The sequence below is a fragment of the Lissotriton helveticus genome, chromosome 2_1 (genome assembly GCF_964261635.1).
Source record: "Lissotriton helveticus chromosome 2_1, aLisHel1.1, whole genome shotgun sequence".
NCBI classification, from domain to species: domain Eukaryota; kingdom Metazoa; phylum Chordata; class Amphibia; order Caudata; family Salamandridae; genus Lissotriton; species Lissotriton helveticus.
This window is the reverse complement of record NC_136059.1, coordinates 1,463,187,445-1,463,259,533: the sequence shown is the minus strand read 5'-3', so window position 1 is coordinate 1,463,259,533 and position 72,089 is coordinate 1,463,187,445.

Below are 72,089 nucleotides of genomic sequence, written 5' to 3'. Positions count from 1 at the left end.
GTTAGTGTCCTCATGGGTTGGGTATTTGAGGGTTCTGATTGGTTTTCTGGGTCTGTAATTCAATCAGTGTAGGGCTGGGGCTAGGGTTTGGATTTCTATCGGAAGTAGGGACTAGAGCTTCCTGTGTTATTGGTTGTTGGGACTAGGGCTTGGGTTAGGCCTTTAATTGGAAGTAGCGATTAGGGCTTCTGGTGTGATTGGTTGCTGGACTAGCTGTGGGACTAAGAGTAGGGTTAGGCTTTCTATTGGAAGCAGGGACTATGGCTTTCTGTGCCAGTGGGTGATTGGACTAGGGTTGAGACTACTGGTAGGATTAGGAATTCTCTTTGGAACGTAGAGATCAGGGTTTATGAAACTGATTGGGTGCTTGGACTAGGGCTAAGATTGGTTTTAAGGTCCTTGTCACCTATTGGTTTTAGAGTGTAGGGCTAGTGATGGGATTGGATAGTGTTAGGGCTAGGTTCCCATTGGCTGAAGGGGTCACTTGACTACTAGGGCTATAAATGGCCAAGGCTTAGGGCGTCTCAGTCTGGGCATCGAGGCTAGGGTGGAGAAGACAAGGGAGAGTGCCTGTTTGAGCCTGTTCACGACAGGTCGGGACCCGGGCCAGAAATGCTGCCCATTTTACCATTCATTAATACCCAACCTATATATGAGTCCCTCTGTATATAAGCATTTATTTTCACTATAGATATGTGCCTATCTTTGTGTATTGCTTTGTATAAACATATGCAATAATTATGTTGTGATAAAAACAAAAAACAAAAGAAAAGAAAATCATCTTTGGTCCACATGTACTTGCTTCCATTGTGCATCTATGTACCTCCATGTACCTCCATGTACTTGGAGCAGTGTGCCTGTTACTTTTCTCCTGAAAAAGCATATCCAATGCACTACCCTATTTCTTACCCGCTACCTCTATCAATATATTTATTCTGCATATACTTACCTCCTTTTTGCATCTATATACTTTCAATGTACTTATGGATCTATATATTTATCACTTTCTTCTCATTTAGCATTTCCAATTCACTACCCTATTTCTCAGCCTGACTCATCTCAAACTTCTTTCTACTACTCTTTCCAATTCACTACCCTATCTCTCACCCTATACATCTATCATTATATCCTCTACATCCACTCTCTCATTTATCCCAAACCCCATACCACTACTATGTTTCCCAGAAATAACATTTTCTTGACTCTCTCCTACTCTACCCCTCCTTGCATCATCTGACACCTCATTTACTATACTGATCCCCCAAAACAAAACTTTCTAAACTCTTCCCTCTGAATCTTCTCCTGCAAAAACCCTTTTTACAAATCCAAAAGCCTCCTCCTACTGCTATGACATAAAATAAAGAAATCCTTCATTCTTTTATCCCTCCACTATCCTTCTCAATCAATTTAACAGACTAGCACGTTCACTTCTCTAATTCCATATTCCACTATACTAATTCACCACTAATCCTTTATGGGTGACAGAGTAGCGTGCTACTCGCCAACAAAGTGTTTCAACACCTCAAGCTCTATATAAATGCAAACCTTTTTTGCTTTTTTACCCCTCCCCAACCCTTCTCAATCCAAATAACTTACTAAAATATCCACCACTCAAATTACTTAATATTTCACTATACTAATTTTCAACACTAATCCTTCATGGGTTCCGGAGTAGCCTGCTACTTGCCAGAAAAGTGCTTTAACACATCAGGCGTAAAAGGCGCTATATAAAAACAAACCTTTATTTCCCTTCTATCCCTCCGCTATCCTTCTCACTCCAAATAACTGACTAATATCCACCACTCATATGACTTTATATTTCACTATACTAATTTTCAACACTAATCCTTAATGGGTTCCAGAGTAGCCTGATACTCGCCAGAAAAACGCTTCATCGCCCCATCAGGGGTAACAGGCGCTATATGAAAGCAAACCTTTCTTTCCCTTCTACCCCTCCGCTATCCTTCTCACTGCAAATAACTAACTAATATCCACCACTCAAATAACTTTCATATTTCACCATACTAATTCACCACTAATCCTTTATGGGTTTCCAGAGTAGTGTGCTACTCGCCAAAAAAAGCGCTTCAACACCCCATATGGGGTTAGACGCACTATATAAATACAAACCTTCTTTCCTCTTCTATCCTTCTGAATCCAAATAACTGATAACATTTCCACCAATTAAAATTTACTTACATGTTTCATTGTACTAATTCAACACTAATCCTCTATGGGTACCAGAGTAGCGTGCAACTCTCCGAAAAAGCACTTTGACGCCTCGTCAGGGGTAGTAAGCACTATACAAATGCAATTACAATACAATACCTTGGCTTCTTGGTGACCCTACAAGTCCTTAATATCTCCCCAAAAAGATGGGTCCTGCGGATGTAATGGTGTATTGCTTTAAAAAACTCTAGCATGGTAACAGATAAAAATGTATGCACAAATTGCTATTTTTTTCCAATTCCATTTTTTTTTTCAACTGTTACTTTCTATAGGAAAACCTTGAAGTAGTATCCACAAAAATGAACCTTGCTAAATGCAGAATTGTGTGTACTTTCCAGAAATGTATTACTTTCCAGGATGCATCATTGGTTTCCACACTCATTTCTACCACTAACTGGAAGAAAATTGATGGAACAAGAAACAGGGAAAGTAGGCTATGTACCAGTAAAATGTCAAAACTGTGTAGAAAATGTTTGATTTCAGACAAATGTATACCTGTACCTGAAAGGTAGGAAGATTATAGCACTGCAAACCCTTTGTTGATACCATTTGCAGTAAAAAAACAAGACAGTTTCTTCTGCAGCACTTTTTCCCATTTATTTCCGCAAAAAAAAATGCAGCTGTATATCACCTAATTTCTCGGTCACCTCCAGGAAAATCAAGAAACCATGGGTACTTAATTAAAGGATAACAGGATTTGGTTAAAAAAGAAAATGTAAAAGTATTCTTTTCAATTTTTATGAGTAGGTAGTGGTCGGTTGTACCACTCCTTGCTCCTAAGTGTTTTGTTTACAAACATTCACAAAGGGGAAGAGCTCCATTGGGGATTTATTTCCATTTGCAACTGGATTACCACCTATGTGAAGTAGGTGGTAAAAACGCGAATGTTTTGTAACTGCATTTGGGCCACAAAACATTCCCACATCAATGTGGAGGAAATAGAAAAACAAAGCAAGGGATGCCTTTGTAAGGCTCTAGTGTAATTCCTAATGAAGAGTCAGACAAGTAAGGTCAGTCCACATTAACCAAAGGAAGGAGAGATCAAAAAAGAAAGAAACATGCAATTTTTAGAATGCACCATTCAAGCTGAAGGTAATAATGTCATGGCTATGGATTTACTGCATTGGCAAAAGAAGAAGAGTGACACATGTATTCGTTTTAATCAATGATGTAACAGGTATGACATTTTTTTCCACTGTTAATCCTAATCCTAGTCCTACAATACTCTTCAATTTTCTACAGGCAGGCTAGTGAATAGGCAAGGACGGAAATGTAATGCAAGAGCAATGTAGTTCCAAGGGCTTGCAGTGAAATACATAATACTGCATAAAGAAGGGAAGGTACAGCTTTGGGCATAAGTCTGATCAGTGGGTAAAAAGGGATATCTGATGAGGATAAACCTCGGAACAGTGCTTTGCTCTGGCTGCACTAGTCAGAATAGCGTGCAAGGCTGCATATCATCATGGATTTATTAGACAGAGAATGTCATCACCCAAAGCCAAATTGTGGGCATTCTGAGAGGATGGATAACATCAATTTGTAATACTTTACATTTGTGGCACATTTAATTTTTAATTATACAAAACTAGGCTGAAAACATCACTAGGAAGTATTTCATAGGTGGAGATATTGAGCTGCAAGCCTAACATCAGCCTGAAACACCATTTTTGGGACGCATGATAATCGCAAATATGGATAATCACCAGAACAAGACTGGATTTGTTTGATTTATAAGCCACAATATATGACACAGGGATTCTCTGGGGGAAGATTCAGCTTACTCAGACATGATTAGGATCCACTCATCCGCAGAGCAAGCCTTAAAAGGATTGCTGTTGACCAAGCAGTCCAGTGGGATGTGATGGCCATGACCAACATCCAGCATCAGTCAGAGCAGAGGTGGCCAATCCTGGCACTCCTCCAAATCCGTCTCCTCTTCGAGGAACAGACCAATGAAAGAAATACAGCCCACATGGTGATCCATGCCGAGCAGCATCTGATGACATGCTGTTACAGTCACCGCCCTGTGTTGGGCTTCACAGCTCTATCCAGCCTCACCACTGCTGCCACACACCAGTACCTGATGGGCAGGTATACCATGTACCAAGGTGATAATTACAGACAGACTCCATTGCCTGTCAGTGCTCACCACACCTCGATGTATCATGATGCAAAATATTCGCTCAAAATGACTAACACCCCTGTCAAAGATAGAATTGGAAGGCACTATAGCATCAAGCTTTTCCAAACAAGCGTCACAAAGAATCCTTTTGAAGTGCATACAGTATTTTTTATATCTACTTCTTGCATTTTCACTCATCAAGTAAAGGTTTTAATTAACTGTGTCATGAATAATCACATTTACATACCCTGTCACCCTAAGGGTAATCTGTGGATTTATCTATAATATGATTGACACTTGAACAATGAAATGACTACAGGTGGCCTCTGTGTAAGCTTTATAATTAATTAATTTCAAAAGCTCTAACAGACAGCTAACCTTATTGGGCCGAATGAATTTTAAAACGGCTTCTTGAGTGTTGGATTGGTATTGTTATTAGGTCCGAAAGACATTTTATTTACACCGGCATAAACTCACCTAATTTCTGGCTTTTATTATCACAAAATGCCTATGATTCAGTAAATGATGCCATGTTGTGTATTTGAGACTGCGTTTGGGTAAAAATGTTGTGGGTGAAGCAAGGAAACAATGCAATCGAACAGACTGTAAGCAGATAAAGTTCACATCATGCAAAATAAATGTGAGGATGCATTTTGTACGAAAATGTCACATATTCTCTTGTAATTTATTCGGAAAGCCCTCTTAATTTTTCTAGACTGCAGAGAAATCCCTTTGTAATTCTACATAAATCTTTGTTGTGTATTGAATGGGACATGTGCTTTGTTGTTAAAGCTTATAGAAAGTTCATATTTTTGGAGGCAGACACGGCACGTATATTTGCAAAAAAATTGATTTAAAATCACAACATTAGATGCAAACTAATATGCTTTGATATACTCTTCCCCCTATTGTTGTGCTATACGCAAGGAATATACAGCGGCATTCAGCTCTGTCAATATAACTGATTTATATAACAAAAAGTGTTCTTCAGAGCGAACTATGGGGCATATTATCAAGAACGGCGTTAAAATGATCGCCGCTTTAGCAGCAGGAAACTGCCACTAAAGCGGTGATAATGGGCTTGATAATATGCCCTTGTGAATTCCCATAGAAGCCCAGATTCACACCAGAACATTGGCTTCTATGGGAATTCACAAGAGCATATTATCATGCGCATTATCGCAGCTTTAGCTGCAGTTTCCTGCCGCTAAAGCGGCAATAATGTTATCGCTGTTCTTGATAATATGGCCCCTTGTCTGAAAGGGAAAAGAAATGCTGTTCAGCAAAAAAACACATTTACAAAAACATCAGAAATGTATGCATGCAAACATGAAAAAATATACATGCAGAATTGTCCACCATGATGAAATAGATAATATAAATATCACAATTAACGGTTTGGAACAAGGTGCTGCCTCTACATATGCGACAATTGATGCAGCACCTACATGGAGCATGTCAGGATTAGAACAGTGAATTGTCTTTATAGAAAGGATTCAAAAGGCTCATGTTGTGTCTATAAAAGTTTGCAATGCACAAGTGTGTATAACACAGTTTGCAATTCCAAGCAGGTTGCAAATAGACACACCTCATTCATATTTATAAGATAGGCTACCGAATCGCAAATTGAGCCTTTGTACAAAAAAATGCTTTTTTTGCAGTGGCAAATGGCCCAATTCTGCAGTAAGGGCTGTTTGCGACAATCAAAACAGCTTTATACATCTAGCCCATAGAAACATATTTCAACAGATACTAGACTGTAGATTATGTATAGCACTTTATGTAGTGTTATCGGGCGCTGAAGAGTATTATTGGACAGGGAGCATCTACACTATGGGGAAGTGTGAGGTGTGTAGTGTGTGGCATTCAACGCCATTGTATGTTGGAATTGTTTTTACTGTCAGGCGAGGGTTACCACAGAGCTGCTCTTATTTTGTTTTGAGGTGCAGAAGTATGTGGTAGAAGAGTTGGTTAAAGAGATAGGTATGGAAAGGTAGGAGGAATGGAGAACGAGCCCAGTGAAGGAAGCATGGATCTACATGGATGGTCTGTGTTACTTATAGGTTTTGGGGCAGGTGATTAGGATATATAAACAGCTATACAGCCCCAGGCTAGCAAGAGGGGCAGTACTGTGCTGTGTGCACATACATCAGAACAAGGGGGGGATGCTGTCCAATGAATAAAATGATCCTAATGTGCAAGAGTTAGAGCTTGTGACATAACCAGTTGCCAGGGAATATCGTAAAAGTGAGGAATGCTTTCTAATGCTGTACAAACACTTCTCAACATTGAGGAAAAAGAGTCAGGGGTATCAAGTTTGACAATCTGGCAATAAACTACAGAATCATTAAAAGGTTCAACTTTTATAAATTACTGTTGGGCTAAAAGGACCACAAAATTTGAGCAAGGGATACTGTGCCACATCTCTCTTACGCATTTGCAAGCTCCCCAAATCCAGTTGAATGTCAGAGATGAATGACTCAGTGGGCTGCTGCCCTGGCTGTACAAGAAGGAATAGGCATTCACCAAGTTACACTTCAGTCTGTACCTATCCAGGCAAGCCCATTCCTTCTCCTTAGAAGCCAAACAGTACTGTTAGATTCAAATTTAACAGGAAGAGGCACACCCCTGCCATTTTAGAATTCCCTCACAGACAACTTCCATTTGCATTATTAGTAAAGAATGACGTTTCAGGGTAAAATGTGTTAATGTGGTGAGAGCAGACTTGTCCTGTTTCAATTTTTTCATCTGGGACAGCAGCATAGTATAAATGTGGTAGTTCTCCTTTGTGAGAAGCTGGCTTGGTATATGATGTCCACTAATGTAAGTGGGCACCTTGCACCAGTCCAAACAACTCTTATGGTGATTTAAGAGGTCTTAGACAACCTTAGAAAGTTCCCTAAGTGGTATCAGTGGGGAGCAGCCTTCAGGTACAGTCCAGAAGGAGTGTAAAGCAGCTTGTTTTACCAGAATGCAATCTTATAGAATAGACTAAGTGAAAAAGAACCACACCAAGTATTTATAAAAATATGTATTTATTATATAATAATCTCTAGTACATTCCAATATCTCCAACATGGAGATAAACACAATGCACACAAGAAGGTTGGAGAGCCATCCCACCTGTGGATACCCTAGTACTCACGTGTAGGAAAGTAGGATCTGTTTCTTATGGTTACCCACACTTTTTGCTTGATGTCTCACTGTTTTTAACTAGTCTGGCTGGCATCATGCTGATCAGGACCCCAACTTATCTGCTTTCTCCCTTAAATTGACATACATGTACTTTGGTACACTCCAGATTAGATACTGGGGTACCCTTATAAGTCCCTAGTATATGGTACACCACCTACCCAGAGCATATGCACCCAAGAGGCCTCTCTTAGGCTGAAACATGTATTTTGCTACCTATATGAGGCCATGCAAAATGTAACACTAGGTCTGCTATTGCAGCCTGTGTAAGATGGTGCTTGCACCCCTTACCCTAGATATAGGTTCACTATATCTAATGGTGACTACCCTTATAACTTAAAGTCACCCCTATAGCAGGCCTTATCAATCCAGGGCAGGGTGCTGGGTTTTATGTGAGAGGGTGCCCCTGACTTAGTAGAGCCCCTCTGCAGCTTTTGGAGACCATTCTCCTGGGCTGTCTGTGACTCCGCCGGACATATAGATAGAGGTGCATTATAACCTCGCAGTAAATGCTATCTCGAAAATGGCTGCATAGAAACAGATTGTGTTTGGTATCCAACACCTTGGAATCAAACCTCCACACCAGTAACTGCTGTGGGAGGTATGATTCCACCCTTCAGAAGCAAGCTTTGTGGGGTCACCGGTCTGCCCGGTATCAGCTTTGTCGACCTGGAGAGCACAAAATGGATACCGCCAGCCAGATACACATTTCTGTCCTCCTGCTGCTGCGCCAAGTTTGAGCAGAGGAAGGCAGCTCAATAGGCTTCCTGTCACAGGGAGGCGTTACCACCTCCCATACATGGTTTAGTGTATTGGGGCTGGGTGGGTGCACTCTGGGAGTGCCTGAAAGCCTGCACTTGGGGCACATTTGGTGTTCAGCTCAAACCAGTTCTGTGAGCCATTGGATCCTGCTCTGGCGTGAAACTGGACAAAGGACATAGATGTAGCCACCCCTCTGTCCTGCCCCTCCCCTAGAAGGGTCCACTGAATCTGTCCAACCCTGTCCCATGGGTATAAAATGGGTTCTTTGTCTTACTCAGAAAAGTTGGATCTGGCTCCTGCATGGATTGCTGTCCTCCTCATATTCTACAGGAAGCCTTCCTCACTTGTCCAGACCCGCCCCTCTCATTTCAGAATTAATTCTCTTAAACAAGGCATTGTCCCCGATATTTTCAAAAGTGCAGAAATTGTCCCAATCTTGAAGAAACCCGATTCTGACCCTCTGGTACTTACCAATTATCTCCCCATGTCCCTACTTCCCTATTTAGGCGAAATCTTAGAGGCCCATGTAGCAAACTGTATTAGATCATTTATTGAACAATCCCACTTCCTTGACCCTCACCAGGCAGGATGAAGACCTGCACACTCTAAAGAGTCAGTCATCCTGACAGACATGGATGAGCTTAGGAGGGGGCCGATAAAGACCTTACCCAGTCCCTGGTCCTCTTGGACTTGTCAGCTGCTTTTGACACGGTCGATCATGGTCTCCAGAATCCAGGGTCTGGCGTTGCATTGGATCTCCTCTTTTCTTAGTAATAGATCTCTTTTTTTTTTTTATTGATAACAGGGAAAATAATCGACATAGTAGCAAATCAATTCAAGCATATACAATCAGACAATTTAGCCGAGGGAACCATTCTTTAAAAAAAAAACAATGATTAACACACGTTTGAAAGATAGTGGACAATCTCTGAGGTGTATAATACAGCAACCATCTTGCACAAAAATTCATCCTCTTAAAATTTGTGCTTTACTTGCTAACTCACTGAGCTGCTGCCATTCTTTAACATCAAACCCACAACCTGTTGTAGAATAAATTCTTTGAAGCTCTTTCGAAATAATCTCATCAGAGTGGGCCTTTTGGTGGAGTAGACGATATCAACAGACAGCCCCTCCCCATCATTTTGTTTGCCATTTGTTTAGCAATCTGACATGTGGTTTTGCCCATTGTTAAATAATTAATTTTAAGAAAATTGGCTAGCTGAAGAAAACTCAGAGAAAGGGCAGTGGTCATTGTGATGGTTTGCATTTGCACCGTTTCCCAAGTAATTAATGTTTGATCATTATAAAAATCACTGCGCTGTACGAAACATAATTCTTGCTAAGCCTGGAGGAGCCCTCTAGACAATATCAGGACACCAACTTCAGTATCCTGTATGGGGGTATATGCATGAAAGGCTGGAATGCCTCTTACTTTAAAATATAGCTGTATTCTTTCGACAAGACTCAATATTACCTTATATCTTGATTTCTTAGGGAGTTTCGCCTGCCATAGAAAAACAGGAAGTCTTATAACCCTCTTCCTCAACATTTTTATTAACAAAAAATTGTCATAAACTGATTTTTCCTCACCTAATTGGGAGAGTAGGTTGTCTAAATAAGCCTGATAGTATGTTAACAAATGTGGAAGGGCCAATCCTCCTGATGCAGCATCCAATTATAATGTTGCCATTTTAACCGGGAGTATTTATTATTCCAAATAAACTTCCTAATTATTTGATCTAGCTCCTTAAAATAATGCTTCGGAACTCTCAAAGGAAGATTATTAAAGAGAAATAAAAACAATGGGAGTACCGACATCTTGTCTATCGATATCCACCCTATCAAAGATAATTGAAGCAACAACCACTTATCTAATAATTCTTTCACTTTCGTGAGCATCCCATTATAATTCAAGGAAAATACTTGTCCAAAATCACTTGTAACTTGTATCCCAAAGCACCTAACTGGATGGGGTGGTTTTAACTGAATAGAACATCGAATACCTGAGGGAATCACATTGAACGTTAAAATGTCAGTTTTCGCTTGATTAACCTTATATTCCACCTGTGTGAACTTCTGAATTTCATTTAAAGCATTCTGTATATTAGTTGCCCCTGCTTTCAAATAATGTCATCTGCATAGAGCTTAATTTTTGCTATCCCCTCTATGGGAGGCGATATCATGACACTTTCCCGAACTCTTACCGCTAGAGGCTCAATAAACAATGAAAACAAAAGAGGGGATAATGGACACCCCTGATGTGTCCCACGGTTGATATTAATTTTACCGGCTTCTAAACCATTAATAATGATGTTAGCTTCTGCATGAGAATATATTTCTTTTTGCATTTGTAAAAATTGCAAAGGAAAACTAAACTCGTCCAAAATAAAAAAGTAAAGCCCTCCAATCTACCAAATCAAATGCCTTCTCTCCATCCATCATCATATTTACGGCATTAGATTTATTAATAGAAAAATAATCAATAGCTTGAGCTAAGAAATATGTATTAGATGTCATTGAGCGCCCTGGAATAAAACCATTTTGGTCACTGGGAACCAATTGTTCTGCACATGGGGCTATCCTTCTTGCCCAGATGAGCAATTCATAATCTGTATTTAACAGACTAATAGGATGGTAAGAACTGGTGTCACAGGGACCTTTATCTTTTTTTTTTTTAAATGACTAACACTGATTCCTTGAAGCTTTTGGGAATATCTATACCTTCTTTAATTTGATTAAATAGTTTTACTAGAAAAGGTAATAGTTCTTCTTGAAATGCCTTATATATTTCCACGGGAAACCCGTCCATCCCACTTGCCTTAGCATTAGGCATACTTTTTAATACAGATTTAATTTCTAGAATTCCTATCTGACCATTTAACATTTCCAAAAGCTACTGTGACAATAATGGTAGCTCAAATGCTTCAAAATAATTCAATAATTCCTCCAGAACTACCACTTGTGTTTCTCCGTAAATTTTATTAAAATATGCTAGAAAAACCTCTGCTATGGCTGTCTTATCATCTTCTAATATACCTGTAGTCAGATTTCTTATTTTGGCAATTACTTGGGCATCTTCTTTGACATTTCATAGACCAAGCCAAGAATCTGCCAATCTGTTGGCTTTCCTCGTATACTTTTTGTTGATATGCCGTGCTACCTACTATTTCCTCTAATAAAATAAATCCTTCAGATTGTCTTTGACTCTCACTAATACTTGCAGTTGTTCTTTTCTTATAACTTCGGGAGTATCCGTTAAATTTACTTTCGACCGGGCCTCTTCAATGACAATCTGTAGTTCTGAAATCTTTAGTTTCCTTTGATTACTATGCTTTGCCTTATATGATATAATTTGACCTCACAGAGTAGGTTTAAAAGCCTCCCAAACCATGAACAGAGGGCCGGAATCTATATTAAGTCGAAAAAACTCCATAATAAACCCTCTGGTCTCTGACATCCACGTAATATCTTGTGATGAAGATTTATCGCTTTGCGAATGCCTCTTTAATTTTTGACAAACGGAGATGAAGGGCCACAGTCTCATTTGCTTGTGTGACTTTCATCTCTTGTCTCTCATCTAAGCTGAGATTCAACATGGATTTAATATCACATTGAAATCTGGCTCCAGTGTCTACATGCTGGGTCGGATGGTCTCTTCTGGAGTCGATACTTGGCTTTCTGGAGAGGTAGTTGTTTCTACCATGGAGCTCAAGGGCTGATCATCCCTTAAATCTTTTTTTGAGTGATCCGGGGGTCACTTTTTTTGAGTAATCCGGGGGTCTTGAAAGTGGAATCGAGGGGGAACAAATAGATACTGAAACATCTGTGGTACCATGTGCTTGTGTTTGTGTTTTTCTTGTGGTACACCTGAAAATTGCATAGGTGGAAGAGTTCTGGTCTTCAGAAATAAGGGATAGTCCTTTGCTTTAGTTAGGAGTTTACCAGTAGAATTCTCAATTACAGACTCTTGATTTTGGCATATTTGTGAATTCACCGGCTTTCCCAGCTCCTGGCTGTCGTCCTGTGAGATAGCCCCTCTTGAGACTAAATCGCCTTGAGGCACTGCTGATCTCTCCGATGTAGGGCCTTCATTAGCCTTCTCTAAAACCTCAGGGGTTTCTGGGGTTTCGAGGGACTGATCGTCATTGGTACCCTTCCCAAGATCTGCCAAATTGTCTTCAGAACTTAATGGGCTAGATATTCTAGCCAAGCCTTGACGCGTTTTCTGCAAGTGTTCGGCTCTTAAAGCTGCCAAAGCCATTTTCGCTTGAGTTGATCGAGTCTTTGATTTGACCCCCGCACTTGTGTCAGCATGGGCTAGCAGATTAGCAATTTTAAAATGTTCCCCATCTTAGCAATTTAAATTTGGCCTACTGTCAGAAGGGCTGCCTGTATGGAATATAATCTGAGAACAGTATTCCCAATTTAATTCCGCAGAGGCAGACTAAAGTAGCAAAGGGGAAAGTTAATAGGACTATATCAATAAAAAAAAAATAAGAAAGAAAAAAAATCCCTTTGAGCACTCTGCAGCAGGCACCATCTTTGGAATAACTTCTGACCTCTTTCCTCAAGTTTGAAGCTCAGTCTATATATTTTCCCCCTTCCTTCTCCCCTTTATTTTCCTTTCTTTTCTGCTGTTTTGCACTTCATATACTGTAGTGTACGTCCTATGGCATCTTGATAGCAGTTGCACTCATGGAGATAGTATCTTTCCCCTAATAGCCTTTAATATTAGGGAACAGTTCAAGAAAAGGGAGATAAGCCCTCAAGCCCCAAAGAGGCAATCATCTGATAAAAGTCCACCGCGCAACTTCAAGAAAGGCAGGAAATCACAGGAGACTGCCAGCAATGCCTTAGAGCATGTCCTGCGTGCTCAGAGCAGCTCAGAATACCTGAAGGGGCGTTTTTTCGTCCTCTCCACACGCTTAACCCATGCAGCTCCTCGACTCCATCCTGCTGGGGAGAGGGAGCCGAAAATCAGGCAGAGAAACACAGCAAAAATAATTCCGTTCTCCGCGGTCTGTGGAGCATCAACGTGCAGCCGCAACCTTCTTCCGCGACCACCTTCAGCTGTGATCAGATACGTGTCTCCACTGCCTCCATTGGGGGGGGGGGCTACGAGTCACCTGTGGCTACTCAGGCGGGATTCGCTGTAGCCATCCTTAGTAATAGATCAAGCAGTCCGCGTTGTGGAGTTCCTCAGGGCTCTTCCCTCTCACCCTTCTTTTTACCTTGTATTTGCTACCCTTGATCTGGTCTCTGCATTCAAGAATGTTCGAAACCTTTATGCTGACTACCTTCAGCTGGTGATTGACATCAATTCTTCCACCTCGTCAGTGCTCAACTTCCAATCTACTATGAGCTTTATCAGTGATTTGATGTACGCTAATCAACTGTAACTAAACCCTGATAAATCCCTTGGGAACTGAGGTGGGTTCTGGCCTAGTCTAAACTCCGGCTCAGGCAGTTCTAGTCTGCAATACGGGCATGGATATTGCTTCCTTATTTGTCAGTACCAGTAATCAGGGAAAATACAGGCTACAGCCTTTAATGAATGGACTGGAGGCCATGGCATACAGGGACACAGGAGCTAGTGTCAGAAAGGTGACTAAGGACCTTGTGAGCCCTGATCAGATCATTCTTGGTGAGATGTACCAAGTGCCCAATGCAAGCAATTTCAGGATAGACCATTCCTTGGCAGTTGTGAATTTCAGCTGGGGCGGGGTTACTGGCCCTAAAAAGGTTGTGGTTAGCTCAGACCTCCCTGTGGAATACTTATTGGGCAATGATTTGGAAACTTCAGCTTGGGCTGAGGTGGAACTCTGGACATATGCAGCAGTGTTGGGTATCTCTGCAGATGTGTTTGCTGTGACCAGGTCACAGACAAAAATATCTTCCACTGAACAGGCCCTGGATCCTGGAAGAATGGACCAGGTGCCTTCCAAGAGAAGGAGCAGGAGGGGTAAGGCAGCGTCTCCCCCCAGACTCAGAGTGAGAATCAGTCTCCTGATGATGATTCCAGTCCCTGTGAAGGAACTGTCTCAGAGGGATTTGAGCCTGATCAGGCTGAGTTGTTGGGGATAGGGGGGCCTTCCAGTGCAGATCTGAGCCTGGAGCAGCACAGCTGCCCCTCTCTTGAACCCCTCAGACAGCAAGCTGCTGCTGAGGCTGTTGGGAGTGTCACTGGTCCCACAGGATCTACTAGGATGAAGGACTCCTTTACTCAGAGGGTAGAGACCCCAAGCCTGGTACCACCAGGAGGTTGGTCATACCTCTGAAGTTTAGGGGTTTCCTATTATCACTGGCACATGATATCCCATTAGCAGGACACTTAGGCCAAAGTAAGATCTGAGACAGGCTTGTCCCTCACTTTTACTGGCCTCACATGTCAGAGGACACAAAGGAGTTTTGTCGCTCCTGTACCACCTGTCAAGCCAGTTGTAAGGAAGGTGGTACTACAAAGGCCCCCCTGATACCACAACCTGTGATGCGGGTTCCCTTTGAGGGGGTTGGGATTTACATTGTTGGTCGCATGGATCTGGGCACAGATTTATTCTAGTGGTGGTGGACCATGTCACTAGGTATCCAGAAGCTATACCCCTTAGAACTATCACAGCTCCTGTGGTGGCCAGGGCCCTCCTTGGATTTTTTCCAAAGTGGATTTCCCAAAGGAGGTCTTAACTGACTGACAGAGGTGCATACGGCATGTCAAGCTACATAACTGCTATGTGGAAGGACTGTGTAGTGAATTACAAATTTGCCACACACTATCACCTACAATGCAATGGGTTAGTTGAAAGGTTCAACCACACCCTGAAGGGCATGATCATGGGCCTCCCAGAAAAGCGTAGGCGAAGATGGGATGTGGTGTTGCTGTGTCTTCTGTTTGCCTACAGATAGGTGCAGCAGAAAGGGGTTGGTTACAGCCCTTTTGAACTTCTGTTTGGACATCCAGTTAGGGGTCCATTGTGTCTAGTGAAGGAGGGATGGAAGTTACCTTTCACACCACCTAAACTAGACATAGTGGACTATGTACTTGGTCTCCACTCCAGGATGGCTGAGTACATGAAGAATGTGAAAAACGGGGTTACGTCCGTTTCGGGGGCCTAGTAGGACGTGATACAGTGTATATAAATATATACAGAACCTGGCCACCAATTTTCAAGGCTGCTATTAATTTTTAGCAGACTAAGGAACAATGCTTTTAGTCACTGAAACTTACTTCACTACTTTGTATTTTTAAGGAACATGTTATACAACCATTTCATTATTCAATGGAGCATTCAAAAGATAGATTATTCAGTTTTCAGATGAAATTCAAACATATATATAAACAATAACATGTGGATTAAACAAGAAATGTAAAAAAGATGTACAAAAGTATTCCAAACAATGACACCAGTCTGTGTTAATTCAATGTGAGCTCTCTCAAAAGAAGTGACCTTGTACTTTGCTTCTATTCAAAGATGAGCTGCCTATGGGGAAAAGGAAGATAGGAATCTCTACTGGGATATGTTTGTACTGGCATACCCTCTCTAGAGATCTGTATAAATACTGTCCCTTGTAGGAAAAAGGAAAATGCTGACGCGTTTGCAATCCAAATGTCACTTTAGGGATTATCGTCAGGGCTGAACCACGGTGTAATCTGTAAAAGTTAAAATAAGAAATTGTTTTGAGCCGGTATCGGCCTGCTCTTCTATAATGTTAATGCCTTTTTGTATGGATTAAAATGTACCTGTTCTTCAGATGAGGACATGCTGTCTGTTTACCTAGCCGTATCTTCGAAACAGCCTCAATGTATCAGGTGTTCTGTCCTAAATGCTAGGATTTGTTGATTGTAAGTTATCTGATTTTACACTCTATGCGATCTCAGTTACAAAGACATTAGGTTGCTTACTTGTGTGCTAGACTGTTCCCAATTGTTGTGACTCCAATAGTTGTGAGGCGCTATTGAGTTTAAGAAGTGACTGCTGATGCTTTTATATCTGTAACAGTGGTGTCGTGAAACCATCTCGCTATGCCTGAAAGCCAAACACATTTAAGTTTCAGATTGTATGGAGACTTAATATTCATGTAATTGTTAGGGGGTGAGCAGGGGTTATTCGAAGGAGTAGTTCCCTTGCCTGACAATTGGATCTCAGGGTCCCTGCTTGTCACAAGTACCTACCTGTGCCAACCAGAGACCTTCGGGTTCCAACCCGAAGGTCTCTGGTTGGCACAGGTAGGTACTTGTGACAAGCAGGGACCCTGAGATCCAATTGTCAGGGCAAGGGAACTACTCCTTCGAATAACCCCTGCTCACCCTCTAGGCAACGTGGCGCGAGCAGACAAGGCTAATCTTCAAGGCGATAGTAAGTTAAGCATTTATGATCACACACAGCAAACCCACTGACCCACCACAAACGGACACCAGTCAAATGGTTGTTTCAAAAATACGTATACTTTATATAAAAGATATATTCAGGATTATCACAAGACCAACAATAACGTTTTAGCGAATGGGGGCCACCAGATTACAATAGGCAAACTTAGTCTTTCAATGTTCGTTGTTCGGCAAGGTACGATGACAGGGAAATAAGAACGTTGCGGACCCTGGATCCGATATGAACTCAAGACGGAGTTCAAGTGCACCTTGCTGTGAAAGTCCGAGGCGTTTCAGGCGCGGCTGGTGAGGGATGACCCCGAACGAGGCCGACGGTTCTCCAGAGGATCTCTCCGGCTCGGTCCCCCTCGAGTAGCGAGGCGGGGGAGCTAGACTGTGGAGGGTTGCGGCGATCCGGCCTGCTCTTCTATAATGTTAATGCCTTTTTGTATGGATTAACATGTACCTGTTCTTCAGATGAGGACATGCTGTCTGTTTTTCCTAGCCGTATCTTCGAAACAGCCTCAATGTTTCAGGTGTTCTGTCCCAAATGCTAGGATTTGTTGATTGTAAGTTATCTGATTTTACACTCTATGCGATCTCAGTTACAAAGACATTAGGTTGCTTACTTGTGTGCTAGACTGTTCCCAATTGTTGTGACTCCAATAGTTGTGAGGCGCTATTGAGTTTAAGAAGTGACTGCTGATGCTTTTATATCTGTAACAGTGGTGTCGTGAAACCGTCTCTCTATGCCTGAAAGCCAAACACATTTAAGTTTCAGATTGTATGGAGACTTAATATTCATGTAATTGTTAGGGGTTCACAGTGATATTAATAGTATTCTTACTTGAAAGGTCGCTGTTTTTGCCCTCTGTTGTCTTAACAAAATTGGCAAGTGCCTTGGAAGTTTGGCGCCCAGCACCGGTGTATAAACATTTGGTTTCTAAAACATTAAAGAGAATGGTGTTGGCATTGTAGTTTGCAATGGATTGAATAGCACCTATCAAGCGTTCTTGGCTCCTAATGTAAGGGTGTGATTTATTTTTGGTTTTTTTTAATTGCAGAAAAGGGCATGTTACTGGTGCCAGTTAGAAATCTATTCACGGCTTGAAGAATTGCAACGTTTCAACACTGTCTCGCAGCTTTCAATGGGGCAGCCAATCCCGTACACGGTTCATTTGTGCTGGAGTCATCATTCCAAGTGCTCTAGGAAAACCCTTGCATTTGTGATATTTAAGAATAGGACCTCTCTTAAGCAAAGTCGGTTGGCACTTACTTCTTTTCTTCTTCTGATGCTAACACAATTAGGTAACTCTTCGTCAGTGGATTGAGTTTGTGCTGACACCTCCGATATATGAAAATTTGGAAACAGGAAGTCTCGTGTGGATGTTTGTGGTTTTATGGGATTGTAGTCTTTTGCAACTTATTATTGTTTGTGAAGTACTGCATTCTTTATAACTGATATTTAAAAGAGTTGGACAACGGATAATAATTAATTGCTTGATTGAGTTCTGACATTTCATGGAAACCTTTCTGGGTACAATTACATTTCAGAATTAAGTAAGCTTCCCTTTTCAGTAGTAAATATTCAACATTACCTCCACGTGGAGGTTGTTTCATTCCTGATAGCACTGTCCATACAAAGTCTTTCTCAGAATGATTGTTTTCCACAAAGTGTGACACCATCGGCGCTGTTAATACCTGCTATTTAATTCGCGATCAATGCTGTACTATTCTTTGGTTGATCTGCTGGTTAGTCTTCCCAATGTACAATCTTGGACATGGGCACTGAATGGCATAAACAGTATCATTGGTTTTGCAGTTAGTAAATTCTTTGTGTGTCCATTTGATGGAATCATACATGAACTTGTGGCCTTCAATGGTAGTGCTACATGTGGAACTTGTTCCGAATGTAGCACTACAATGTAGACTGCTAAAAATAAATAGCAGCCTTGAAAATTGGTAGCCAGGTTCTGAATATTTTTTTCATACACTGTATCACGTCCCACCAGGCCCCGAGACGGACGTAACCCTTTTTTTTCACATATGTAGAGTGGGTAATCCCACGAGGGTTTTCAGCATTAAGCTTGTTTAGGCTTAGCACTTAGATTGAATCATATAGGCCGGCCCACAGTCTGGCCTATTGAATAATATGCCTGAGAAGGATGCACTCTCATTCTCAGAGTCACACATTCAGAATTTAATTTCTCCCTTCTCTTGTATATCTTTAAGCACCACAGCAAAACAGCAAAATAAGTCTGAGAAACTCATTTGTTTAAATAAAAAACACATTAGGATGGAACTCTACAGACATTTCTTGCTCAAACACCTATAAGCGGCCACAATTCCCTGGGATCCTCAGATTAAAAATGTTCCAGCGATTTTTACAAAAGATCCAGAATACAAGAAAGGGTTTAGCTTTATAAGCACTAAGTGTAGTTGCGACCTCATGGTCCATACCATTGAAATAGCTGCCAGAATTTGTAAAAAAGAATTTAAAGAACTCAATACTTTGACTCAAATAATGAAGAACAACCACACCACGTCTGAAGCCGAAGCTTTGCTTGAGAAGATTGAAAAAGAAATCCAAACGTTTAAAGACAACGCCATAAACTTCAAAACCACCAATTTTGAAAAGGATAGCAAATCCTTCAACATCGAGACGGTGTACCACTATCTCAAGGACCATTATTATACACAAGTTGAGTCACGCAGGGCTCTAACCCAGTATCAAGGGTGATCAAAGAATCAATTCAAGACATTCTCAGAATATTCCTCCTCGGATTCATCAGGAGACACTAATCCTAGAGAAGGCCCATCTAAAAGACAAAACACTTTTTTAGAGCAAGGCAATCCAAGAAACCGAGTACGATTCAAGCCACAACCGCCACAATGGGAATTGAGAACCCGCAGAAACATTTCCAAGATCTAAGAACAACAACAATAGTGAACTTATCATCAAAACGATTGTCTAAAAATGAAGAGTCGTTTTGGAATTAGGTGTTAAATTTGGTCTCTCAACAATTACAGACTATGCCAAATTGTAGATAGGGGCCTTAAAACTTTTCCGCAAAATTCGCCTTAAAGCCTTCTTCTATGGAAAGGAAAATCGTAGCAACACTGAACAATCTGGATTATCCAACAAATCACATTTCAATCCACCATCAAATATGATTGCAAAACAAATTCTAGCCTTGGAAAAGGCAGTTCTGTCCTCAATTTTGCAATTGCAAAAGAACAAATCCTTCACAAAAATGAGCATCACTAAACAACACCATGAAGTCATTAGTGACCTCCAAAAAGATGACTCCATAATGCTAAATCCTGCAGACAAGGGCGGCGCCCTAGTCTCATGGTCTAAAGAAATGTATGTAACTGAGGCAAAAAGTCAAATAATGAATACGGAATGGTACCGCTAATTAAGTGAAGCCCAAACATAAGAAATTGAAGGGGAGATCAACAACAAACTTAAATGGGGATTGGAACAAGGGATTTTAGGACCAAAGGAATACAAGTTCCTAAATAAGTCACACCCAAGGATTCCAGTAGTTTATTTTCTCCCCAAAATTCATAAAAACAGCCCCAGGGAAGACCAATTGTTTCTGGCTGTGAATCTGTGCTGGAGCCTATCGCGAAGTAAGTCGACATCTTCCTCAAACCATTCAAGAACCAGGTGCCATCTTACATAAGAGACACCATGGATTTCATCAACAAATTTGAAGGTCAACTATTTGATTCCTTAAACCAATGGCTAGTCTCCTTCAATGCTATTTCATTATATACCCAAATCCCTCAGGACAAAGCATTGGAAAAAATGGAATAGTATATGGAGGCATGCCCTACACCCCAGAGGGTCCCCACCAGTTTCATATTAGATTTGTCCCGAATAGAACTAAAGAAGAATTATTCTAAAATCGAGAACACTTTCTTCATGCAAGTTAAAGGGACTGCGATGGGATGTCCCTTCACCCCAGAGATGGCCGCATTTTTTATGGCACTATTCAAAGATATGTTCATTATCAACAACAACCCGTTTAGCAAATTTATTTCGCAATGATACAGATACACAGACAATTTCTGGTGCCTATGAAGTGGCACAGAAGAGCATCTAGAACAATTTCATGAACAGCTGAACATGAGACATCGAGACATCAAATTTACTATCACAAAGTGCAGGACTAATCTTACGTTTCTTGATGTAGAAGTATTTGTACACAACCAAAAATTGACAACAACTCTACATCGCAAACCTACAGATAGAAACACCATACTCCACTACCAAAGTTTTCTCCTGCGGAGTCTTAAATATAACCTACCTTATGGGTAACTATTTTGGATCCATGGAAATTGTGCATGAAAGGAAGACTTCATGATAAATGCTGAAGCCTTTTGCGACCAACTTAAAGAAAGAGGTTAGCCAAGAAAATGCTCAAACATGCTATCAAGAGAGCATGTTACAGACCGCAAGAAGTACTACTCACGAAGAAAGAAAAAACACTGATGGAGAAACTCATGTGTGTGTCCACCTTTGGGCCTCATACAAACAAATTTTGCAAGATCGTTTTAACAGATTGACATCTTTTAACCCAATTGGAATGCCCAATGGAAAGACATTTGTTTGCAATGAAAAAGAACAAAAGCATTTGTCAAAAAAACACCAGAGCAGATATTGCTCACACTACCAGGAGGACAGACATCCAAGCCCATTGGCACATGCAGCCCATTGAAGAACACCACAATGGTTGCAATTGGTCCGCATATAGCACTACCATTGAAATCCAAGAGTTCATATATGATTCCATTAAACGCACGCACAAAGAATTTACTAACTGCAAAACTAAAAATACTGTTTATGCCATTCAGTACCCGTGTCCAAGATTGTACATTGGTAAGACTAACCAGCATATCAACCAAAGAATAGTACAGCATTGATCGCGAATTAAAAAGCAGGTATTAACAACATCAATGGTGTCACACTTTGTGGAAAACAATCATTCCAAGAAAGGCTTTGTATGGACAGTGCTATCAGGAATAAAACAACTTCCACATAGAGGTTATGTTGAAAATGTACTATTGAAAAGAGAAGCTTACTTAATTCTGAAATGTAATTGTACCCAGAAAGGTCTCAACGAAATGTCAGAACTCAATCAAGCAATGAATTAATATCCGTGGTCCAACTCTTTTAAATATCAGTTATAAAGAATGCAGTACTTCACAAACAATAACAAGTTGCAAAAGACTGCAATTCCCATAAAATCCCCAACATCCACACAAGACTTCCTGTTTCCAAATTTTCATATATCGGAGGTGTAAGCACAAACGCAATTCACTGACGAAGAGTTACTTAATTGAGTCAGCATCAGAAGAAGAAAAGAAGTAAGTGCCAACCGACTTTGCTTAAGAGCGTGCCTATTCTTAAATAGCACAAACGCAAGACTTTTCCTAGAGCATTTGGAACGGTAACTCCAGCACAAATGAAGCGCGTACACGATTGGCTGCCCCATTGAAAGCTGCGAGACAGTGTTACAACGTTGCAATTCTTCAAGCCATGAATAGATTTCTAACTGGCACCAGTAACATGCACTTATCAGCAATTAAAAGCTCTAAACTAAATCACACCCTTGCATTAGGAGCCATGAACACTTGATACGTGCCATTCAATCAATTACAAACTACAATGTCAACACCATTCTCTTTAATGTTTTAGAAACCAAATGTTGGTGCGGGGTGCCGAACTTCCAAGGCACACATCGATTTTGTTAAGACAACAGAGGGCGAAAACAGCGACCTTTCCAGCAAGAATTCTATTAAAACCACTGTGAGCCCCTAAGAATTACATGAATGTTTAGTCTCCATACAATCTAAAACTTACATGTGTTCGGCTTTACAGACACAGAGAGACGGTTCACAACACCACTGTTACAGGTATAAAAAGCATCAGAAGTCACTTCTTAAACTCAATAGTGCCTCACAACGATTGGAGTCACAAAGATTTGGAACAGTCTAGTTATGTTATGTTAAAAGAATTTTTACGGCGCACGGTCACCAGTCGGTTTCATGGCGCTCATAGACAAAGCAGGGGGTTAGGGAGTGAGGTTTAATCATAGGCTAGCTGGAAGAGATGGGTTTTGAGAAGTTTGCGAAAGCGAGTGTAATCGGGGCAGAGTCGTATAGTAGAGGGAAGGGAGTTCCAGGTTGAGGGGGCAAGAAAGGAAAAGCAGGAGCCACCATGTTTTTTTCCGTTTGAATCTAGGGACTATTATAAGATTGTGAGCCGGAGATTCCTTGAGGGAATGTGACGTTTGAGGCTGAGGGAAGGGAAGGCTGGGGCAAGGGCAAGGAGTGACTTAAAAACAGTACAGCCCAGTTTGAAGATGCAACGAGAGGCTACCGGAAGCCAATGCAGTCTCCTCAGCAGGGGCGAGACTTGTTGGTGCTTAGGCTGTTGAAAGACCAGTCTGGCCGCCTGGTTTTGCACCAGCTGAAGCCGATGAAGATGGTGAGCAGGGATCCCCACATATAGGGAATTGGCATTGTCAATACAGGAGATGACAAGGGCCATGATGACAAGTGTGAGAGCCTCTATGGTGAGGAACCTTCGGATTTTACAGATTCTGCGCAGATGGTGAAAGCAAGCAGAAGTGACGGTGTTAATTTGAGGTCTCATGGATAAGTCATTTAGAGACGATAACGCCAAGGCTCCTCACAGTATTGATGGGACAGGGTGGGGGCCCAAGAGACTCGGGCCAAAAGTTGGAACACCAAGGGTTGGAGGACCCACCTGTCAATACCAGCTCCGTCTTACTGGGATTGAGCTTCAGCTGGCTAAAGTGCATCCACTCAGAGATGGCAAGCATGGTGGATTGGAAGTTGGTACAAGAAGAAGGAGAGGAGTCGATATTGAAAATTAACTGTAAGTCATCCGCATAATTGAAAATAGTAACAGAGATGTGACGGAGGGAGGCTAAGAGGGGTTGCATATAAAGATTATACAGGAGGGGCGAAAGAGCAGAACCCTGGGGGACACCACAGGAAAGCGAAGAGTAGGGGGCAGAGAAGGTGGATAAATGAATCGATTGGGAGCGTTGATGCAAGAAGGAGCTGATCCATGTTAGGGCCATGCCCTGGATGCCCGCGTTTCTGACACGGTCGATCAAGATGACGTGATCGACCGTGTCGAAAGCAGCCGACAGATCTAATAAAACAAGGGCTTGGGCCAGGTTCTTATCGGCACCTTGTCTCAGAGCATCCATTACGGCCACGATGACAGCTTCCGTAGAGTGGGCCGGTCTAAACCCGGCCTGCTGGTCATCAAGAAAAGAGGATTTTTCAATGAACGCACTGAGGCATCGAGTGACATAAGTCTCCAAAACTTTCCCCAGATACGGGAGAAGGCAGATCGGCCGATAGTTGCTCAGAACAGATGGATCGGCGCCAGACTTTTTGAGTATAGGTACCACAACTGCTTGTTTGAAAGCATCGGGACAGAGCTTGTGGCGAGTGAATTGTTAAGAAGGGCTAGCGGGGGACCCGGACAAGCCAAGAAAGCTGCTTTCAGAATTTGAGGGGGACAACAGTCATTGGGGGAGCCTGAGCTGACCGCGTGTAATAGGGAGGTGAATTCGGACTGGGATATGGGAGGGAATTCGTGCAGACAGCAAGGATTCATGGGAGGTAAGGGACAAGCCATGGATAAGGGACAGGAGGGGATTTTATTTTTGATGGAGGTGATCTTATCAATAAAATACGAATTGAGGGAATCACAAAGAAACTGTGATGGTTGAGGTTGTGCAGTAACACGGTCAGGCAGGGAGAGTTCTTCTACGATTGAAAAAATGTCCTTAGTTTTAGATGCTGAGCTAAGGATTTTCTGGGAGAAATAGAGGGATTTGGCTGATAGAATGGATTGTTTGTACAATTTTAGAAGGTCAGTAAATACAGTTTTTTGTAGGGGATCATAGTTGCGCCTCCACCGGCGCTCAGCTTGTCTGAGGACTAATTTGTCCATTTTAAGTTGGTCAGTAAACCAGCGCTGAGCATCATGCGGGCGTTTGGTTTTAATAGATCTTATCGGGGCGACCACATCGCTCGCCTGTGTCAGCCATTGATCAAGGATGGCTGTTTGAGTATTTATCAGGGTCATATCCCTGGGGGTTGTAGTAGACAGAATAAAATGAAAATGGGGAATGTCGGCTTGTTTCTAGTTGCGTGCCGTAAAGTTGATAGTGGATGGAGGACGAGTGGGCAGAGTAAGTTTCAGTGAGAAAGAAATAAAAAAGTGATCCGACCAGGAACAGGGGTAAACTAAGGAAGGGGAGATATCGAGATTGGCCGTCCAGACTTGATCGAGAATGTGACCTTTAGTGTGGATAGCTACTGAAATGTGCTGTTTACAGTTTAGGCCATATAGCAAATCAGTGAATTCAGCAGACAGACTGCTTTCCCGAGGGTCCAGTGGCCAATAATTAAAATCACCAATGATGAGGATTTTTGCAGAATTAATAACTAACTGGGAAATGAGGTCGCCGAATTGTAGGGAAAAGAGAGGCATATTATCAGGAGGACGATAAACAAGGACGCATATAAAAGAAAATTTGGGGGAAGTGAATTTCAACGTGAGAATTTCAGTGTTTGGAATGGGGGTAATTGCCAAATTTTTTACGTGGAATTGAGAGCGGATAATAGCAGCAACCCCCCCACCCATTCTGCTCGTCACCCTGTTGGACTGTAAGATGTAGTATCCAGAGGGAATGGCAGCGAGAGTGTCAGGGGTGGAGTCGTCTGTTAGCCACGTCTCGGAAAGGAGGAGAATATCGATATTACTATTATGTAGAAGTTGAAAGACTTCAAGTTGATCTTTAGGTAGCGAGCGAGTATTGAGGTAAACAACAGAGATGCGATGGGATGCTGATAAACCGTCCACAGGTGACAGGGGAACAGAGTACTTACAAGAGGTGGGAGCAGATAAAACTGAGGAATTAGGGTGGGAGCAGTGAGATATAAAAATGCCACAGGCTTGAGCAGATCCGACGGCGCAGGGGTCAAGGGGCCCAAGGCGTTGGAGGGAATAAAGCTCATGAAAAGAGTAAGTGAAGCAACGGACAGTATGAGTGGTCGCTGGACGCAGCCAGCCGCGGACGGGTGCAGACGGGCTTAACTTAGGCGCAACTTCGGCGCGAAGTTGGCGCTCCCGCTGCGCTCGTCCTCTGCGCTTCCGCCAGGCCGCCATTTTATACAGATAGTAAAGTGAACCAATGAACTGCTAACCTGCAAGGTGTAGAAGCAGGGCGGAAGTGGTGCAAGAGGCAGGAAGTGGCGCTCAGTTCAACGACCCTCCACGCAAACGGCACAATGCCGGGGCAGAACGGGGTCAAGAGCATGAGAAAGCGATAAGAGAGTTGCCAAGCCCGGTGCCCAGTAACATGTGACAAAATACACTTTAACGCTAGATTTACAATTTTTAAAATTAGCTAGTAATCAGCTCTGTAAGGAAATTAAAAACAACAGTAGCGCAATCACACCCCCGCAGCCTGAATCGCCGCGTTTGTCACTAGCACACAAGTAAGCAAAATAAATACATAAGCAATGTCTTTGTAACTGAAATCACATAGAGCGTAAAATCAGATAACTTACAATACACAATTCCTACCATTTAGGACAGAACACCTGATACATTGAGGCAGTTTCGAAGATACAGCTAGGCAAACAGACAGCTTGTCCTCATTTGAAGAACAGGTACATTTTAATCCTTACACAGAGGCATTAACATTATAGAAGAGAAGGCCGATACCGGCTTTAAACAATTCCTTCTTTGTTTTAACTTTTGCAGATTACACCATGGTTCAGCCCTGACGATACTCCCTAAAGTTACATTGGGATTGGAAACGCATCAGCATTTTCCTTTTTCCTATGAGGGACAGTAATTATACAGGAATCTAGAGAGGGTTTGCCAGTACAAACATATCCCAATAGAGATTCCGATCTCCCCTCTCCCCATAGGCAGCTCGTCTTTGAGTAGAAGCAAACTACAAGTTCCTTTGTTTTGAAAGCGCTCACTTTGAATAAACACAGACTGGTGTAATTGTTTGGAATATTTTTGTACATCATTTTTACATCTCTTGTTTAATCCACACGTTATTGTTTATATATATGTGTGAATTTCATCTGAAAACTGAAGAATGTATCTTTTGATTGCTCCATTGAATATTGAAATGGTTTAAAAAAACAAAGTAGTGAAGTAAGGTGCAGTGACTAAAAGCATTGATCCTTAGACTGCTCAAAATAAATAGTAGCCTTGAAAATTGATGGCCAGGATCTCTATATTTTTTCATACACTGTATCACGTCCCACCAGTCCCCTGAGACGGATGTAACCCTTTTTTTCACATATGTAGAGCAGGTGATCCCACGAGGGTTTTCAGCATTAGGCATGCTTAGGCTCAGCTCTTAGATGGAATCATATAGGCTGGTCCACAGTCCCGCCTATTGAATAATATGGCTGAGAAGGATACACTCTCATTGTCAGAGTCACACATTCAGAATTTAATTTCTACTCCTTCTCCCTTCTCTTCTATATCTTTAAGCACCACACCGATACTGCAAAATGAGTTTGAGAAACTCATTTGTTTAAACAAAAAACATATTAGGACGGAACTCCACAGACATTTCTTGCTCAAACACCTAAAAGCGGGCACAATTCCCTGGGGTCTTCAGATGAAAATTGTGCCAGTGATTTTTACTGAAGATCCCGAATACACGAAAGGGTTTAGCTTCATAAGCACTAAGTGTAGTCGCGACCTCATGGTCCATACCATAGAAAAACCTGCCAGAATGTGTCAAAAAGAACTTGAAGAACTCAATAGTTTGACTTAAATAATCGAGAACAACCACACCACGTCTGAAGCCAAAGCTTTACTTGAGAAGATTGATAAAGAAAACCAAACGTTTAAAGACAACATCATAAACTTCAAAACTACCAAGTTTGAAAAGGATAGCAAATCTTTCAACATTGAGACGGTGTACCCCTATCTCAAGGACGATTATTATACACAAGTTTAGTCACGCAGGGCTCTAACACAGTATCAAGGGAGATCAAACAATCGATTCACGACATTCTCAGAATCTTCCTCCTCAGATTCATCAGGAGACACTATTCCTAGGGAAGGCCCATCTAAAAGACAAAACAATTTTTTTAGAGCAAGGCGGTCCAAGAAACAGAGCACGGTTCAAGCCACAACAACTGCAATGGGAAATGAGAACCCGCAGAAACTTTTACAAGACCTAAGAACAACAACAATAGCGAACTTATCATCAAAATGATTGTCTAAAAATGAAGAGTCGGATTTGGAATTAGGTGTTAAATTTGTTCCCTCAACAATTCCAGACTATGCCAAATTGAAGATAGAGGCCTTAAAATGTTTCCACAAACTTCCCCTTAAAGCCTTCTTCTATGGGAAGGAAAATCGTAGGAACACTAAACCATCTGGATTATCCAAAAAATCACATTTCAATCCACCTTCAAATATGATTCCAAAACAAATCCTAGCCTTCAAACTGGCAGTTCTGTCCTCAATTTCGCAATTGGAAAAGAAGAAATCCTTCACAAAAATGAACATCACTAAACAACATGAAGCCGTTAGGGATCTCCAAAGAGATGACTCCATAATCATAAAGCCTGCAGACAAGGGCGGCGCCCTAGTCTTATGGTCTAAAGAAATGTATGTAACTGAGGCAAAAAGTCAAATACTGAACACGGAATGGTACTGCCAATTAAGTGAAGACCCAACACAAGAAATTTAAGGAGAGATCAACAACAAACTTAAATGGGGATTGGAGCAAGGGATTTTAGGACCAAAGGAATACGAGTTCATAAATAAATCACACCAATGGATTCCAATAATTTAGTTGCTCCCCAAAATTTATAAAAACTTTGAAACAGCCCCCCGGTAGCCCAATTGTTTCTGGCGGTGAATTGGTGCTAGAGCCTATCACTAAGCATGTAGACGTCTTCCTCAAACCATTCATGAACCAGGTGCCATCTTACTTAAGAGACACCACGGATTTCATCAACAAGATTGATGGACAACTATTTGATCCCTTAAACCAATGGCTAGTCTCCTTCGATGTTACTTCATTATATATCCAAATACCTCAGGACAAAGCATTGCGAACTATGGAATACTATCTGGAGACATGCCCTAAACCACACAGAGTCCACATCAGCTTCATATTCGATTTGGCCCGTATAGAACTAAAGAAGAATTATTTTAAATTTGAGAAGACTTTCTTCATGCAAGTTAAAGGGACTACGATGGGATCTCCCTTCACGCCAGAGATGGACGTTTTTTCTATGGCACTATTCGAAGATGAGTGCATTACCAACAACATCCCGTTTAGCGAATTTATTTCGCAATGTTACAGATACATTGACGATGTCTGGTACCCCTGGAGTGCCAAAGAAGAGCATATAGAACAATTGCATGAATGGCTGAACATGAGTCATTGAGACATCCAATTTACTAATACAAAGAGCAGGACTGATCTTACGTTTCTTGATGTAGAAGTATTTGTACACAACCAAAAATTGACTACAACGCTACATCGCAAATCTACAGATAGAAACACCATACTACACTACCAAAGTTTTCACCCATGGAGTCTTAAATATAACCTACCTTATGGGCAACTATTAAGGATCCGTAGAAATTGTGCATGAAAGGAAGACTTCATGATAAACGCTGAAGCATTTTGCGACCAACTTAAAGAAAAAGTTTATCCAAGAAAAATTCTCAAACATGCTATCAAGAGAGCATGGTACACACTGCGAGAAGTACTACTCACGAAGAAAGAAAAAACACAGATGGAGAAACTCATATGTGTGTCCACGTTTGGGCCTCATACTAACAAATTTTGCAAGATTGTTTTGAAAAATTCGCATCTTTTAGCCCAATTGAAATTCCCAATGGAGAGACATTTGTTTGCAATGAAAAATAACAAAAGCATTGGTCAAAGAATCATCAGAGCAGATATTGCTCACACTACCTAGAAGACAGACCTCTGAGCCCATTGGCACATGCAGCCCATTGAAGGACACCACAAATGTGGCAATTGTTCCGCATATAGCACTACCATTGAAGGCCACAAGTACATATATGATCACATCAAATGGACGCACAAAGAATTTACTAACTGCAAAACCAAAAATACTGTTTATGCCATTCATTGCCTTTTTCCAAGATTGTACATTGGGAAGACTAACCAGCAAATCAACCAAAGAATTGTACAGCATCGATCGCGAATTAAAAAGCAGGTATTAAAAGCACTGATAATAATTCTGAGAAAGACTTTGTATGGACAGTGCTATCAGGAATAAAACAACCTCCACGTGGAGGTAATGTTGAATATTTACTTAATCAAGCAATGAATTAATATCCATGGTTCAACTCTTTTAAATATAAGTTATAAAGAATGCAGTACTTCACAAACAATAATAAGTTACAAAAGTCTACAATTCCCATAAAACCACCAACATCCACACAAGACTTCCTGTTACCAAATGTTCAAACATTGGAGTTGTCAGCACTAATACAATCTACTGACGAAGACTTACCTAATTGAACACAACGGTGATCGGTTTGCCGACATCCATTTACCAAGTGTCCCCAGATGAAGGCCTTATCGGCCGAAATACATTGGGACCAGTAAAGGATTGTAACGTAAATTGGAATATGCAGTGAATTAACTGTAATCATGATGTCAAAATATAATGAATGAAGAATAAGATTACTTGAATAATCGTTATTTGAATAAAAACGATTTGAAAAAAAACTTAGAGAAATCTAATTAACCTCTTTCATGAGGCCACATCGCTGGAGCCCTGGGGACACGCCCCACATCTGTGGGAGTGCAATTAGGTAGTTTTAACATTCACTCGAGTTCAATGAGTGAAACCCAGGAGGGACGGGACACCGTTTCTTAAAAAGTGAGACTTAACATAAGGTTGTGCACGTACTCACTACTCGTTACTAATTGAGTCAGCATCAGAAGAAGAAAAGAAATAAGTGCCAACTGACATTGCTTAAGAGCCTGCCTATTCTTAAATAGCACAAACGCAAGGCTTTTCCTAGAGCACTTGGAACGGCAACTCCAGCACAAATGAAGTGCGTACGCGATTGGCTGCCCCATTGATAACAGCGAGACAGTGTTACAACGTTGCAATTCTTCAAGCCGTGAATAGATTTCTAACTGGCACCCGTAACATGTACCTATCGGCAATTAAAAGCTCTAAACTAAATCGCACGTTAGGTGTCAAGAACACGTGATACGCTCTATTCAATCCATTACAATCTCTTTAATGTTTTAGAAACTGAATGTTTATACACCGGCGCTGGGTGCGAATTTCAAAGGCACACATCGATTTTGTTAAGACAACAGAGGGCGAAAACAGCAACCTTTCAAGTAAGAATACTATTAAAACCACTGTGAGCCCTTAACAATTAGATGAATGTTTAGTCTCCATACAATGGAATACTTAATGTGTTCGGCTTTTCAGGCACAGAGAGATGGCTTCACGGCACCACTGTTGCAGATATAAAAGCATCAGCAGTCATTCCTTAAACTCAATAGCGTCTCACAACGATTGGGAACAGTCTAGCATACCAGTAAGCAACCTAAGTACACAAGCAATGTCTTTGTAACTGAAATGGCATAGAGCGTAAAATCAGATAACTTACAATCAACAATTCCTACCATTTAGCACAATACACCTGATACATCGAGGCTGTTCGAAGATACAGCTAGACAAACAGACAGTTTGTCCTCATCTGAAGAACAAGTACGTTTTAATCCATACACAAACACCTTAACCTTATAGAAGAGAAGGCTGATACCCGCTCTAAACAATTCCTTCTTTTAACTTTTACAGATTACACCGTGGTTCAGCCCTGACGATAATCCCGAACGTTACATTGGGATTGGAAACGCGTCGGCGTCATCCTTTTTCCTATGAGGGACAGTAATTATACAGGTCTTAGAGAGGGTTTGCCAGTACAAACATATCCCCGTAGAGATTCTTATCTCCCCTCTCCCCATAGGCAGCTCATCTTTGAATAGAACCAAAGTACAAGGTCCTTTGGTTGAATTAACACAGACTGGTGTCATTGTATGACATATTTTTGTACATCATTTTTACATCTCTTGTTTAATCCACACGTTATTGTTAATATATATGTTTGAATTTCATCAGAAAAATGAAGAATGTATCTTTTGAATGTTCCATTGAATATTGAAATAGTTGTATAAAATGTTCTTTAAAAAATACAAAGTATTGAAGTAAGGTGCAGTGACTAAAAGCATTGTTCCTTAGTCTGCTAAAGATAAATAGCAGCCTTGAAAATTGGTGGGCAGGTTCTCTATATTTTTTCATACATGAGTACATGAAGAAGGCATCCAAAAAGCTTGTGGCTAGCCAAAAATTTCAGAAAGCTTGGCATGACCATAAAGCTAGTTTGACTGTGTACCAGCCAGGACAGAAGGTATGGATGTTGGAGCCTGTGGCCCCAGCAGCTCTCCAAGAAAAGTGGAGTGGGCCCCATACCATACTTGAGCAGAAGGGACAGGTTACCTACCTGGTGGACCTTGGAACTACCAGGAGCCCCCACAGGGCACTCCATGTGAACACGCTCAAGCCATATGTTGACAGGGAAGACATGGGCTTGCTCATGGCTACTGATGAGGGACAGGAGGAAGAGAGTGACCGACTTCCTGACCTCCTCTCACAGAACCCTGATGATGTTCAGTAGGTGGTGTAGCCTTGGCAGGTAACCTCACTGAACAACCACAGACTGATTGCAGGAAAGTCCTCAATCAGTACAGATACATGTTCTCACTGACTCCCAGTCAGACCACCTGGTGTACCCATGAAGTGGACACAGGGGAGAGCTTACCTATAAATAACAACATTTACAGACAGCCTGACCATGTCATTGACTGCATCAGGACAGAGGTCCACAAGATGCTGGAATTGGGAGTAATTGAACCCCCAGATAGCCCCTGGGTTACTTTAGTAGTCCTAGTACCTAAACCTCACACCCAGGGTGGTAAAAGAAAGATGAGGTTTTGTGTAGACTACAAGGGGGCTCATTGTAGTCACTAGGACTGATGCTCATTCAATTCCAAGGGCAGATGAACTGATAGAAACTTGGCTGAGGCCAAAGTATCAAAGTGCATTTGACCTCACAGCTGGTTACTGGCGAATCAGACTAGCTGAGGTTGCTAAGCCCAAAATAGCATTCTCAACCCCTAGTGGGCAATACCAATTTATTGTAATGCCTTTTGGTTTGAAGAATGCACCTGCCACTTTTTAAAGGTTGGTGAATACAGTTCTCACAGGCCTGGAAGACTATAGTACAGCTTATCTTGATGATATTGCTCACTTTAGTTCCACCTGGAAGGATCACCTGGTCTACCTGAGAAATGTTTTGGAGGCCCTGTCAAAAGTCAAACCTCACTATCAAGGCCACTAAGTGCCAGATAGGGCAGAGTAAGGTTGTGTACCTGAGCCACCTTGTGGGTGGAGGTCAGGTTCAATCATTGCAGAGCAAAATCCAGACCATCATGGAATGGGTTGCTCCAACTGCCCAGACTCAGGTCAGAGCTTTCCTGGGCCTGACTGGGTACTACAGGAGGTTAGTCTAAGGATATGGATCCACAGTGACCTCTTTGAATGATCTGACCTCTAAAAGAATGCCTAAGAAAGTTCAGTGGACAGTTAGCTGTCAAAGGCATTTTCTGACCTAAAAGCAGGCCAAGTGCACTGCTCCCAATCTGCAAAGTCCTGACTACTCCAAAAAAGTAGTTGTTCAAACTGATGCATCTGAGTTGGGGATAGGGGCTTTGTTATCACAACTGAATGAAAAGGGTCAAATTCAGCCAGTAGCTTTTATAAGCGAAAGGCTGACCCCAGAGAGAAACATTGGTCAGCTATTGAGAGGGAAGCCTTTGCTGTCGGTTGGGCTCTGAAGGAGTTGAGGCCATAATTGTTTGGCAGTCACTTCCTTCTTCAGACAGACTATAAGCCCCTCTTATGGCTTAAACAGATGAAGGGTGAAAAGCCCAAACTTTTGAGGTGGTCAATTTCCCTACAGGGGATGGACTATACAGTGGAACATGGACCTGGGAGTAACCATGCCAATGCAGATGGACTCTCCAGATATTTCCACTTAGAAAATGATGACTCAGCTGGTCATGGTTAGTTTCATGTCCTTTCGTTTGGGGGGGTTGTGTTGGAAAGTAGGATATGCTTCTTATGGTTACTTCCACTTTTTGCTTGATGTCTCACTGTCTTTGACTAGTCTGGCTGGGATCCTGCTAATCAGGACCCCAGCCTATCTGCTTTCTGCCTTAAATTGACATACATGCACTTTGGTACACTCCAGATTAGATACTGGGGTATCCTTATAAGTCTCTAGTATATCGTATACCATGTACCCAGGACATAGGTACCCCAGATGCATCCCATGGGCTAAAGCATGTATTATGCCACCCATGAGAGGCCATGCAAAACGGTACTCTAGGTCTGCCACTGCAGCCTGTGTAAGATGGGGCTTGCACCACTTACCATAGATGTAGGTTCACTATATCTAATGGTCAATGCCCTTAAAAACGTATAAGTTACCCCTATAGCAGGCCTTAAGAATCCTGAGGCCAAGGTGCCCTGTTTGAGCAGAGCTCCTCTGCAGCCTTCGGAAACCATTCTCCCGGGTTGTCTGTGACTCAGCTGGACATATAGGTAGAAGTGCATTATAAGCTTGTGGTAAATGCTATCTCAAAAATGGCTATATAGAATCATATTCTGTTTGGCATCAAACACCTTGGAATCATACAGGAGGTATGATTTCACCCTTCAGAAGCAAGCTTCGGGGGTTAACCGGTCTACCCGGTACCAGCTTTCTCGACCCAGACAGCACAAAATGGATGCTGCCAGCCAGAGACACATTTCTGCCGTCCTGCTGCTAAGTCAAGCTCGTGCAGAGGAAGGCAGCACACTAGGCATCCTGTAACAGGGAGTTGTGAACACCTCCCAGACAGAGTTAAGTGTATTGAGGCTTCGGTGGATGCACTCCGAGAGTACCTGAAAGTCTGCACTGGGGGCACATTTGGTGTTCCTGTGCATAGTCCAACTCAAACCACTTCTGGGAGCCATTGGCCCCTGCTCTGGCGCAAAACTGGACAAAGGACATGGGTGTAGCCATCCCTCTGTCCTGCCCCTTCGCTAGGAGGGTCCCCTGAATCTGTCCAACCCTCTCCCATGGGTATAAAATGGGTTACCTTGCTAAAAGACATTAGATTTGACATGGACAAGTTTCTACAAAGAAGAAATCACTGACCTTCGACCGTCTGGACACCTGGACTTCACTGGACCTCGACTGGGTTTAACTTCATCCCCCTTTCCGTCCAAATCTTAGCTTGTGATGTGACTCCGTACAGGCTCCGTGCAGGACCCGTGGGGTACTTAAGACAATAGGCGAATCTCCCTTGGAGTGAAGGAGTCCCTCTCCTGCTTCGCAGGCACCGAAAGCGCAACTGGCTGGTAGCGGCTCCTGAGCTCCTGCAGACTCTGAAGATGTCAGCAACACAGGGGGTGGGTTCCTGAATGTGCCGGAGGTCAATATACCCTCTCATTGAGTTTGAGGCCAATATCCCTCGTGGGGGTTGCATAATCCGAAACACTGTGCACCGCGTCTATTTGCAAGTGCATATGCTTGTTGGTGATTCCTGAGCTTGTGCATTAGACCCCATGTGTTCCAGACCCTGAGCAGTATTTGCACCAAAGAACTCCGGCCTCCTCACACTGTGTGCTCCATGGGCTGGTGCTTCGCAATCTTGCTCCAGGTCCCCTCGGGACTCCCGGTCCTTCGGTCCTTCGGACTGTGGATCGCCCTGAGGGTCATCTTGATTTTTCTTGGGCTTTTCTGGTTGCTCCTGAATCTCCATTGCTTGGAGAGTCCCCTGGACCTTGCTGGTCCACATCATAACCTGTTTGTCTTTCCTGCGTGGGTTGCTGTTGCCAAGGCTTGTTGGTGCTCCCGCCGGACACTGACCCCTGCAAACAGAGGGGACAGAGTCTATGTCACTGAGCACTCGACATCCTTCATGGGACAGATCACCTCCGGCTTCTGGACGTCTTCGACCTCTCCTGGTCCTCGTGACTGCAGAGTTAAGCCTCTCTTCTTCGCACCTGAAGCACCTGACATCTGTGTGCATTCGTCTACTGAGCCCCTGGTCAATCTAAAGTGGATTCGGGAATGTGTCAAATTTGGCCCTGCAGGATGCCCGCAGTTGGTAGTACAACAGTATGTCCATGGCCAGGACATCTCTCCTCTGCTATGACAGTCATCATACCAAGTCCCTTTGGGACAAACTACCGTATGGTCAATTTCTCCGGCTATGGAGGAAATGCTCTACTGTCGAGAAATTTGATGACCATGCAAACACACTTTCTAGACAACTACAGGATAGAAAGTATCCAAAGAGATTGGTGTGGCACTCTCTCAAACGAGCAACTAACAATAATCGAGAGGCATTTTTGGATCTACCAACTCAAAAACCACCAACGCTAACATTTGTCAATACTTTCAGAACACTGTCTAATGGGATTCAGCAGAGCGTGCGCAAACATTGGCGCATACTGAAACATTGGCAAAGAAAAGATTCTGTTGCCACTTTTCTCATTTAAGAGAAGTACTAATCTGCATGACAAATTGGTTCACGCTAGACCCAAATCACAACTGTCTAGTGCAGTGGGTACTTTGTGGGACGTCCCAGCAGTTCACAGACATTTTCCCTGTGGGTCCTGCGCTGCATGCCCTCAAACCCAACAGTCCAAGATAGTTGACATAGGCACAGATAGACCGTGGGTGCAGAATAAATTCACCAATTGCAACAGTGACAAATTGATTTACTTAATTATATGTCCCTGTAACTATCGGTACGTGGGCATGACGACCCACAAAGTCAAATCTAGAATTCTGGAACACAAGAGCACAATCAGGTGTGAAAAATAGGCCACAAGATTGATGAAACACTTCTTTGACGTCAAACATAATGCTGTAAACTTTACATGGACTGTGTTAGAGCAACCATTCATCCCCAGCCAAGTAACTGATGTGTCTAGGTTCCTGTTCATGAAAGAACAGAGATGGGTCTTTAAACTTCAGTCTGACAAACTAGGGCTCAATGATGAAACACTGTGGAACTCTCTGTAACTGACTTTTTGAACTGTGACCATGAAGGGTCTTCTGAATCCATCTTACATATACACAACAGCAAGATAGGTTTCTCAATAATATCAGCGAAGGCAGTGCTCTTCCTCTTTCTTTGCTGACGTTACCCTATTTTATTCAGAAAGATAAACGCGCTTTAACCCATTCAGTGCTTGTGTCGGCCAATTGCGGTGAAAGCACTACCTCCCTGGTGCTGCGCACGTCCGTTGGCTGTCGCAGCCCAGCCCACTCTTTCATTCTCCCGTACTGCGGGAGAATTTGCTCCGCGGTTAAGGGGTTAATCAGGGGGGTGAACCACTTGTCCCATGAAGCTCAAGCTAGTATACAGCTTTTGAATATACAAGGGTTTTTATGCACTGCATGCCTTAAGTTACAGGCCTGCAGCAACACTGTAAACTTTAATTGCAACTATGTATTGGCCTCTAACATAAGAATTATACTTTCAATCTGGCGTCCTTCTAGTATCTCTTTTTGACTAGAAAGGTATACATGTTTGCTGTTGAACTACATTTCCCATGAAACTTAGACCCCAATGTAGTCCCAACGCATAGAGGGTTGTCTCTTACATTTTAATCAACAAGACCCAGTCTGCATTAGCATTGTGCCTTTACTTACCACCATCAGTCTTTACAGCTGAATTATTCTGTGATTAACATGCATTTTTGTCCCTATTTATTCGAGAGAAATACGTAATTATTCTAATGTAAAACTATGTTTCCCATGATGCCCCTGTCTTTTTGTAGTTCAGGGGGTACTCATGTCATCATATCGTGCATACTTGAGGCTAATGCGCGTCAGCTGTGTTAGTTGGGTATACTTAAACAAGGCACGTCCCTGACGTCGGTACATCCATTTCCAGCTCAGAAGTAGCCTTGGGTACCAACGGACAGGTTAGTAATGCATGTAAGACTTAAACTTTCAATTCATTGAGGCGCGTATGCCTGATACTACCATTTCATTGATGTGTCACGGAGGGCTGACTGCGTACTACAGCTGGAATATACACGGATATGGGCGTAAGCAGATTTTGTGGATCTGCAAAGTGAGTGTTGCTTCCTCTTTCCCCAGTTGTTAGTAAAGTAGTATCGTTTTAGCAGCAAAAGCATTCACATAATGTGTGCGTGATGTGGTCTCTGTTAAAGTGACCTAGTGTTTTTAAGTATCCTCGGATACTGACAACTTAGATATATAGAAGAAACGCCTTGCTGCTTGCATCTATTACACCACAATCACTCTTGTAGAGAGTCCAAAGAGAACTTGCAACTAGGAAGTGTTACAAATGCTCTCTTTGCTGGAGCTCCACTTTACAAATGAGAAACACAATTAGATCACGTTAACAATTAAGGTATGGTCTTCTTCTCTTAACTATTATTGTGATACCGAGACACTTGGTTTCTTGGCTTTACATATCTAGAGGTATAAAGTTGTTAGTGTAAACTGATATGAACATATATTTGAGAGAGCTGAATGAGTTTTTTTCTCAATTTTTGCAGACTTATAGTTCTGTTTAGAGTCACTCAATGCAGGTTTTATATAAATCAGAGGGTAATGATGGGACGGATTAGAGTAGATGCTCTTTTTCTGTACATCATTTGAAGGCTTTTCCATCTTGTTCGCAGAGCGGGGCCTAAATTCCTGAGCTGTTGCCAGGAGAGGTGAGGTCCATTCCTCGTAAGTATGGGTAAGCACAATTTTTGAAATATATCATTGCACTACACAGTATATGTGATATACGCAAAAAGATGGTCACAGTGCTACCACTTATTGCATTGTCAATAGAATTCAAACATTTGACCTAATGATCTGTGTTTTTAATACCACTCCTATTTTGCAGGTGCTAACAGCATCCTGTAAATTACGGAGGATCTTCACACGTTAGTATCAGGTTACTTGGTGGTATTCGTTCCAACCTTGTGTATTTTGATTCACCATTTTCTTGCATTATTATTTTCACTACACAGTAGCAAACTCTTATGGTGGTCCTGAGGAGGGCTAAGGATAACTTATATTCCTAAAGGCTGAAACGTGTAGACCCAGTAACATCCAAGCAGTTATTTTGTTAAAACTGCTATTGCACTGTTTTTAATTTTGGATGACAGAAGATACCTATTGAATCCTTTTCTTCTGCTACCCTATTTTATTATCACTTGCACTGTGTCCATCATTCTCGTACACACAAAATCTATTTCACATCTGTAGGATCTGATACGAGCTCCTTACATTTACCACACTGAATTGAAAATATATGTGAGCTCCCCTCTCTCAGAGAGACGGTTGTAGCCCTTGGTTACACCACTGTGCAACAAGGAGGAGATCCCAGATTATGAAGCATGTCACTTCGGTGAGTGATGGTAATCCGTCCTTTTTAAGGATTTTCCTTTTTTAAGGTAGGGTCCTCTGATAATAGGAACAAAGCTCCTTAAGTCTTTGCTTATTGGATGGTCTGTTTAGACCTATTAGACCTGTGGATAGTGTGTTTGTTCTTTGAGTACCTTTAGGGGAATATATCCACGCTTGGTCTTTAAGTGTTCCCTTAGACCCCTTATTCATCGTTGGTTGATATCGACAATAATGAGTGGCCAATGAAACAGTGTTCCCTTTAGTATTACGTAGGGACCATCTCGGTCAGAGAGCGTCTGTTGTGTCTGCCAGGGCACTCCTCTCCTTATCAGTACTGCAACCCCCGGAGTAATTAGAATAGCTGACCGTATATATCTCACTCCATCTATTGTTGGCCAATTGACAGCGGGCTTTTTCTCGAAGATGAGTCTTCTGCAGGAGACATATGTCTACCCCATGGCAAGCTAGGTATGACTGCACCAGGCGCACCTTTCGGTAGTCATTAAGACCACAGGCATTCCAGGTCAGATAGGTGATCCTGGACATCCAGAGATTTGCCAGGTCAGTGCGATGAGCATGTGATGGATCCTGGTTCCAGAGCCTCCTGCTGTGTCCTCCATATTTCCATAATCCCAGTGATGTGCTGCCATAGTGTACGATGTTTGGTTTTAGGTAATGTGCTCTGCTGCCCGGAAAGTCCCAGAGGAATCTGTGGGTTCGCTTGTACTGCATCAAACAAAAATAAACAAGAACAACCTCTTCCCTCCCACCTCCCACACCAACCCCCCAATAAGGCTGTGCATGCCACAATGAACCCCTCACTGCAAACAGATGCCCTTGAAACTTAGGGCTAAAGGGAATCGTCCCGGGGGCCCAGGTTTGCCTGCTAACTGCCTTGTCCCATGCCACAGGTTGGCTTAGCGGTGTAGGCACTGACTGTCCATGTATAATGGGCCAAATCACCTTCTGGGTGCAAGCCTGTGGGAAAGTCACATTTTATATAAGCAATTGCTAGTTACAGAGCATGTATATGGCAAGCTAGATGGCATATCACTATCTCAGTCATTGACACTTAGCTAACTGTTATGAGAGTTGTCGGCTGCCGCAGCCCGGCTGTGATTTTTCTTTGCATTTTCTTGGCAAATATCAGAGCGGCACTCGCTTCAGTAAAAAGTAAGGGCTTTCCCCCAGGTTCCACTCTGAGCTTCGCCGGGTAGAGCATTACGTATTTTGTGCTGGTCTTATGGAGCAGTTTTTTAGCTGGGAGATACTCCCTGCGGTCAGCCTGTACAGCTTGGGTAAAATCCGGGTAAAATAAGATACTGTTTCCCTGATGTTGAATGTCACCTTTCTCTCTGGCCATCCACAGAACAGTGTCCCTGTGCCTATAATTTAATAGTTGGGCCAGAATCGTGTGTGGTGGTGCAACCGGGGGAAGCTGTGTTTTGCAGGCGGGTAGTGCATTTCTCAAAGACGAGATTCCCTTGTACATTATTCATTTTACCCATTGCATCTTACAGCTGTCACTGCCGTGTCTCAGCGCACCCCTACGGCGATTTGGTGCTCGCCTGGCTGCCACTGTGTCTGTGGGAGTTGCGAGTTGTTGTGGTCACTAAAACGTTATGGCTGACCCACTCTTTATAGTGTCTCTGTTACAGGGCGGTGGCGCAGGAATAGATCTGTCTGTCTCAGGAGGGTGAGCTGTACTTGCTATCTTCATCGCTGTTTTGGCGCACTATTGCAACTGTGGGCGCAATGTCATCTATTCCTAGGCCTTCAGCACCTCCCCTCCATTTCCACACTTTGCCGCCGCTGCTGTGCCTTCCTGTAGGTATTGTGGAGGGGAGGCGGAATCTTCAGGCAGCGCCGCCTGGGGCCCCCAGGCCACGAGCCTCATATATTCCTCCCGGTGGGGTAGTAACCACAGATATTCGGTGCGCCTGGGCTGTGCGATGGCCTCCAGAGCAGCCGCCACGGGCCTCCAGGTTACAGCTTCTCACGCTCCTGAGGCAGTCTCCGTGCACCGTCGTTTTATGAAGTTAGTGCGGCCTTCGCGCCAGTCTCCCTGACTGCGTTGGGAGCCCTCCGCCATTAGCTCCTGGCAGATATATTGCATCTAGCATGGCGTACCTCTGCCCAACTCAGCATTCCTCTGTAGCGGCACCGGGTGAGTAGTTGCACAGTTGTCATGGCACCTCTCCTCCACCGTTGTCTGAGCTGCTCCCGCGGCAGCTCCTGGTGGCAGCTCTACTTCCGCTCTGCAGGGGTCTACAGCAGCCGGCTGTCGACTCGTGCGCTCTCCGGTCTTCCTTGATACGCATTTACAGTCCCAGGGGGACAGCATACATCCGTGTGGCGGTCGCTCAACCCGCTCCGTTCCCTTTGGTGGCCACATTGCGCGATCGGCCATGCAACGGTCGAGATCGCGGATAGGACTGTTACCCCTTGACAGAGTCGCAGCAAGAGCCGAAGCTCCTCAATGGATCGCGCCTCATCAGCTACATGCAATGATCGGGTGCACTTGAGTAGATGGGCAGTCAGTCTCAGGATATCTGACGGATTTTACACTCGGCCTGCAGAGCCTCTCCACTAAGTGGCCATTTTACTGCTTGGCTCAGCCATGCCCCGTAAAAGAGCCTTTAAATTCGACTTGGGCATTAAGTTGGGTTTAATGTCACAATTCATTTGATCACTGGAGGTATCAATGTTCGTAGTTCCATTCAAAAGTTACTAGGACTGAGATGCTGGCCAATAACCCTGTACTTGTAATAAGGCTAATAGCTGTTCCACATTAAAAACAACAGTTTGGGGAATTTTACAGTTAGAACATATTAAAAGTACATGTCCTACTTAATAATAGACTGCTCACTGCCTTAGAGCTCGAAGGCCTTGCTTAGTGGTGACATATATATTTTAAGGGATGCTTAGGCTTTGTCATACGTTTAAATGACAAGGTTGAACTAGCAGTTTAAAACTGCCCTCCCAGTCTGCAGTAATAGGCTGGGAGTCATCTTGCACTTTTGTATGCTCAGGGTGTCACCATCAGTGCTGGAGCCCTGGATGGGCACATATGTACATGCCTTGGGTAACCCCGATACCATATACCAGAGTCTTATGAGTAAGGTATGCCAGTTGGAGGTATTCAATTCAGCAAATCTTTTTTATAGGTTGAGAACACTGGCACTGAGATCTGGTTACCAGGTCTCAGTGCACTCTCAGAGTTGAAAAAAGAGCAGCATCATTCCAAATCTTTGTGGGTGATCATGCAAAAAGAGGCATTTTCTTACATTTCCCCCTACAGATGAAAGGTGATAAGCAACTAACTCTAGTCTTGGTAGATATCATCATCTAAGTTGAAAAACCTGGAAAGGCCATCTGCGTTGACATGGTCAGTCCCAGGTCTCTGTCCCACTGTAAAGTCTATACATTGTAGGAAATTGACCACCTCAATAGTTTAAAGTTTTTAACTCCTATCTACATCAGTCATCTGAGGGGTCTGTTGGCAGTTTAAACACCTAGGTGAGTCCCAAACAGGTAGGGTCTCTGCTGCTTTAGGGACCAAACCACAGAAAGGGCTTCCCTCTCAATGGCACTCCAGCGATGCTCTCTGGGGAGGAGTCGCCTACTAATAAAGGCAACTGGTTGATCCAGACGTTGGTCATTTAGATGTGAGAAGACTGCCCCAATCCCATGTTCAGAAGCATCAGTATTTTGTGAAGGAAAGGGGTTAGTGAATGCATTCGTCACACCACACTCATCTCACATTTTCTTTCAGATGGGTGGAGATGAAATTTGTGCACCTATTTGAGATGACTTCCTGAGGGAACCCAACCATAGTTAAAAAGCCAAGCAGGACGCTAGCTACTGCAAGGGCAGTAACTTTTTCTAAGGGGTATGGCTTCTGGATACCTGGTAATATGGTCCATTACCATTATGATGAACCATTTATGAGTGGCAGTTGGTGGGTATAGGGGCCAACCAGTGCTGGCTCTAGGGCAGTGCTATCGGTGCTTCAGCACCAGGCATTGATCTGGGTTGGGGGCGTCCTGTTTGCAAATATATTATGGCTTCAAAACCACCTGCTGCCGCGTTTCTTGCCTCCAGCAATTTTCATACATCAATAAAAATGTCAAGATAAGTCTGGTGATTAATATTCTTCCTAGAGAAGAGAGACAGACTTTAGTCTAGTGGAAGTTTGACTCCTCCTAAGGTAGCTCAGAAGGTTAAATTGCCTGCTGCTAAGAAAGTATGCCATGCAGATCACAAAGTGCATATAATGTTAATAGGTCAATGGGTTACTGCTTTTGTCAAAGAGGTCTTAGTTTTACTTGTAGTTTATAAGTTAAAATCCTAATATAGAGCGATAAGCTATTAACTGTCATCAAAGAGTGCATGCCAACTGCAAGTTGTATATTAGACCTACATGTTTTTTGCCCGGTCTTTCCATAACCTAATCTTGCAAAAAGGGTTCATTTGGGTAGAAATGAATTAATATTATTATTATTCTTATTATTATTATTCTTATTATTATTATTATTATTATTATTATTATTATTATTTGTATTATTATTATTATTATTATTATTATTATTAATAAAGGGAACCCCTAATAATTAGTTTGTATTTAAAATTCTGAATTTGTGCTTTTCCGGACCAAGGACTCTTAAAATATACCACATACCAGTATGGATGACATGTGACTCCTACATCTTGTAATTTTCTATCTTATGTAACATTTCCTATGCACTGATTTACACGTGTGATATCCTCTGTTAAATATGTGCATGATGTAAAGTACTCTGACACCTCACACTTATATGAGTGGCGCTATAAAACTAAATGAATGTGAGAGACTGGTTATGGAAACTTGAGGGGCATTGTTAAATGATGGTAGTGAGGGAATCTGTGGCAGCAGTGGTCATAGGTGGGGACCAAAAAACATTAACGCACAGGGCACCACCAGTGCTAAAGCCGGGCCTGGGTCCAACATTGTCAATCCCCATCCTCCTAAAGGGAGTCCCTACCACAGGTAGTGGTGTAAGTTGAGCCGTTAGCTTACCTCTGTTCTTGTCACTGGCTTGTCAGGTGATACAGGAGCAATAAAACCTCTCACCTTTTCAGAAATCTGAGGCTAGTAGCAGTGATTCACCAATCTTTCCCATGTTTTTGTCTGCCCAGATGTCCAGCTAAAGGGATTTCATGGGCCAGGTCAAGGAGGACTCTCTGTACTGTGTGGGGACTATCACTCTCCTGGTTTCCCGGGATTTGGGGTCTCTTGCCTCACTGTACAGAATACCTCTAGCTATCCAGTCCGTGGTTTCATTCTGACCGTAACGTGCGGCTGACACACAGAACGACAAGCGAACGAACAAGGGAGACGCCCCGGACACTCCAGACCCTCCAGCCACGGCCCCAGACCCTCAAACTGCCCTCCTGCCTTCCGGTTGCTCCCGCTGACCTGCACCCAGCGGAGTTTTCATCGGAGGTGCCGGTGAGCTGCCGGTGACCTGCGAGCAGGCAGCCGGCGGGGAGCAGGGTGCGGGCTGTTTTTGTCCCCCGGAGCACGGCCCTTGAACTGCGGCGGGCGCTGCAGTGCCTCCTGGAGGACGCCTTCAGCGGCTGCATCTGGACGAGCCCAAGTTAAGGAACGGAGCGGAGAGCGGAGAGCAGCTAGGACCAGCAGAGTATCGCGAGCCGCTCTGGTCTCCAAGCGGTGTTCCACACGTTGTACGTTGCAGGGCAGAGGAGGCGAGTCACGGCCGAGATCCCCGTCCTAGCATCCAGGAACCGGGCATCCAGGAACCCGGCAGCCGGTGCCGGCAAAAAAAAGTCCTCAAGCCCGGCGGGGCACAGTGGAAAGCGGAAAGACTGCGAGAAAGTCTGCGAGAAAGCCTGCAGGGGCGGCTCAGCGCCCAGTGCCCTGCCCTGCCCAGGACAGGAGACCGGCACTTGAGACCAGCCTGGTGTCCTGTGTCCTGCGACGGTTCCCGCGACAGATCCGAGGCGGCAGGAGCCACAGTGTCAAGAGGCAAGGGGCTGAGGCAGGCCTGCACTGGCCTGCAGAGGCGGCTCGCTCAGGAGGCAGGAGGCAGGGACCCACTCGAATATCGGAGCATATCGGAGCTCGAAGGTTGGTGAGAGCACTGCGGGCTGTGGCTTGCGGGAGTGTCCCAGACATTATAAACTACATCGGGAGCGGAGGTCTCAAGCACTGCTGGTTACCTTCAGGTGTGCACAGTTGCTAGCTTGCTTCCAGGCTCCCCCCTTCTCGTCCTCGCCCCCAGCACTCGCAATTCGCAACTGCCCCATTTGTGCCACCAGCTACTTCAGCATCCTGAGCCCTGAACCTCAAGTCAACCTCAAACAGGGCAAGAGTAGACAGGGAGCGGGGAGGAACCCGTGGAGGTGTGACAGCAGCGGCAGAGGTGGCAGAGGAGGCAAAAGAGGAGGTAGAAGCGGCAGAGTTGCTCAGGACACTCTCAACTAGTCCACAGTACACCTAACCTCCCTAATCAGCCCTCCCTCTTGCACAGTTCTTCTTTCATCATACTCACCCATTTTCAGCAATATCTGCTTAGCCTCTCCACATTTGCCCGGGCCTACCTGACTCACTAGACCCATCTTGCCAGTTTCTACTAGTTTCTACTAGACTCAAACACAGAATCTGAGGGGACCAAGGACCCCAAAGGATTATGCGCAACATTGTGACATCATACGGACAAAGAAAGGGAAAGGGCAATTCCCTGTGGAGAGAAAGGAGAAAGGAAACGAAAAAAGAATCCAAGAGTAGGAATAAAAGTAGGACACTAAATAGACCATTATGAGGTCCGGGAGATCCAGGGATCCCCACACAGCCCCGAACCCTACCAAAAGATCTAGGAGAGCTAATAAGGGCAAAAAGAAATTAAATATAGACTCCGGGAACACCAGCATAGATGATCTGGAAATCGGGGAGGCAGAGGGCCCAAGGGAAGGGGGAGGAGACAAGCGGCTGATCCCCCTAAACCCCTTTCTCCCAAGTTACTCAAGCTCCGAACTCTCACGAAACCCCAAAGGGCCAAGCTATCAACCTAAAATCTACAGGAAATTCTCATTTATAAAGGACGCTGGCTCAGTCCTCTGCTTGAATACCCGGAAACTTATCAACCTACCAACTCCACTACTTCCGGCAACTCCACTACTTCTGGTTTCCCACGCATCGGATCAAGGGTTTCAAGGGATGCAGGCAGAACAACTGAAGGAGCAGATGAGCAGGAAGAAGAGAAAGCCCCTCCCCAGAGGCGTTGGAAGCCAGTACGGACAATGAAAATGGAGCTGGTGGAGGGGGTGGGGGAGAAGAAGAAGAAGGTGGTGTTGTCAGGGACCGCCCAGACCCCACTCAGACTGATTCAGGATGCAGAAATCACAGTGAGCTCCATAAGTCGTCTATCAGGAACTGGGGCCCCGATCTGGCCCCGGTATGTGAACTAAAAATTAAGACAATCACGAGCAAGCAACAAGATCCCTTCCAGAACGCCCAGGGTATGGGCTCAAAAACAAACTGGACCCAGAAGGACTCCTCCATCCCTTCGGGATCTAAATGCTCCCTAGAACACTGGTCCAATTCCATCAGAGCCTCTGAGGATAATCGAGGGTCTTAATTGGCCCCAAAGGACCTCAGCATGCCTGATGTTCCAGAAGCCCTCGGTACACCTGCATCAGTACCCAGCACTTCAAACAACTCGGATCCCCAGACCTCAGGTCGGGGAACTTCGAAGGGGGAAGGTACCCCAGGCTTCAAACAAGCCTCTATGTCGGAGAAAAACATACCCTCACCCTCACCACAAGTCCCCAGGCAATCGCAACTAGAATCTAGTAAGTGTTACAAGACGGTCGCAGATCATGATATTGAAACAAAGGGGCAAGCACGCACTGGGTACACCTTTGAGGAACAGGAGTCAATTGTGATCAGGGCCCAAGTCTACAATCAGGCAAAGTCTGCGCAACCACTAACTCCCCCTCGAGGCCATCTTCCAGTGCAAGACAACTTAGCCCCCACTTCACCAAATGCTCCGGTCCCAAGGCTATGTATCCCACACAAGAAGAATGGGAAGAATTGGTCGCCCTTTACACCTCACCACCCCAAGCGGACCAAAAAACATCGACAATAAGCCCAAAATGTAAACCCTCGCAACCCACCATCACGATCCCAACATCGCGACCAAAGGCAGACACTTGGGAATCTCTCTTGCACACAATGCAACTGTCTGTCAATGCCATCCAATATCAATCAGACAAAATGGACCTCCAGTTAACAGTTCTACAATCACTATCAGTCTTTGTCTCCAACATTGACAGCAAGCTAGCCGAACTGAATAAGCTGGTTAAAAGGGCCCAAGAGGAGACAGCACTGATACAAACAAACTGCCCCGGTATAGCAATCATTGATAAGCTGGCTACACTCCCGGGAGCAATGGATAATCTCCTCACTGGAATCAGGGATGCAGTTAAAAACAGTACATCAACGGGCCAACCTGAAAAGACAAACTGTTCTTGCCATACAAACAGCAGGGAAACTCTGCTTCATCCAGAGGAGCCCCTCCCTCAAATACACAAAGGCAAAATGGCAAGTGAATACGATAGTGCAAGGGCACCAAGAGCCCAAGGACTCTCCAGTGAAGGTGAAGCCCCTCTGCCAGCAAATAATTACCTAATGCCCACTCTGGAATCCAATCAAAAGGACGTCCCGCGGGGACATGGGCCTTCCCCAAAGCGGGGTAGAAAACAACGGAGGAAGGGCCGCAAGCTAAAGCTAGGCTCACTGACCGATGGCAAAGCTAGGAACATCCAAGTCAGCACTCAGCTCTTAGGCTCAACGCTTGTTAAGTCCGCTCGAACGAGCCCTGACACAGACACAGATTCAGACTTATGCTCCTCCCCCAATCGGGATCAGAGGCATTCATGTCAAAGGAAAAAGAACAGTAAAAAACAGACTTCTAACACAACGTCCCCAAAAAAAGCTGTCAGCCCTGCCCTGAGCAGCTGCGCTAAAGTTACAATAACCAACACCAGCGAGGGCCCGAACGAAGGCGGGGACAAATCCACGTCTAATCTGAGCGCCTCCAAAAACAAAAAAACATCTCCTAATGTTTGTAATGAGACACAACTAGACCATTTTCCAGCAGTCTCGTTAATAGGAAGTCCTCCAAACCAGGTACAAACTAGAGCAGATGACCCGAAGGCTCCAGTCCAGCGAACGCCAGTAGAGGACCAAATTAGGGCTGAGACTACCTCTACATCCCCGCCGAGCGGCTCAAACAGGATAAAGGTGCATTCAGGTAACCATGCAATTTTATTGATTCCGGAATATACTTCAAGGGGCTCCTTTGACATCCTCAACAGGGGCAACATTCTACGCCTATTAAATTCCATAGACAGCTTAAAGAACATCTCTACCAAGGATCTGGCCTCAGTGGAGTTTATAGTCTTACCGGAACACCCAGGGGTGGAAGTTACTGAAACAGTATGGGACTCAACTGATTTGACTGAAAGCGTGCTCAACGAACAAGCAAAACTCAACAGCTGGGGCATACTACTTCGCCCGGTTGCAAAACCGAGATACCCGGATCCCTTGGCAAGCGATTTCCTGCATCAGATCGCCCAAAATCAGCCAAATCATGTCCATCATTCGCTATCTGTACTGCGAGGGGCCCGTAGTAAATCCCCGGTCAGCCAAGAACAAAAAGAACGGGGTGCCAGAAGGCTTAAGCCTGTAAATGAGCAAACTAACTTAGACTGGACATGGTTGAGCAGGTCCATAAATAACAAGCCGGAAAAAACTGACAAGACAACCAGACACCCGGAAAATCGTCCAAAAGCTTCACAATCTGCTCCTGGAACATCAATGGCATTGGGCACAAACGTATGGACGCAAATCTAAAACTCTACATGCAAAGCTTCGATATCGTAGCCCTCCAAGAAACTTGGTCAGACTCCCCACCACTACTTCCAGGCTTTTCCTTGAACTTCGTTCCTCCAACTCAGTCTGCAAGATTTGGTCACAAAAAAGGAGGACTAGCCATATCTGGTTCATTAATAAAGCACAAGTATAGTGGAACCGCTTCTACACAACCTAGACTCTCCGAACGCAATCCAAGCACTACGAATTACCATTAGAAACCAGGGAAAGAGGGAGGTGATAATTTTAATAAATGTTTATCTACACCCCCGTGGTAAGAAGCAAGGAGCTCGGCAGTTGATAGAAGAGCTGTCAAAGTTATTAACCGCAGAGCACACTAACACCTTGATTGTCAGCTGTGACTTCAACCAGAATATGCTCAACAATCCTGCAACGGAAGCCTGCACCGTCAACGACTCTCTTGCTTTGGAACAATACTCGCAGGACAATTCTTCAGGAGGTAGAACTACAAACGCATCACTCCGACTTCTAGGAGCATTGGAAGATCTGGGCCTCAGAGCACTTAATGGGAGGTTCCCTGGGGATCGACCCCAAGCAGCCACATTCCACAGCACAAAGTCTAGCTCAACAATTGACTTCACCTTCCTCTCGGGTAACTTGTTCCAAACAACTATTGATTTCCATATTAGCTCACTTACCACAAGAAGTGACACTAGAAGCCTTTACAATACAAATTTCGGAACGAGCTATCGGTTATGAACAAGCTTTCACAGTAAAAGACAGGCGTATAAAGTGCAGAACAGATGATACCGTGGCCCTTCTGCTTTACGCCAAGCAAGTATATGGCGAAAACCAAAATGAAACAAAGGGCCTTATAGCCAGCTGGGAAACATTTACAGAAACTTTGCCAAAAAATATGGGAAAAACACAGAGGAGAAACCAGCTCGAAGGAGGGAGTAATACCGCCAACCACATGCAGTACTGTAACCTTGCTTTGACAAATAATGCTCGCCTAAAAAATCTAACAACTCTGATCGGCCAGACTTTACGAAGAGTAGGGAAAGATCCCGATGCCAAGGATGAACTGAGGCTGCTAAAGCGTGACCGTAGGAGGTTGGTATGGCGACTCAAGAGGGAATCAGAAGAGGCCCTCTGGGCCAAACTTTTACATGACGCCAAATCAAACAACAGTACGCAATTCTGGAGGAAGATTAATAATCTGTCCAAGGCCCAGAATTATGGAACTAATTCTTTTGTCCAAGAAGACGACTGGATAACCTTCCTTAGCTCACACTTTGGGGGCACTGATATCAACATCCAGGGTACCTCCACACAAATAAAATGCACCATGGACTGTTCAAAACTCACCTGTGATTGCCACGAGTTCCAGCAGTTAGACCAGACTATTGCAATTAAGTGTGCACTGATTTGTGACAGAATTTCAAAGGGGAGGCGCGAGGGGGCTCCGGGCCCAAACGGGATCCCACCCCTACTATTCAAGCAAGACCCAGCGTTTTGGGCAGCTGCCCTTAAATGTTTGTTAAGATCTTGCAAAATTCTTTAATTCCATCATCGTGGAGGGGAGCCAACATTTCACCGATCCTCAAAAAAGGAGACCAAAGCGATCCAAAAAATTACCGGTTAGTGGCTCTGCTCGATAATGAGGCAAAATATTTTGCGGGCCTCCTTCTGCAGGAACTGTTATCCTGGGCAGCCGTTGTCTTAGCAATCCCATACAACCAAACAGGCTTCTGCAAAGGTATGGGAACCTCTTCTAACATCTTAGCACTATCTTTATTAATTGATGCAGCACAAGAAGCGAACCAACCACTCTATCTGTGCTATATTGATTATAGATCGGCTTTCGATCATGTCGACAAGAACCTTCTGTGGGAAAAGTTATTCAAACTGAACATTCCTCCGCTGCTCTTAAAACAATTAATTCTCCTTCACAGCGACACATGGGTGCAAGTCAGGCTGGGCACCGGTGACCATCTTTCAAGAAAGATTCCAACGTACACAGGAGTAAAGCAGGGCTGTGTTCTTGCCCCAACACTTTTTAATCTTTTTATGGGAGACCTTTCCAAATTGCTGAATGACTGCAACTCACGCTCTCAAAAACTAGGGGGCTCACAGATTTCCAACCTTCTCTATGCAGATGATGTGTTACTCATCAGCCTTCAGCGGCTGTTGGATATCACTTCAAGATACTCCGCTGTTAACAGACTCACCATCAACCGGGAAAAATCAAAAGTTATGTGTATCAACCTTTCCAAAAAGAAAGCAACTAGAAACTGGCTCTTGTCATCTAGCAAGCTAGAAAAGGTCAGTGAATATCGATATCTGGGGGTCTTTATAGACCATAAGGGCAACTTCACTCCGCAATGTGAAGCCATAAAGAGAAGAGGAGTATCTGTGGCAGTGACACTCAGAACCCTAAAAAGCACAGTTTCCGGTCAAAGTTTTCTCCCCCTAATAAAGGTTATATAGGCAAAGCTAATTCCAGCAATTACTTATGGCAGTGAAGATATGAGAGGGAGGGATTCTCCCTTATTAGATAGATCTGTGGCAAAAGCACTTCGTATGATCTTTGGCTTACCAAGAAATTCATCGCCGGCTCAAATGAGGCTAGAGTTCGGGCTACAAAAAGAAGAGCTGGCATGTAAGGGAGCCTACATAAAAACCTGGCATAAGTTAAGCAGGGGTGAACTGAATACCTTAAATGCGCTCCTGTGGAAGGAACTTCAAAACAAACCAACATGTCCAGCAAGCAGGTATTTGGAGGGAGCAATTGAGGATCTAGGAGTGCAGCAACTTTGGTCACTCCCAGTCTCTGCAGCAGTCTTTAAAAAGGTGGTCAACAAGACAGTCCAGAAGGAATCAGCACTGCAGGACAAAGCCGCCATAATCGAGCCGGCTCATGGTTGGCTTACAGTTCAATCATACATGGCGCCTTCACCCCAATCCTATCTGCAGATTGGTTTTACCCAAAAAATAAAAGAGAAATTCCTGAAATTTCGCCTGGGGCTACTGCCTTCAGCGGCCCATCTACCTCCATGGTTACGGTCACCCTCACCTACAAGATGTCGACTTTGTGGGGAAGGAAAGGAAAACATAGTCCACCTGATCACCACCTGTTCCGAGCTCACTCACGAGCGACGAGTCTTCCTGCGTCCGCTTTTTAACTTCCACAAGATTCGGACTTGTAGACAAGCAGTCCTGGCTTGCTTCAAAGGGGACAACATCCAACTGAGCTGTCGAATGGTAAAATTTCTTGAAAGAGCTGAGGGCCGCTATAAAATCTTGAAGGAACCAACTAAAAAGAGCAATACCTTAAACAGCCCAAAGGATGACCCTAACGGTACCCCGGAAGCCCAATTCAGACATTGACTTTTTGACTCTCATACTTGATCGTTTTAACAAGACGTTAAGCCCCTTCCATTTGTGTTGTTGATTTTCTTATCCAGTTTCCCTGTTTACTTATTTTATGTACAGAATTTTAGTTTTTAACTCGTCTAATTCAGACAAACATCTTATAAACTGGCGCTTCTTTGTTTTATTAACATTGTAAAGGTTTTAATTAACCATGTACAATAAAGTAATAATAATAATGTACAGAATACCTTCCTCCCAGTACACTTTAAGGTGATAGTGACAGCTCCTTCCTCTTGTTTGACAGACAGCTGTCTCAGCTCTTCAGGCATGGGACACATCTTTTGTCCCGGACTCAAACCCTCTCTAGAGGGTCCTCCTACTCCTCAATATTCTCCCAAGTCAGGAAAATCTCTGAGAAGCTGCCTCCTGTTAAGACATAAGATCTTTCCACTTAGAACTGGGCTCCCTCTGAGCCTGTGAACTTAAGTGGCTTTGCCATGCTCCCTGCCCTTCTTCTTTTTACTAGGGCTTTGGGCCATTGTTGCCGGGCTCCAAGGGCCTTTTATTTTCCAATAAGGTCTTTTGTGCACTAGTGGAGACATGTACCCATACAGGGAGACTCTGCATTGCTGCATGAGTCCTTCTCTCCACCTCTGACCAGGCAGATGTTTCAAGGTCATTGCCCAACAGACACTTCACTGGGATGGCAGGAGACACAACTACTTTCTTTGAGCCAGTAATCCAACCTCAATCAGAGTCTATTGCTGCCATGGGATGAGACTTTGTAACATTGTCAGAGTTGACTAACTGGTGCACCTCACCAGGAATGATCTGCCCTGGAGAAACCAGCTTGACTTTACCCATGGTGAAGCTAACACCTGGACCCCTCAGAGCCTCAGAGCCTAGACCTCAAACCCTTCATTTTGTAGCCACTACCTACACTTTTCCACAGTGTCAGGCCAGTGGGCCAAAGGTTTAATTTCCTACCTACTTGTGGAGACTAAGGTAGCCCCTGTGCACCCATTACAATTCACAAGGAAAACTTCTAACCCCTTCCCTACATTTGCAATGCATTTGGGATACACACAACATCTACCCGCTTTTGCCCTGGTTGTTTACAGTCATTGGCCAGTCTAGCTTTAATAGGGTCAAGGCTCTTTCCAAGGTACCTTCTCCCCTTTGAGAGGGATGTGGCACCAGGATCCCCCATCATCCCAGTCATATTTTAGAGATCTTTTGAGAGTTTCTGTCCTTTTTATCTTTTTATTCTTGTTCTCTTCTTTCTCCTGAAAGGGTGGGGGGCTGTGCTTCTTTCTTATGACCGCTGTTTTGGGATGTTTTGGACACCCTGGTGCATACCTATTCATCAGCTACCTTCCCCTGCTCTCTAGGGCTAGATAACTTTGAACTTACCAGACGATGGTGTAATTTCTCTGAGGTACAATTTGTAAGTATGTGTTCTTTTACCACTAAATTGTAGAGCCCATCATAAGTATCTACCTGGTAGCCTTTTATTCAATTTTCTAGTGACTTCACAGAAGCCACAGCAAAGTCCACCCATGTCTGAGTTGACCCCTTATGCCTATTTCTGAACCTCTGTTTGTTTTCCTTATGGGCTAGACCAAACAGCTCAATGAGGGCCTCCTTCATATGTGAATATAACTCTGCCACATCATATTCAAGAGTCAGCAGCCTATCTCACCCAGCTGATGGAACGAGTTCCCACAATAGGGATCCCCAAAGGTGGGTACTCACCCATCTCATCCTGGGAGCCCTCTCATAAGATGCTTGCCATTTGTATGTATCATCTACCCATTCTTGGGAAAAATACCCTTGGGCAACCTGGGATCATAGGCACTCCCTGCAGTTGCCTCTGTGTATTTGTTGCTGCCACCATATCCTTGGGACTTCAGTCCCAGCTTCACCTTTTTTTCCTTCAGGGACAGTCTCATCTCCTGGAGCTCGAGGAGACTCTGTTGTGCCTTTAGGTCCTTGGGCCTCATCAGTGAAGTGGATCTCTTTTCACTTCCAGTCGTGGAGGCATGCCTGGAGTTGCGGCCTGCTAACCAGCCCTAATTTCTTTATACATATTATTTGATTTCTCTACTACCATCCTACCCGTATCTTTCACATGTGTCAATGCATTTGCCATATGTCTCTCCTTTTCCTACCATTATTTTATTTGTGGAGTACTTAGGGACTTCTTAAGGATGTTTGGTCTGTTTGTCTATTTTCAGCTCATTAACCCCCTTGTGATGAAAAAGAATATTGAGTGACTTGATGTGCTTCTTTTTAGGGAGTATTTGACCCCCTCCTTCCAGATTACCTTGGGTCATCTGTGGTAATAATGATGGTTCTCAAGGATCTCGAATTTTCGAGAGCCTACACCGAAGATGGTCTATGAGCCCACTAGGGCAACCCAATATTCCCCCAGGGGACTGGGTATTCACTAGATTAAGACAATGCTCCTGGAAGAGTTATTTGAATAATACATATCAGTTTATTGAGCAAAACATCCAACCGCTGTAATTAACTTCGAAAGCACAATTTTTAACATGCAACCAAACAATACTAGCAATAATAATAATTCAAACTTCAAGCGCACTAAACTAGCAAGAACATGTGATGTATTTTCTTATATTCATATTTTACAATATCATAAACAATCTATTTGCAATATGCAGGATTAAGAATACGTTTTGGATTTATCAATATCAATATAACAAACAACACTGGCATCGCCCACCTGATCTGAAAACACACTTTATACACTTATTCTCAAAGAGATCATATGGGAGTGATATATGCTCCTAACTATGTATGTTCACAGATATAGAGTCCAGTTGGAATTTGTCCTTCCTATATCCAATGTTCAAAAGGACTAGCATGCATCACATCACTATAAATGGTGTTTGGGAGGAGGTATTGTTGACGTTTCGATCTCTTATGGCCATCCGGTCCCCGAAACCATCATTAGAACACATTATTCAGCTGCCCAACAACAAGACACACCCCTGAACAACCTCTAGGTAGAAAATCGATTTCAATTACACAATAGAGATTCGGTAACATATATTTTTTTTAAATTTTTTAATAACATTGCAAGAAACAGACAAAAAAACAAAAGTCATTCATTTTAAACATACAATAAGACAATCCAATGTAGATTATTAATACAGAGGTATAATTCGTAACGAGAAATTCATATAACATAACAATATATCCTAGGTGCATTGATGTTATAGTCTTAACAAAACTAAAACAAAAAGGAGTCTATAATCACAGTTTACATAAACATTCCCCAAATTCTCTCCTGTTTCCTCATAGAACGGGAGCCTCTTACTTTGGCTAGCGCTAGTTCCATCGTAAAAATGTCATTGACTAGCAACCACCACTCCATAACATGCGGAGGTTTCCGAGAGATCCAGGCCCTAGCAATAATTAATCTTGCACAAGCAATTAGAATAGTATTTAAATCCTTATATGGGCTATTTAGTTCCTGTACGTCTAACAACACCATTTGAACTGAAAGAGGAGGGAGAATAATCTGCTTCTGATTAAGAATACCTTCTATTCCTTTCCAGAACTCACATAATGCGGGACAAGTGTAAAGCATGTGTTCCAAATCAGCTGCCACGAGGTCGCACTTAGGGCATTTAGAACGATCATTGAGTAGATTACATGATGACCAACCGGAAATTCTTTGCAGAGTATAATACAGTTGACAAACAGTTCTATATAACTGAAGTCTTAAACTAGAAGACTGAACCACTCGGTTGATACGGCAGAGAGAAGCGGACATCTGGTTCGGTGTTATATTGAAACCCATTCTAGTGGTCCATTCAGCCGCTAGTTTAATACAGTCGTCGACTTTCATCTGATTTAGGTGTTTATAACCCTCACTAATTAATGATTTAGTCTTATCAGAGAAGAGACAGATCAAGATATCTGAATCAACAACTTCATTCATTTTCATTTTCCGGACTCAAAAGTCCCAAATTTGCATATATTTAAAGTACATAGAATTATTCAGTTTATAAAGAAGTTTAAGTGATGCAAAATCAAGTAATCCATCGGGGCCATAAAGGTCGCCTAAAGTATTAATACCGCAGCTGGACCATAACGTTCCAGCGCCATCCGAAAAGATTACCCCATAGCTGTAGTTCTGGATAGAAATAGGAGGTTTCACTAAACCCTCTTTTAATAAAGAGTCATAATTGAGCGTGATTAATTCATTGATATTTGCAGAGATTTTCACTCCCAAATATATGGCAGTTTTACATGTACCTTGGACTGGTGCCAATGGTTTATAGTTGACTACGACCTGTGTTTTATTTAAGTTCAGTTTGTATCCAGAGATATTCCCGAAACTGTCTGCTTCCTTAGTTATCCCCGGGAGAGCTTTAACCACGTCGGTAGTAAAAATCGCGATATTATCCGCGTACGTGGTTATTTGTAAGTAGGGCTCCCGGTTTTATGGTATTTCTTTTTTTGCCATTTCCATCTGTATTTATCCATATTTATTTTTTGGGCATTTTTTCTGTATTTATCCACATTTATTTTTGCCACACGCAAAAGACGACACTAAAGCTAGTATTTTTCCACATATATGTAAATCGACAATGCACACATACACTCAGTTGTTATATGAGGGCACTGCCACCATCAATGTACTAGAGGGGAGACCTTGGAGGGCAATAGCTGCTTGCAAGGATGAGGGAATCCATTTTAAGGAATTTCAATCAATTGCTTGGCTACGGATCTGCTGGAGGGAATTAGTGTTCTATTTGGTCGAGCTGTGAGGATGAATGTATAGATCTGTAGGTAGCTGTCTCTCCCGCACACAAACCAGTCAAAACATCCATGCCAAGCACTCAAATTATGCTGACTGGTTTCCAAGTGATCAAACCTCATAGCATGGATTTACAGGTTCCCAGGTTGCACAGTAGGGCCATCTCTCCCACCAGTCGCGCAACACCCATTTGGCTCAAAGGGCTTCAGCCACCACCCTACCCCCCTCGGCTCCCCTCCCCCGCCCCCTCACCTTTCCTGTGTGTCAGTCCGCGCACACACACACAGACAGTTTTTGAGCTGCCAGCTGCACCCGAGTACTTCACAGGTCTTTAAAAAGACCATTCACTCGTTAACAAGGCTTTGTTGTTTTATGCACCCCTTCTTAATAGACTGCTGACAGTGTCTACAGGACCCCCCTGTGCTCAGTGGTTTAATCACTGAAACGTAAAGATGCTGGAGGGAGATTGGGAGATCTTACTGTGCAGCCATGAGGAGAAGGGAGGCTAGAAGCAAGACCAGTGCTGGGTTTAGTTGCTTATGTTACGAGCCACGAGCTAGCCCTTCCTGCTTGGACGTAGTTTGTGCCAGTTACTTTTTAGCCATTGGTTCCGACAGATGTATTTAAGGTTTCTTAAATAAACTTTAGCCTTGAAATATCTTTTCACACAGCCACGACGACCTGTCTGATCTTGGGGGAATTGCTACACACGCCGCCCCCTGAATACTGAAAGTAAATTAGCGCTGCTAGAAGCTCTTAAAGTTTGGCAGGAGGTGTTACAAATTGTGATTCATCTACACTAACAGCGAGAATAAATACATCTCCCAACAACATCCGGCAATCGAAAGAAGCAGCCGCCCCCGCCGACCCTTTCTGCTTAGAAGCTCTCACCCTGCCTCTCTTCCATTGTGTGAGGGGAGATCATAATTACAGGCATGTTGACTGTCACCCGGGAGTGCATCCAACGCGACGCCCCTCTCAGGAGAGACACCCGCCTCCCCCCAGCAGCCGTCTGCTCTGGATCCACCTGAGTGATTCACAGCATTGTGAGGGAAGGAGAGGCACTTGACGAAGTTTTGGCTAACAAGTGTCCTGACAGCGCTTTGTTACCACCCTTGGCCGAGGTAAATGGCTGTTCATTGAGTTGTTGCAGAATGGCAGCTTTCCAGTGGAACTGAAACAGCAGATGTACACGTGTGATGTACACGGTTTTGTGCACTTGGAGCAAGGTAGCGTGGCAACATTTGCTAGTATTTTGCAGTTTCTAAATATAAATACAGACAAAGGAAATATAGATTTCCGTCTGTATTTATATGTAGAAATCCGTAAAAACGGAAAACCGGGAGCCGTATTTATAAGGTATTTATACCATGTTGAAAAGGGATAATATCTGTTTGGGTCTGAAGTGCGTTTAAAAACGGTTCCATGGAAAGGGCAAACAGCAAGGTTGACAAAGGCTTCCCTTGCCGAGTGCCCCTAGCTATTGGAAAATTAGACGAGCTCATACCTGCATAACTTATTTTGGCAGTAGGATGATCATATAAGGACTGTATCCAACCAAGATATTGACCCTGAAATCCAAATGCCTTCAGCACAGCTCATAAATAGTCCAACCCCACTCGGTCAAATGCTTTCTCTGCATCTAACATGACCATTCCCAGTGGGGTGGAGCTACTTGATGCAACGTCAAAGGCAGTTATTGCCGTGTTTGCATGGGTGGTGGTATCTCTCCCCATGATAAATCCATGCTGCTGTATGTTCACTAGTTCCGGCATGAGGGGGGCAAGTCGAGTAGCCAAAATTCGCGAACGCCTTGGCATCCGTGTTAATTAACTAAATGGGTCTATATGACCCACATTCATCAGCAGGTTTATGTTTCTTGAGAAAGAATACAATTTTAGCTGTATTCCAAGAAGTAGGAGCCTTCCCTGTTTCCCCAATCGAATCTATAACTAAACTAAAGAGAGGGAGTAGTTCCTGACTACATATTTTATAGAGTTCGATAGGAAGCAGGTCTTCCCCAGCTGCCTTACGGGAGGGGAGAGAAGCAATTGCTGACCTTATCTGTGTGTGGCTAAGATTTTGCCAATTCTATCGCCGCTCTCATACTGTGATAAATGATACTTATGTAATTTCACACTATATTTCTCCCTTAGCGTCTTTTTAGTAGCTGACTGAAGGTTCACTAATTCCATTCTTAAATCATCAATATTAGACCGTCCTAATTGGAGGGCTTCTGCCAACTGAGTTTCCAGGGACAAAATGTTAGAAGTCATAATCTTAGTCTCTTTCTGGTGTTCAGAGTTCTTTCTAAGAACATATTGCTGGGCAAAGCCCCTAATACTGGCCTTACATGCATCCCACACAAATATTTCTGCGGCAGAGTTTAAATTGATCTCGATGAATTCAGCAATGTGTCCTTTAGGTTGAGTAATAAAGACTTTGTCAGGAAAAAGGTATCTAGGAAACGTAAATTGCCTAGGGCGTGGTTTCTTAGTGGAGATATTAAATTCTAAAAGAATAGGATTATGATCGGATGTGACTATTTGGCACAGTTCTATGGTGCTAAAATCTATAATTCTATCTGTCGCCCAGGCCATGTCTATTCGACAGCATAATTTATGTGGCGCAGAGTAGCAAGTAAATCTGGCCAGATTAGGTTGTATTGTATGCCAGACATCTTTTAAATTGTGCAGGAGGCTTAATTCTAATATAGCAGCTCGAACTTTGTGCAGTGGTATCCAAATCATAATTCATTAAACAATTAAAGTCGCCCATAATAAAAAACTCTCCTTCCCAATTAATAATTCAACATTTAGACGGTCATACATAAACGGTTCATCAATGTTAGGTCCATATACCGCACAGAAAACATATAAGCAGTGTTCAAGTTTTACTTGAGCTATTACCCACCTACCCCCCTTATCAGCAGCTGTTCGAGTAATTTCAATGCTTAATAGCTTTTGTTTCAATAATGCAACCCCCTGATAGAAGCATTTAAAGTAGAACAAACAACAAGTTCATATCCCAATTGCCCTAATAATTTCCTGTCCTGAAACCCGATATGAGTTTCTGAGAGCAAGACCAAATGAGGCTTATACATATTAAGCTCTTCTTGAACCAACCTCTTCTTATTCTTATTGATAAGACCAGCCACATTCCAAGCTAGGCACCTAAAAGAATACATTACTTAAGAACAAAAAAATAAAATTGCCTTTTCCTGTATTAATAGATACGATAATATAAGTGATCTATTATAATCTTTTTTAATAATTCTGATTCTTGCGCTGAGATTTTTAGCATTTTTAACCCCCAAAACCTTGAACCCACCCCCCATTCCCCCTCCCCTTAGTCCCTTCGGGGAGAACACCCTTCTATACCTTTCTGCCGCTGAAAAGGCAGCCCTGTAGAGTAACAGCCGGAAGGCTACATCCAACATTCCCTGCCAAGCAAAAAAAAGAAAAAGAGAAAGGAGAAAAAGCTTATAGAAAACTTATAGGAGAAGAAAAAGAAGGAATTGATAAGAATGAGAGGAAAGGCTAAAAAAGGAGAAAAAAAGAAAAGTTTACAGAGGAAATCTCAGTAGTGGTTATAGTGATTATAGTCATAATATTTAATCAGCTTGAGGAGAGAGAGACCCTGAGACAAACGTCATCTTTATTCTACAAAAATACTGAATAAATCAACCCTTTTTGCTCCGATACTAACATTACTTTATACATGAAGTTAAGCAAACCCAAACCCGGTAGTGCCGATAACAGTTAAACCAATGCAGATATTCATGTGCTAAACTTTGAGAGAGCCAGCTCTGCCTCTTTTAAATCAGTAAAGAAAAACGTATGACCATCCTTAATAACTTTGAGACGAGCCAGTTCTTGTAAATTTACATCACAGCCCAAAGATTTAAAAGAATCTATCATCTGTCGGAGCTTCCATCTTCTTTCCATTGTGTTTTTGCTTAAATCAGATCGAACGAAAAAGGTTACATTTTCAATTGTGACAGGGGTATTGGGTCTAGCTTTCAAAGAGACTGCCTTTCGCAGTAGAAAATTACCGAAATGAATCAGGAGGGGGCGTGGAAACTTGCTTTGTTAGTTTCTTTGGAAAAGAGGTAGTCTACGAACTCTTTGAAGTTGCAAGTCCCAGTCCCAATCTGAAAGATCTAAAAATGCCTTCTGAAACAATTTTACGACATATGCCCTTGGATCTGACCCTTCTAAACCTTCCGGGATGCCAAAGAGTCGGAGGTTTTGTCTCCTTTTGACGGTTTTCCATGTCCTCCAGCTTGATTTCAAGATTATTTATTTGCACATCGTGTTGGTTAGTTAGAGTCTCTGTGCGTACTGCCACTTCTTCCACATCAGCTACTCTTTGCTGCAGTTCTTCGATCTCTTGTATGACCCCCCTAATTTGCTAGACACCTCAAGTAGAGAGTTCTGTAGTTTATTATTATCTTCTCTCAGCTCGAGAAAGTGTCGCAGTGCTTCCTGTCGATGATCCGTGAGAATCTTTAAAATAAGGTCAAAAGAGGAAGTAGCATGTTCTGGGTCCAGAGATCCCTCTAGAACTGGTATATCATTAGTATGCGAAACGCCTGGGGAAGAGATTGCAGCATCCGCGGTGGGAGGCAAACTTGTGATTGTAGTAGGGTTTAGAGCAGTTACTGTGGTGTTACTAGCGGACACACATTCAGGCTGAGATTTTATCTGAACTATGCAAGTTGATTTTAAGCCAGCTTGAGCAAGAAGCGGGGATGTTATGTTATCAACAGAGTTAACTCCGTCTCTTAAATTAGTATCTTCCGTGGGGCTAGCACCAGACAGGCGCAAAGCCATATTCTTGACACCTCCCTTCGCTTGGATCCATTTTCGGAGAGGGCTTTCATACCTTATAGGTTTTATGCGTAGATTGGAGGATGACAAAGCAGTATTGGAAGCATTAATATTCCCTTTCTTGAGTTTGTTTTTAGCTTTGGACCTTCCTTTTATGCGCCCAAGGGTTTTAGCAGTACCAGTCGCTGCACTGCAAACATCATATTCAATGAGGAGCTCCTCATAATCAGCACTCAAGCCCTCTTCCGCCTCCTCTGTAATTAACCCCACCAACTCCGGCATATCCGCTGCTTCAGATAGTTGGTCCTCTATAACTGAGCCAGACTGCAGGGGGAATTCGCTTAATACTTCAGTGATAGTGCCGGTTTTATCGTTGCTGCCAGGGGTGGTCTCATCCTCAGAAGGGTCTACGACTCCATTCTCTCTATTTCCAAAGATTGTGCCAGCATCGGCTCCTACTTCCGCCTCAATTTTATCTGTAATTGCGCCAGATTAGCTTTTTTGCCAGCCTTACCAGACGGTTTAGTTAATGTAGGAAGTGCTTGTTTTTTATCACCCATGGTTTTACAAACTCCTGCCACTGCCGCTGCAACTGCTAAGTCGGGATAAACAGACACATTGTTGCCCAGGTTTTTATTGATGGATACATTATTGCCACCATTCCTCCTTATGGAGTTAGTTTCTGAGACAACAAAGAGTGGGGCGCGGATCAGTTGCTTACCCGCTAATTGCTGCGTTTTCCCTGAAGCCAGTGTTTTATCCATAGTGGCTTAATCCATTGAGTCGGTGGACAATGGCATTGGCGTCGGCGTCTCCGAATTAGTACCTCTCCCTGCCCGAGTGACTCTAGTACCGATCTTTGGTGCCATCCTCATTTGTAGCACCAGTACAGCATCGAACAAGCCAGGCTGTACTGGTGTCTTCACAGCCCACCAGTCACACCTTGGTGTGAGCGGAGCCGCCAGCAAGGTAAGACCCGCCCAGCTAATCCCAGGTCTGCAGAGCGGCCGTGTGCTTGGTAATCTGAATGCGAGCAAACGCCGCCTCCACCAGCCGTTGAAAAGACGGAACATCCAGTGGCCGTTTATAAGTCTGCGTATCCGGATGTCCAAGGTGAGTGGCAACTGAAGGAGAAAACCTTTTATTGCTTTCCTCTCCTTCTCTAATTCTGCATAAAGTCCAGGTTACTCTCCCATAAGAAACCCGTAGAAATCGGCGAGGCAGGGAGCCGGGAGCCTCCGAGGGATGCTGCCACTCCGTAACGGCGTCAACCCGCCACCTTGGTTCCGCCCCCCACAAGCCACCTGTCAATGTAAGTTAATAATGAGTGAGCGAGTGGGTGGGTAGCAGTGAACACTATGAATGGTGTTTGGGAGGAGGTATTGTTGACGTTTCGATCTCTTATGGCCATCCGGTCCCCAAAACCATCATTAGAACACATTATTCAGCTGCCCAACAACAGGACACACCCCTGAACAACCTCTAGGTAGGAAATACATTTCAATTACACAATAGAGATTCATAATATCAAGCTATTTTCTCGAGCAGTATCACTTATTTAAGAACTTGCTTCACTGTGCATTTGCCAAAGTCCAAATCGTGATTTGTATTACAGCGAATTCTAGTATTGCTAGTATTGTTTGGTTGCATGTTGAAAATTGTACTTTTGATATTAATTAGAGCATTGGATATATTGACCTACAAACTTATACGTATTATTCAAATAACTCCTCCAGGAACATTGTCTTTATCTAAACTGAAGTTGGTGGCACCCCTGATAAGAATTATGAAAAACATCTGTAGGATTCTCCTTTCTTCCTGATATGCTTGTAGAAATATAGGAAAGGGGCAACAACTGTTGATCAGCAAAAACTAGCTGATGAATCTGGATGCATTTTGTGATTTTTTTTCACAGCCAAACTGAAATTGTTCCACCTGACCAAGTCATATCACTTCTTCACTCTGGTGCAGTGTGTTTTTTGGAGGGTAGATTTTAATAAAGGCTGATTTTAGCATAAAAAAGAGAATGACTGTTTAGTACTCTACCCAAGTCCAATCATTGTCACACAGGTTGTGATGTGAAGTAAGTGGGAATATTGTTTAGACATCTGATTTGATTGGAGTCACATAATGGTTGATGCTTTCTCTCTATCACAAGCATTACCCTCTCTTCCTCCTTGTTTCCACCCATTAGTCCTGTGCCTCTCCCTTCCTAACATTGTTGCCTTTTTCGTGGAGTATTCAGGGAAATATTAAGATTTTGCTAATCTCTTTGGAGCAACTTTAAGTGTATTATATATCTTCAGCTCATTTGTATCCTCATGACAAAAATATATTATGATTGACATATTTATGTATCAGAAATGGTAAAGTTTAGGAAAACTAACATGCCATTTTGCAAGGATTGTTTGTATTATCCACAGCCTGCGGCAAGGAAATGTGTCAGGAAGCGCTGTTGACAGGCTGTTCAAAGTCACCTTCCCAAGTTGGGTATCGTATCTCAGTCACTCAAAGTTGATCTTCTGTACTGCTACCATTCTATCTCTGCCTCAAACTCTACTAAACACGCAAACATCCAAAAGAACATCTTAGCATAACTAATGCACAAGGAAAAAAATGCAATAACCTACTAACTACTAATTTTGGAGTAACTAGCTACCTGCTGAGAAAAAGTGCTTGAAAGCCTCGTCATGGGTCGTAAGTGCTCTCTAAATATATTTCCTATTACAATTATACTATATCGTAGTAGGCCAGGGTTGCCATTACCAGATGTTCTTTCAAACTTTTCAGAATTCTATTTTTCATCTGGTTCGGATTCAGTTGACTTGTGGCATCATGGATCATTTTTTTCCTGGATCTCAGGACTATTTGTAGAAATGTCTTTATTTACTCTTCACCGTGGCAACTATTGGACACTACTGAAAACATTGATTACTGTGGTGCCCAGATCATGTCTGTTTTTTTTTATTGAGGTTCAGATTGTTTTCCTTGCTGTGTAAACGTTGATTCCCTAGACAGGGCTATCAGGTGTGCGCCAACAGTACAGAATAGTCTCAATAGAGAAGCATTGGTGTTACTCATTCTTCCATTTGTTAAAGAGCGTATGAGCCATCAGCTATTCTTTTTTGGCTCCTTTGTTTGTCCTCATCATGTCTCTCCTCATATGTTGTTAACTATACCTGCCCTGTGCAGTATGTTTGCTACCGAGCTATAAGAGGAGTTTGAGGATGTGAACATTAAAGCTACTGTTTTGCATGTTTTGCTGAAGGTGGTATCAGTTGACTAAAGCAAAGGCTTCAGTGAGGTCTCAGTGATACATAGTAAAGTAAATGACGTGTGAACTGTTAACAGTACACTTTTGGAGCCCACACGGATCCACTTTAGGATTTGTCAACACCTGCCAGGTCTTGAAGATGCCATGGATAATTTGTATGGACAGTTTCACATTAATTCCGATTGATAGGTCTGAATGTTAAGAGGTAGTTTAATGCTCTCATATATAGGTTTATAAGGGTGCAATTGTTCTGATAGTTTGCCCTCTCTTGCAAAGGACATTGATATGTTACTTAAGAGCAGCAGTCAGCAAGTTATGACTTTTCTGAAGCATTTGGTGTGTGACTTTTCACTCTAGTATAATGCAGTTTTTGAGACCATGGATTGCCTTTTTGGTGGTTGCTACTAGGAACAAATGATGATGATTTGCACTGTCACATCCATGTTATTTTTTTGATCTTGCAGATTCTCTTTAATAATTTTATAACTGGAGGTCGGTGGATATGGGAAGATTGGATTGAAGAACTCCACCAAGTGATGTTTGTGACACAGGCTGTGTCATTTCTTTACTGTTTTGATATCATTATTCACAGTGATTATTTTCTTGTGTATTTTCACTTTGTCTTTGTGTTTTCTATCTCAGATATGGTCACACGCTACTGATGCTGAGATGCTTTCTTTCCAGAGCATTTCTGGTGGTATTGATAGCATGGTATGTAGCAGAAGATAAACATGTCCATGCGGAATAGTAATTTAATGTTTATAGAAAGCGTTTCATTATTTTAACAATAAGTAGCACAGTATTCCTATAACAGGTATTTCGTACCAATGGTTATAGGTAATTTTACTATTTCTTTTTTCAAAATAAGACTTCAGGTACAATCGTTGTATCCTTTGCATTGGACTATTGATGACCAGTAAGATACAATTTAAAGAATGCATCTTATTCTGGGTGTACATTTTGCAAACTTATTACCATATCAGCAAAGTCCATGCCTTTGAGCATTTATGTCTCAATAATCAACAAACACATACAAAGTGATGGGAGAAATGCTGGCAATAAGTCTAATGACTGCCAATAACTCGGGGTAGCATTCCAACCCATCGTTCACCCACCATGCCACCTCATTTTGGACCCAACTACATGCAAAGGAATCTCTGACCCTGCGCCAATGGAACAGTCCAGTCCGAACTAATAATTAATATTGATAGCCCCAAAGAATGTAGGTTGATGACAGCTGCTGCTGTCCATGGCTTGCCCTTTCTTTCTCTGGGCACTACTCCTGCTACCCTGTTCTTAGAGGTCCCAGAAGCAACGGAAGAAACAAAAAGTAAACATGATTTTAGGAGACACGTTTCTGTTCTGTATTTTCCTCTCATCGCCCTTCCTTTTGCCGTCAGCATCAAATAGAAGGCAGATGAGGAACCAATGATGGGGCAAGATGTCAATACTGGGAGGTACCATGGGATCAAATGGTGTGAGATGACACTTTCACTACTTGGCATTTGGTAAGGCATTATGATTAGTCTGAGTGTGTCATGCATGAAATGACAATATGCAAAACACGTCATGTCTATATCTTAGCACATATCTCTGACCTGAAAGTTCAGCAGAAGAAACAGCTGATCAACTAATTCTCCACAGTTACTAATACATATATGTTAATGCACATTAGAACCAATCAGGTGCATTCACACTCAAAGACAGGCACGTCATGTATTGCTATTCACCGAAACGGGATATCTGAAGACAAGGCTACAAACGGTTGTTTTCATGCTGCTTACAATCATCAAGATATGTCGACGGCATCTTTCCATTCGAAATGTTTATCACTCTGATGAAACCTATGATCACTGTAAGGAATTACATCTTTTTGCATTGCTGACATCATTTTGTTCTGCAGGTTTTGTTTCCATTCTGGCGTTGTGTCACTGCCGTTCAGCGTCACAGCATGTGTGCTTTGCCGCTAAACAGCACAGGCAGCTGAGGGGCCCCGCTGAGCTGGAGAAGCCCCCCTCCCCCCCCTCCCCCACCGAACAAACCACTCCAACATCCCCCACACCGTGGAGCCTGCTGGTCCTTGTGTTAGGCCCTGATTCGAGTATCGACGTGACTGCACTTTTTGTGCAAATAACGCAAATAAATAGTCATTACTAATTTGGAAAAAAAAAAAATTAATAACTTACAAAATATGGCAGGATACAATCGCAGTTTAATACGCGAGTGGCGCACATCATTATAAACCATGGATGTACGATTATGGAACTTATGAGTCGGTCATGTCGTCTTCGTACGACAGTGATATATTAGTTGTACGAAGCATATCAGGGATAACAAGGAATGTGATAAAAAAGTTAGTGGTTTTCGGTATACTACCATTTTTTCTATTCAATATTTTTATTAAGAATTTAAAAAGATAAAAACAGTCAGGTACATTTCATAATGATACCAATATGAAGAATAAGGAAAGAGCCACAAGTTCATCAGAATATGACAATAAAAGCCAATAAATTGTCCCAACTCATATCACGTAGAGCAAAAATGACAATCAAGAAATAGAGTGGCATTATTGAATCATAAGAGCCTATGAGTGGCATCATTATTAAGAAAACAGGAAGATAAAAGAGAAAAAGAGAAGGAAAGATGACAGAAGACAGAAAGGAAGAAAGAAGGAAGAAGAAAGAAGGGAAGAGGAAAAAAGGGAAAAGGAAAAGGAAGGATCTCACTGGAGGGCGCAACAAAGCAAAAGACTACAGACACCAATCAGGCAGACGTCACAAAGGGATATTGATCAACCAACCCCTGGGAAGCCAAATCCATAGAAGTATCTAGAGTTCTCCAAACATTAAAAGAAATAGTGGGGGTAAGATGAGCCCTATCCACAGAAGTGTGTGCACTTCTCAAGAAGGAAACCCATGCCCACCACGTGTGGTAAGAAACGGAAGCAAAAGACTTCCACTCCATAAGAATCACCTTGACAGCCACCATCAATAAAAGATCTAACAATTGCATATCCAAGGTATCTAACGGCAGAGGTACCTGGGAAGCCCAGGGTCCCAATAAGATCATAGGAAAAGAAAGAGGAAATTTGATTTGAAAGATTAACATGAGATGTTTATGAATAAGATCCCAAAAGGGCTGGAGAAGTGAACAATGAAAAAACATATGTGGATAATCACTGACCTCCAATCCACAACTCCAACATAAATCATCATCCTGTAAATGAAGAGAACAAAGCCGCTTAGGAGTCCAATGAAGAAGGTTAATGGAAAAAAATTTGGATTGAAATAGAGAGGGCGCAATTTTATCGCGCATAGAGAACATACCTATCAATTGCCAGGTGTCCGACGACACGTGATCCGTTATCTGCGTACCAATGTGACGGGCCCATTTTTGCTGCGCAATAGTGCATGAGTCAGAAGATGTTGAGGACAAAAATTGATATATGCGTGAAGCAATGTGACCAGATTTAAGCCACATAGATAATAAAGAAACCAAAGGGGAATCAGGAACAAGACGCACTTTGGCAAGAGCGTTTTTAATTTTCAAAAAAGTATTAAAATCCAGATTAGAGAGTGAAAATTGCCACGCTAAAGAAGAAAAGGGTAACGGGTCATTGTCGGAATTATAAAGATGTCATACCAATGTGATACCTTTGGTAGACCAATATTGAATAAGTGAAGGGTCAATAATAACTTTTATGTGGGGATTACGCCACAAAGACGACCACCTAGATTTATGAATCGGAGTTGCCAATCTCCGATCAACCAATTTAACAGCTGCAATGGTGTCCAATATATTAGCACGAGAAAAGAGAATAGATAATGAAGACGTGGTTAAAAATGAAGAGACCGGAAGAGGAGAGGAGAGGGCCTGTTCGATGCACATCCAAGAAGGGGTATGGCCCGGGAGTGAAGAGAACCACAACGCTCCCTGAGAGGCTAAAAAAGCAATCTGATATTTTCCCCAATCTGGAAAATTACAGCCACCCATATCGTAGGACTTCCTCAATACTTTATATGCAATACGAGCTCTCTTGTCATTCCAAAGAAATGAGGAAGTAATGGAGTCAATCTCACGAAAAAAAGAAGAGAGATTTAGCGGGAGCATCGACGAAATAAAGTTGAAAATAGGAGTGACCATCATTTTTAATGTTTGAAGTCGGCCCCACCAAGAAATGTGCTTAGGAGACCAAGTCTCTAAAAGGCGACGGACCTTAATTAAGGTCTGAGTCTCATTATAGGCCACAGTATCCGATAAAGTACTACAAAACCAGATCCCTAAATATTTGAGCTGTTTAGATTGCCATTTGAAACCAGCCAAGCCCATATGGGCTGGAAAACAATAAGCATTGAGGGGAAACATCTCCGTCTTATCTCTGTTTAGAGTATAACCAGAGACCTCAGAAAAAAGGGCAATCGTGTCTGTGATCGCAGGAATAGCTGAAAAAATATCATCAGAGAAGATAAGGACATCATCTGCGTATGGCAGTGGGAACCAAACGTAAAGCCTTTAATATCCGGATGAAGATCAATTAATCGCAGAAGCGGATCTATAGCAAGTAAGAAAAAAAGCGGGGACAGGGGGCAACCCTGATGAGCACCATGACGAAGATTAAAGAACTCCGAGGTAGCTCCATTCACTCGAATATTCGCTCGAGGGTGGGCATAAAGAGACATCACCATAGTAATAAAGGAGTCTCCAAGATTGTTAGCATGAAGAACAGCTTGTAAAAAAGGCCAAGAGACCTTGTCAAAAGCCTTCTCGGCATCGAGGGCTAAAGCTGCAGCAGGAAGCGTGGATCGTTTAACTGCTCCCAAAATATGGCAAAAGGTACGAATGTTGTCCCGAGCAAGCCGACCTTTAACAAACCCAGTCTGTGAAGGATGAACCAGAGAATGAATATAGGACTTCAAACGTTTAGCCAGAATTTTGGCATAAATTTTCGCTTCCATATTAAGGAGGGAAATAGGACGAAAAATTTTAGGGTCCGTGACGTCCTTCCCTTCCTTAGGAATAACTACAATCGTAGCATCCGCCGCAGAACCGGAAACCGCACCACGTTGAATGAATGCATCAAAAAGGGTCTTGAGGCGAGGCACCATGAAAGGGAGAAAAGTTTTATAAAAAGAATGGGTAAGCCATCAGGCCCCGGAGCTTTGCCAGAACGAGTAGCCTTGATAGCAAGAGTAATTTCCTCAGTTATAATTGAGGCGCTTAACTGCTCCCTAACATCCTCAGAAACAGAGTGAATAGGAATAGTGCTTAAAAATTCCTGACAAGCCTCCAAGGACGAAGGATTAGTAGGATTATATAAGTTCTCATAAAAATCACAAAAGACCGCAAGGATTTCCTTGGTCTGAAATTATTGAACACCGGATCTATCAGAGATAGAAGAAATTTGAGACGACTTACACCCCGAGTCCTGGAACTTCAATGTGGCTGCTAATACTTTACCAGCACGGTTTTTTTAACAACAATCGCTTAGACTTTTGTGCCTGAACACCAATATGAGCCCGCTTACTGACAAGAGAATTATAGGAATATTTGAGATTTTTAATAGATTGTAAAAGTTGTGAATCTTTCGTTTGACGAAAAAGGAGTTCACTACGTTTAATATTGTCCGCTAAATCAGAAAGTTCCTTCTTAATGGCAGCATTCCTACGCGCCATAACTTTAATGATGTAACCGCGAAGAGTACATTTAAAGGCGTCCCACAAAACCACAGGAGAATCAATGGACCCTTCATTGTCAGAAAAAAATTGTTCAATTTCGGTTTGCAAGGCACTGATCGCAGCATCATCATAAAGAATCTCCGTATTTAATTTCCACGAAGGGGAGGATTTCTTAGGGGCGAGCCCCTAAAGGGAGAGGGAAACCACCGCATGGTCTGAGACAAGAATAGGATGAATGAACGGTGAAGACGAAGATTGTAACAAAGACGCATGAACCAAGAGGTAATCAATACGAGAAAAACTAGAATGAGGAGAGGAAAAGAAAGAAAAATCACTGCCAGTAGGGTTATGAAGATGCCAGACATCATGAAGATTAGCGGAAGAATACATGTGTAATAAATGTTTGTGGGCTCTAGGAGGACGAAAAGAAAAAGCAGAGTTCCTATCCATCAGAGGATCCAGAGGTAAATTAAAATCACCAACAATATTAAATTACCATTATGGGGCGTTCGGGAGAGTAATTTAGTGATATTTTGCCAGAAAAGAGGGTCATCAGTATTTGGAGCATAAATATTCAAAGCATAAAGATCATGAAGACCATCAGACAGTCTAGATAAAATCCAACGACCTTCAGAGTCATGGTCAGAAGAAAGGATCGATAAGCCAGAAGTTTTTAGAAATAAGGGTGATCACACCATTACGTTTACCAAGAGCATCAGAGCATGCAACATCCATAACCCAGCCATTCCGCAACCATAAAGCCTCTTTATGAGATAATTTTGTCTCTTGCAAAAAGACCAGATCCGAAGACAAAGATTTGCAATAATCCAAAATGTTAGCCCTCTTAACCGGATGATTCAAACCCTTAACATTAAGGGAAACTATATTTAAGCCAGGCATAAATGGACAGAAAAAAGACACCACAAAAGGGAGACAGATGTACGGAAAAATAAAA